This window comes from Castanea sativa, chromosome 1 (assembly GCF_040712315.1).
Source record: "Castanea sativa cultivar Marrone di Chiusa Pesio chromosome 1, ASM4071231v1".
Classification (NCBI taxonomy): Eukaryota; Viridiplantae; Streptophyta; class Magnoliopsida; order Fagales; family Fagaceae; genus Castanea; species Castanea sativa.
This window is the reverse complement of record NC_134013.1, coordinates 51,651,382-51,723,470: the sequence shown is the minus strand read 5'-3', so window position 1 is coordinate 51,723,470 and position 72,089 is coordinate 51,651,382. Positions and strand designations below refer to the sequence as shown.

The following is a 72,089-nucleotide window of genomic DNA, read 5'->3' as shown; positions in this document are numbered from 1 at the left end:
AATCTGCACCAGGAACTTCTGTCAAGAGAATTTCAGTCAGGAGGAATGCTGGTAGCGATGCCGCAATGGCAGGTTCAAGGGGTGCTGCATCTCCTCGGTCTCAGTCCCCAGCAAGAGCAAATGGTAAGACTTCCAATGACAATCAGCAGCCATCTCTTAGCCGAAGCTCCTCCAGGAAAGCAGAACACTCTCCTTACAGAAGAAACCCATTGAGTGAGATTGATCCCAACTCCCTTGCATATCCACAACCGCCCAACAACAACAGCAAGGTGCAAAATAGAAACAAAAGAGAGACTGAAGAAGGGATTGTTCTGAATCAGGTAATTACTTATCTTTCCTACTCCTATCAGATGTCTAATGCATTCATGCCTGTTTCGTCAATTTATGGCCTAAAAACTTTTTTCAGTGTGAATCAATTCAGTCTTATGATGTATCTGTTAGAATTGTGGATAAATGATTAAATTCAATATTTCCTAATAGCTTAAACTTTTGGAATAATAGGCAATTTATCAGTATGAACCAATTCAGCATCGAACTATTGCCTAGATGTGAGGGGAGTACTAAACTTATGGTTATATGATTAACCATAAGCGTTTGGGATAAGTGATAATTTATCAATATGAACCAGATCAGTATCGATCTCCTGATTTTGCATTTGTTAGCTACACAATATTGATCTCTTGCTCTGAGGTGTCAAATGTATCAATAAAAACATCTTCATTCTCCACTGCAGAAACCAAATGCTGAGATAATAAACAGTAGCAACAACAGAGCTGTTGTTCAAGGGACTAATAACAAAACCAGCAACAGAGGTGCACTGGACAACCAGGTTGTGACTGTGAATTGCATACAGAAGGAACAGCTGGTGGAAGAGGCTAGAGATCAACAACCATCAGCCACCGGTCATGTCACCATTAAAACTGTGGTGGCCTCAGGTGCTGAAAACCCGAAACCCCAGGCAATAACAAGAAGCAGGTCTGGCAGGAGATCCCGAGACCTAGACTTCAATCCTGAAACTTTGTTGAATCCTTCATCATCCTATGCTGCACTGTTGCTTGAAGACATCCAAAATTTCCACCAGAAAAGCAACACTCCTTCAGTTTCTCTCCCAGCTTGTGTCACCAAAGCCTGCTCCATCTTGGAAGCAGTTGCTGACCTTAACTCCACTACAAGTTCTAATTTATCCTGTGCTTTCTCTGAGGACAGGAAAAGTCCAACATATCAATCTAACAGGGAAGCCTACAATTTTGCCTTGGGTGCCACTCTTGTTGGGAAGAGAGTAGCAGATACCAAAGACCCTTTTGTTGTAGAATCTGAGGTAGCAGTCACAGATGATGTAACGGAGCCAAGCTTTCACAAGTATGTAACAGTGAGGAGAGGTGGTGCACTAGTTGGCGGGGCAGATATGGAAGACCAAGAATCCTCAGGTAGCAACAGTTTTGTTGCCGGTGGTCAACAACAGCATTGGGGCTTATCTTCTTCGTCCTGGGAACCCAATTCAGCTGATTCCACTGATTGCTGGACTTCAAGATTAAACACCAGGGAGGAAGATCAAAAGAGTCCACTGGGTTTTGAGGGAAGTGGGTTATCTGAACCAGGCCGCAATATGAATGAAACCAGAAAGAGATTGAGTGGGAAGAAGAGTGATTGTGATCAGCAGCGGAGTGGTGGGATTGGGCGTGGCCGACTTGGCACCAGTAGAGGCCTGCACTCAACTCCTGTTGTTGCAGCTGCTGCATCCACATAAATATAAATAATGAATGACTTTTCAATTTGGTTGTACGTTTGATTTGAGATGAGGATTCTCCAGTTTCTGTTTGGGGTTGCAAACTTGCAACCAATTCCTGCACACTCGCTGAACCAAAGTTGTATTTCATTTTTTTTTTCCTTCTTTTTTCTTCATTTGTAACTTTTTAAAGTCATTCTTCCATCCATAACAGATTTATCTGTGTTCATATTGTTTTAGTGCAAATATCATGCTCAATCAAATTATTTCCATAACTTGGTTTTGCAGTTATAGCTGACATCAAACAACTTGGTTCTTCTTGTTATAAAATACGACAGATTAACCATGTCCCTGACCAGCTACTATAAATATGTAAAATTTCTTTTCACAACAAAAGGAACGCTATAAATAATGAATGACTTTTCAATTTGGTTGTACGTTTAATTTGAGATGAGGATTCTCCAGTTTCTGTTTGGGGTTGCAAACTTGCAACCAATTCCTGCACACTCGCTGAACCAAAGTTTTTTTTTTTTCTTCTTTTTCTTCATTTGTAACTTTTTAAAGTCATTCTTCCATCCATAACAGATTTATCTGTGTTCATATTGTTTTAGTGCAAATATCATGCTCAATCAAATTATTATCATAACCTGGTTTTGCAGTTATAGGTGACATCAAACAACTCGGTTCTTGTTATAAAATACGACAGATATAAAAATTTCTTTTCACGACAAAAGGAATGCTATAAATAAAGCTGCAAGAGTCAAATGGTTTTGAGCCACATTGTGTGCAATCATGGCATGCCTCTGAAATTGAAAAATAGTAAATTCACATTAAAATTTCAACACTGTTGAACAATCTCAAAATGTATTTTACTTCCAATGGACATCATAATTACACCAAATCAATACAAAAGTCTTGAGCCAGTTTCAACACTTATTTTCAATACTGGTTTCTGTCACAAATAACATCAAGTGCATATTTTACCCTGATCCTTCTCCAGAAAAACAAAATTGGAAATAACTAATCCCTAATTAGGGCTTGGGGCTGACATGGGCTTTCCACAAGCAATCTACCATGATACCATAGCTCTGAGATAATAGCTCCAACCTTTTTACAGGTTTGCATTACTACTTGAACGGTTTATTGATTCATTCTAATATGTATCCAAGTGTATATTCATACATACTACAAACATCTCCAAACCAAGTCATGAGGATTAAGAGGTAGCCTTCAAACGAGCATTTCTTTCCTTTCGTTCAAATGTCAACTCAGCCCATATTGATCATATGCTTCATTCCACAGCATTCAGATGAGCATTGCATTCCTTTCATTCAAATCTTAAATCAACCCATATTGATCATAGGCATGCTTCATTCCACAACATTCCTATAGTTAACCATGTATATTGCAACCAAAGTAACAAAAGCCCCAACTAGTTGCAAGGGTGAGAAGGTCTCACCAAGATATAAAAACCTGGAATTACAAAAAAATAGAGCACATATTTTTTTTAGAAAGCTAATTATGAAATACCAATAAGAAAATGAAAATAAAAAATCACTGGTAATCAATTGTTGGTGTGGTTCACTTTGCATTAGATAAAAATTTGATAGCATTACAGGTTCATCTTCCATACAGTTGGATGACCTTACCCAAAAATTGAAGCAAACATTGGGGTTAGAAAGGTAAGGGAGCTCAGCTTTGTCAGGCTACCTGAAATACATTAGCAAATTCATATCAATTCCCAACTAGGAGCTCAAAATCAAATTTAGATAAGTGTAATGTGAAAACAAGAGACTGTATCGCATCTAATTAAACATCAACTGATAATTATTAAATGGATAAAAACAAAAAAGGGGGCAAATGATAAAATTGCTGGCAGTTTTTATTAATATTTTGCACAGATAACTTTTATCCCACTATGATATTTGAAAAAAGTTGAGACAAAGGTGGACAAAGTACACTCATCAGAAGTGCTAGAAGTTATGTACAACTCAAAATAAACTTTGTTACCATGTAAAATTTCCAAAACAAGGGATGTTATTGATACAAGTTTTGGTTGATTACCATTGAAGCCTTTCTTTTGGATAACTAGGGTCCTTTCTAAAGAAGAGCCTTTGGGCTCACCTCGCTAGTAAAACCTATGACAATTGACCCTACCCACTAGAACCAGTTGTCGGGTATTCAGGGGTATTCACCCCTAATGGGCTAAGCAATCTATGCTCATAGCCATAAGCATTGAAACTATGTAGGCTTGATGTTATTCAGGTAGCTAAAGTTAGGGAAGTAATTCATATTTACAAAATAATCTTAGGAAAGACGATAATTTTATGCATTTGAGTGATAATACAATGCACCTCATTCTACATACTCTTTTCGTAAACAATGACAGTTTTAACTTTCACAGATGTAAAGAACCAGTGTAAATCTTAACCTCTGATTGTCTGATTCTTAAATGTGAAACATTGTACAAACCTTAACACTCATTCTGCCATGAACCTATTATAAATAGGTAGATTTATTTGCTAAATCATTAAAGTTGTAAAATAAATTGTATGTACCCAAAAGAGTAATGTTATAATCAAGTATTCATTAGCTATTATCTTCCGTACTCCCACTAGATAAATAGTTTGGTTCCACCAATAAATAAAAAAAATTTAATACAAACAAACTACTTCAATTTTCTATTCAACTTGGAACTAACAGTCAAAAATAAACCATAAGAGAAAAAAATAAATAAATAACTTTTTTTTGGGGGGGGGGGGGGGGGGGGGTTGTGGGGGACATGTAAATTGTAAGGGAAGAAAATAAATTTGTTCTCAAAATTAGGGAAAGATAGTAATGAAAGTAGAATTCTAAGTTTCAATATGAAATTAGGTTGAGAAGATTAAACTAAAACAGAAATTTAGAGATGACCTTTTGTTGCATTGTAGAAAAATACACCATAGCTTACAGCACTTCCAAAAATGGAAGTATACAGGAGTGCCAAAGCATCATTAGCAGTGAACTCCTTAAGACTCCCAGTGACAGCAGGATCATGATTAAGAATGGAGAATATCACAAGAGGGAGGCCACCAATAACCATGTGCTGCAACAAAATAATTTGTGTTAGTCTCTCGAAGCTCTATTTTTTTCCCCAGAGCATTTAAACCAAAACTTGGAACATCCTACAGGCTACAACTTCCCAAACACAAATTTATTATGAGATTTATGATTATAATTGATGATTAGAATCATGAGTCACATGCAATATAGAAATTAAAGAGGCAAGAAACAAAGCCCATCAAAATCTAAATTTAAAAAAAGAAAAAAAGGATGCTAACTATGTATAAATCAAAACTCTTAATGATATAAAAACTTATAGGGGGAAAAAAGAAAGGAAAAACATTAGTTCTCCAGAACATCTTGAGTCAGGAGTAGAATAAGTCAATTTATAATCTTTAACACCAGCTTGTATTTACTGAAAGACATGCTAACTTCAGAGTTAAAATTTTAAATTTGTTTACTATTAAAGGTAAGAATGCTCAAATAGGATCCATCAAAGTTTCAAAGGCGCTATAAAAAATGCTGAGGTTAACTATCAGAGATTAAGATATGAGTGAGTTACTATGTGGGATGGTAGAACCTACCCATCCAGTTGCCATAATAGGATCAGAGTACTTGGAAACCCAGCGGACCATGACTGTGCCAATTGCCATGCTCTGAGCTGCAAGAAGCATCCACCACTCCCCACTTCCCCACAATGTAAAGTTACTGCTATCAAAAGAAATTGCAGATACCTGCACAACAAAGCTTAGCATCATCCAAAAGCAATAAATTGCAAGTCAATAGATTTCTAGAAAATAAAGGTTTCAAAAATAGTAGCTCCAAGTTATGAAACTCTTCTATACTATGTCAAGAGAAAAGTGTGACAAAATTTTGTATGATACATTGCAAGTACAACAAGTGAAAAGTGAAGAGAAGTGATGGGTGCTTTCATTGAGCTTTTTGCTTGGACAAAGGAATAAGAGGAGGGAATTTGACCCGATCTAATTTACAGAACAAAAGGAAGAGTGGATCTGCTGTAAAGAAGACATCAAAATGATGGCTGCTTAGTACACCCTCATGAAAGCCATATCTGATTCTCTCTTCACCTCCTTGAGAGAATATCATAGAGAAAACCAACCCCACTATCTAGTTAGCAAATAATTATTCATACCAACAATAACCCAGTTTGCTCACCACCAAGACACAAATTATTACCATACAATCATTTCCCAACAGTCTATGACACATTATAACACTCTTTTCAGGAAGATAAGAGACTGAGGGCCATTAAAATTTATTTGGTCATGCGTGAGGCTTCACAATTCACAGAAAGCCTCAACATCTAGATATTGTTTCAATTGCTTGGCTTATTCATTGGCATTTTAAACCATGATACATTATGTTGTGATAAGTGAGGTTTCACGTCAATCCTAAAGATCTTGATTAGCTTTCATGCTTTGCTTCCCCCTATCCAGCTCATAAGCTTGCACACAACAACCTCACCCAACCCCTGCCATAGGAAGTCTGATGCTTTCTGAGCCTCTCCATCCCCCACCATTGATTGTTGTACTTAATGCTTGGTTCAGTTTGCCCACCAAACACTACACATCTGTTCTCTATAAACTTACCCTACAATACCTATGTCACTTAAGCTCACAGATTTCATAGTAGACTAATAAATCACTGCCAACAGACACTGATGTAGGAGTCAAATGTAATACTTGGAAGATGTTGACATGGCGTGGTGACGTGGCATGAAGGAGTGACATGGCACATGCACTTGCTAGATTTTAAAAAGTTGTTAGAATTAGAAGCCATGCGCTATATTAAATATAGCATGTCATTAATACATTACAATTGTATTCTAGCATGTGATAAATGTGAGTTAGTTATGGATGAACTCTTATTGTTATGGATGAACTCTTATTCCATCTAGTTCCAATTCATATTACAGCCCATTATATTTCCCTGCATCACACTCCCATTTCCAACCTTTATAGCAATTTGTTTAACAAGTAGTAAACTGAACATCATTCATAAGCATAGTTATTCCCACTGTTAAATACCTTTAATTTGAAAGGTCATCTCCTCTAGCTTAAACACAAAATCATAAATCCCAATTGTAGGCTCCCCTTCTTTGGTGCAACTAATCAAGCATCCTTGAGCAAGCCAGTAGGAACAGAGAAATACTGATAAAGAACTAGGTACTTTAGACACTGCCCAACATTACCCCTGGTTAGACCTTTGAAAAGTATATTGAACTTCCAAAAGTAGTTCAAACACATCATGTTAGTGTTTGAAATTTCTATTTTGATCACAATGTGACTTAACTAATAAAATTCAGTAAATCGATATCTAGCTTAAGCATAAGTAACAATCCAATCTCAATTAACAAATTCAGTCATAGTAATAGTAAAGCAATAAAGCAAAGTACACTGCAATTCAGTAAAAGTAGACTGCAATTCAGTAAAAGTAGAAAACCAAAGAAATGATTCTTCAATGGAAAAACCACTCCAATGATTATGTACCCCACAAGGAAATTCACTATAAACAAAGGAGTTTACAGAATAATTCATAAAATCTTTGTGATTAAATTCTACTGACCCAGCTGACAACTTGTTGACATTACCACAGCAATTCCAAAACCTTTAGACTTCTTCTATTTGGGTCCCTTCACATACAACACGTTTCTTTCACACCGGGACTCTGGGATTACAGATGCAGTGCTGAGAACTCTGTGGTTTCAGCAGAGCATGAATTCTCAAGGTTCTTGGTTAAAGGTATTTCATAAGGATGCCAGATCAAGAACTAGAATCAATGGGTTTATGGTTTTGAAACAAGGGAATGGCTTTCAATAATACACAGTGATATGGCTGTCTCCCTCCATTAAAAGGACATGGTTTTAAGTAATTATAAGTAGGGTACTGGAGAAAATTTTTCAAACTGAACTTGGAAAATAATGTCAGACTTTCTCTCTTGAGCAAGGGATATACAAACTTTTGGGTTGAGTTGTTGTTTCGCTTGAGCGAGCATTACAATTTTGCTCAAGCAAGAAAGTGAGCTCTCGCAGATTGTACTTCTTCAAGCAGTTACAACCTTTACTTGTTCTTCAACAAATGGCCAAGTATTACAACTCTTTTTTTCATATTACATTGTCAACAATATTACTGATATAAATCTTAACAATCTCTGCCTTTGGAAATTCCATGACAAAACCCCCATTACATACTCAAATAGTACAGTAAGTCTTGATAAATGACAGACCAAAACAAGGACTCACTACCAACAACTAGAGACTTTTATAACCTTAAAAATAAAAAATAAACAAATTATGTGTCTTTGTCCTGAAATCACGAACAAACCAATAAATATGCACTAAGAATAAAGCAGGAATAAACTGCAATTCATAGTCACAAGATATTCGGTTAATAGATGAATTTGACTTGCAAACCATACAGAGTATCAATCAAATTCACAAATACCAACAACAAACGGAAAACATCATTCCCAAAAAAGAAAAAAAAAATACAAAAGTATCTTCCTGAGTACAAAAAGATCAATGAAGCACAAACAGCAACACACCAAAGTTACCTAAATCAGAGTTTTCTAATGCTTAACACTACTACTCTTATGAGTAGTCTGCAATTAAAGGAGATATTTGAAGCCAAAATAGACAAATTGAAAAAAGAAACCTAAACTCAAAAGCATTTTGCATTTACATGAAGGAACATCAATGTCTACCTCAAGGAGTAAAAGTCCTATGACACCAAGTACAAGCCCTGCGCCTCCAACAAACCCAATGGACTCACCAAATAACAAAGATGCAAGTATAGCCACTGTTAAAGGTTGAGAGTCAATTATCACCTGCATTTTGGAAGATGTAGTTAGTCAAAGCAAACAAAAAACCTATATATTCATTTTTCACCAAAACTGGTAAATGTAAGGAAATTTATGTCCCTTAAATATTCTTAACTTTTAATTTATACCACCTGAGGAATTGCTTTCTTCCAAAAAAAAAAAAAAGAATCATCTATGTAATTGGTCCTCGGGAAGAAGTGTTTGAATCCATATCTATATAAATGCTTACCAAGACGTGTTGTGAAACAATTAGATATGAAAACACAAGATTGTTGAAAATAAATAGCAAAGTAGCAGTAATAACAATAAAGACAAAACCAAAAGTTGATTATTTTTTTCCGAAAGTTACAATGGAGGAGGGAAGGATACATAGGAAATGTAAATTGAGGTACAAGGCTCTTGACAACCCATAATTTACAGGACAAAAGACGAAACTTGGAAATATTAACAGTTACAATCTTTGGTGTGCGTGCGTGAGTAATAAAAGTGACAACCTCAAAATGAATAGAAATGTAGTAAAAATTCAACGAAACAACAATTAAGGGTGCATTGTGGAAAAACATACGCTACCCAAACCAGCTGATGTCTTCTGTAACCCTTCAGCAAGAAAGCCCTGTGTCCACAAATACCATCACTACCATTTGTCATTAATTACTAAGAGCAAGCAAATTTTATTAACAAATTAATAAGTAAAGGTGATCACCTGGAAACAAGTGGCATCAACAAGAGCGAAGAGAGTGATGGAAAGCCAAGCGGTGAGTCCAGAAGGAAAGGGGCGAGCACGCGAAGCCGCGAATGCGATCAAGAGAGAGCCAGCTGGGATGGTACGAAAGGCGGAAACGAAGAAAGGGCCACACTTTGGAATCACTTCTTTCATGGCCACCATAGCTGTGCCCCAGAAGAAGAATGGCGAAACTAGCACTGCCCATTCCCATGCTAATTCTAATATTCCTTCTTCTTCTTTAGAATTTTCGTCTAAGACAGCAACGGCTTTATTATTATTAGTATTGTCCTGTCCTGTACTCACGGAGTCAAAACCAACAGCTTCTTGTTCTTGCTGTACTTTTTCTTCCAAGTCGGTGTTAGTTGTGTCGCTGGTGCATCTGACGATTATATCTTTGAAACCAGTGAAGTTTTTCCTGTTCTTGGCGTTGTTGTTGGTGGTGATTTTTTTGTTGTGGTGTTGAAGCTGAAGCCTGGCCTTAATTTCAGTAGAAATCTTGAAAGAAGAAGAAGAAGAAGGTGTTGAAAATGAAAAATTATGGAGGGGGAGAGGAGCATAACAACGGCAGTAGCTGGGGTAAAACGCAGAGCTGGAGGACCACCGCCATGACCCCATTTTCCTATATCTTGTATCAAATGCGCTGAACCACACACACAGAAAGAGAGACAGAAACGTTCAGGAACAGTTTACAGTTATACAGCTTAATAAATTCAGAGGTAAAAAAATGTCAAATTTACATATTTTTCATTTTTGACCAAAAATTACCCACATTTTAGATCAGGTAAAATTATGAAAGTACGAGGGTACAGTTGTGGACGTTCCAAAAATATTGAAAATTATCGGTTTCGTGTGGCACATTGGATTCTTGGCAATGGGACTCCTCCTATGTGTTTGTGTATCTAGAATAGGGTGTTTATGTGATTTACTTTCTCTCATTTTTATTTAGGTAAAATTTAGTTACAAAATTAATTATAGTTTTAAGTTATAATTTTACTCAATATCTTTCTATTGCAGATAAATTTTGACAAATCCATTATTAGATAACATTTTCTTTTATATTCTTCATACTCATAAAAATTTTAGAAAATTAAATATCAATAGTTATGTCATTAATAAATTTTTCAAATTGCAAGTTTTTGTAGTTTAAAATTATGTATAAAATATAAACTTATAGATCATATAGTAAGTAAGATCTGATTGGTACAAAATTTGACATGTATATTAAGAGCATAAAAATATGCAATTCAACGGTTAGATTTTCAAAATATGTAGTAATGTTTATTTTATTGAGTAAGATTGTACCTTTAGGATACAACCAATTTTGTAGCTAAACCTTTATCCTTTTTTATTTTAGAAACCGCCACCAATCATTAGTTTTGTATTAGGTGTGATTGGTCACCTAAATGTCTAATTTTATTTTAAGTTACCTAATTAACTAAACTAAATTTTAAAGGTTCATTAACTAAGATAAACCAAAAGTCTTTTAATCAAAAATCTTGGACTCGAAAGCTTGGTTACGTGTGGGGAAGGTATTAGGTATCCCACAACGCCTATCTGAAAATAGTTCATTATTTTAGTTTATTTCAAACATAATTTTTTTTATGAAAAAAATAGAATACTTGGTCTTTTGATTTTTTTTTTAAGTTTTTTTTTTTTTTTTTTTTTTTTTTTGCAAACAATGTACATATATACACATATGATTAAATATTGCCTCATCACCAAACGCAACCATGGAGGGGGCCTCAACCAATGATATGACCGGACAATTCTGGTAAACAATTTGGAGCCTCGGTATACCTACCAAGCTAAAAACTTTTGCATGGAGAGCAAGCCGTAACATCATCCTTACGAAGGTAAACCTTTGCCGTTGCAGAGTGATCGACAATGCAACCTGTGAAGCTTGCGGATTGGCTGAGGAAACAAGTGGGCATTTGTTTTATGATTGCACCAAAGCACATGAAGTATGGATGGCCACAGGAATAAATTTTGATTCTACGGGTGTGAGCTTCAGAGAGTTTATTGACATTCTCTGGTATCTGCTCTTTGTGCAGCACATGGGTAACGATTTGATTGAACTCATTATCACAATAGCGTGGTGCATGTGGTACACCGTAACAAGGCAAGGCTTGGATCCACTAGACAGACTTGCCATGAGCTTATCCACAATGCACGGTCCATCCTCGATGAATTCCAGCTAGCTCACCTTGCCCGGCCTCTCTTCAAAGAGCAAGCGGATGCTCGTTGGATTCCACCATCCCATCCATGGTACAAAGCTATTGTCGACGCCGCACTCTTCCTAGACCTTCACACCATCGGCATTGGGGTTATAATACGTGACCATGAGGGATCAATGATAGCTACTTTGAGTAAGCATTTGCCTTTACCGCAGGGTCCGTTAGAGGCAGAAGCAAAAGTTGCGGACGAAGCAGTCTCCTTTGCATGGGACGTTGGGGTTAGGGAGGTGAATTTTGAGACCGACTCAAAGGTAGTCTCTGATGCTCTATGTGGTACCATTACACCTCAAGTTACAATTGTGGACATCATTGAAGGAACTCTTCACCGACTGCTAGCCTTTCGACGAACTCAGTTTCAACATATAAGACGGACAACCAACTAAGCACCACATACCTTAGCACGTCATGCTAAAGAAATTAGTGAATTTGTAATGTGGATAGAGGAAAGCCCACCTTTTCTTGATTCCCTTGTGTTTCAGGAAGCTATGTAGCTTATTCTCTTCTTTTCAATAAAGTTTCAGTATTTCCCATATATAAAAAAAACCCACTTATTCATTTTATTATTATTATTCAATGTAAGACTTCACTCACATGTGTATGGTGTACAACCAACAAAGAGAGAAAAATCCAAATTATGTGAATAAGCTACAAGCGCACTATAAAATGGACACCGGCTTTATTAAAAGTAATTAATGACGACATTGTAGATTTTTAAAAAAATCTCGTCACCTTTTTTTTATTTTTTTTTATGAATAAAATCTCGTCACCTTAGACAAAACGTAAGGTTAAATGTATATCACACTATTACTTGTTTTGACAAATCTATCATTTCACTCTATAGTGCCGTCACCAATTTATTTATATTAGGATATCAACAATGCTTCCAACAAAAAAGAAATCTCAACCCAAAGAAGTTCTATATAATTTAAAACTTTACTATTTCCAATTAAGTCTCTATTTGATATAAACACATATTGAAGTAAGCACGAGTAACCCATACGAAAATGCAAGAAAACCAACCCCCCCCCCCCCCCAATGAAATACCATCAAATGCCCAAATACACAACTAAAGGTATCCAAACTGCACAAAATACTATCTAATGCCCCAATCTATTTTGATCTAGTTTCTTTGCCAAACAGGGACAGAACCAGGATTCATACCTGGGGGGGGGGGGGGGGGGCCAAAGCTTAAAACCAAAAAAAAAATTATGAAAATTAAAACTAATATCTATTTCATATTCAACAAAATATTACATACAAAATAAGTATTTCTTAAACATTTCATTTTATAAAACACATAAACAAAGTATAACATACAAAATAAGTGTTTCTTATTTTGTGCGCGATTTTTGTTTAGTCCATATTAATTTTTTTATTTTGTTTTTGTAGTTAAAGGGGGCATGAACTTTATTTATTTATTTCTTTTCTTGTAGGTCAATATCTAAATATTTTAGAGGAGGAGAGACATATATATATATATATATATATATATATATATATATATATATATATATATATATATTTAAGGACAAATCTTAATTTTTTTTATACCTATTTTTGTTTTTTTATAGCTTATATGCATATATTAGCTTCTTTTTTTTTTGGGTTGGGTTGGGTGGGGTGGGAGGGGGGGGGGGGCATTGCCCCCCTCTACCCTAGTGTGGGTCCGCCCCTATTGCCAAATGCACCATTATGTGTCGAAGACGAAAGTGTGTTCGATTCTTCAGAAGATATTAATTTTATTTAGAGAGAGAAAGAGTGTGTGTGTGCACGTGCGTACGTGCACATATTGAACGTAAGAAACACATATTGAACTAAGCACGAGTAACCCATACAAAAATGTAAGAAAACCAAAACCCCCCATGAAATACCACCAAATGCCCAAATACTGAATTAAAGGTATCCAAACTGCACAAAATACTATCTAATGCCCCAATCTATTTTGATCTAGTTTCTTTGCCAAATGCACCATTATGTGTCGTAGATGTAAGTGTGTTATGATTCTTAAGAAGATATTAATTTTACTTAGACAGAGAAAGAGAGAGTGTGTGTGCACGTGCGCACGTGTGTGTTTTGGGAATACACAATTTTGAGGAATGAGTCATTACCATTACATGTAAAGTTTGAGGTAGCTTAATTAATTAGAGGGTAAATAGTAATTTTCTACTGTTAGATCTAATAGAATCAACAATTTAAAAAAAGTGTAGCTTTAGTAGAATTACACTAGGTGTAATTTAAACCTACCTCATTTTGGAATTGGAAACAGTATGATACATATTGTTCACTCTTAATTCTTGATCTCAAAAACAAATTCTTAGATTTTTCTTTTTCATTTGAAACTTGAAAAATAAAATACATATATATTAGAAAATAAAATAAAATATTCTTAAAATTAATATGATTTAAATGAAATTTCAACATGCCTATTAAGAATTCTCAATGCATCCCTATGACATCAAATTAATACAAAGTGCTTCTTAAGTGTAATGACTCTGCCCCAACTGTGTAAATATTGTCCGCTTTGAGGCTTATATCCCTTACGGTTTTGTTCTCCCTCAAAGCACACAGCAATAGGGGAAAAGACCTCTAAACATTAAAGGAAGGTCACTCTTTATAAGCACATCTTCTTATACTTCCCTAAACAATGTGAGATTTCATGAATTGCAAGACCCCTTTTGAATTAAATATAGTGTTAAAAAAGAAGGAAGAAACGACAGCATTTCTTCAAATTCCAAAGACTTGATCAAAGGATTCGACGTCGTTTCATTAAATGAAGTGTAAGAAAATGCTGTCGTTTCCTATTAGCTGTTGCAACAGTAATAAGGTTGTGGTCGTCGAAAACCGCGGGAAAAGATGTTACAAGTTTCTTAGAAATTCTAGAATTTTTTGTAGATATTTTCCGTATAGTTTGGGATTTCTTTAGGCTCTAGAAGCCTCTGATCATGTATAGATACTACGCTCATGTGTATTATTGGTAATTAAGCAAGACAAAGAAGACTTCTCTCTTTGTTCTCTCTCTCTCTCATACTCTGCTTCTCTATTATTGTGTTCTGTGTTCAATCTTCGTTCCCTTTGTCATTGTTCTCCTGCTGATATCTTTACTCTAGAAAATACTTGCACTTTTTCATATAGGAGATATAAAATGTTTCTAAAAAAAAAAGTGTAGGAGTTATAATATGATTTACATCCTTTTTACACGTTTTTACGCGCGAGTTCAAAAACTTTTTATTTTTATTTTAATGTCAATACTTTCTATTCCTCCCAATACTTTTATTTTTTTCCAAGGGTGTTCATTTGAACTCCCTGAATTGGAAAAAATATAATATTATATATATATAATAATTTTTTATTAGTTCAAAATATCTTTAAAATGTTATTACACACCCTGATCACAGATCAGTCCTCATCCCAAAATTTTTAGCTATAAAATTAGTGATTTTAAAAAAAAAAATAGTAAAGTTAGGGATGTTCTAGCTTTTTATTGGTTAAGTAAATACTTAGTGTGTTATTTATGCATGAATGAGCATGTTAATATAGTACCAATGAATTGAGTTTTGTCAATTAGTTCAAAATATTTTTATAAAAATAATGACAAATGCATAACAATATAAATGTTATACAAATTTAACAAAATAAAGTAGTCACGCCAACCCATATTGAAAATAAAAAATAACAATTGATAATGAACTATCACATAACAATTTTAAAATGTGAAAACATGTAGAAGGAAATTGTAAAACTTCTTGTATTTGTATTTTTTTTATTTCTTATCAATAACTTGATATATTTAAGTTCTTTTTTTACTAAATTTTATTTACTTTAAGTATTTTAATGAGCTCTCCAAAATATATTCTTGGAGCCGCCATTGAAGTTGATGCATTTTCCAATAACAAAAAAACTTGTGAGTGCGAAGAAGTGTTTGAATTTGTTAATGTGTTTTATTTTATTATGCTACATCTCATCACACTCTTAAATTTTTCTATAATTGAAAAATGTATCAACCTGAATTGGAAAATAAAATAGAACACTAGTAGTTTTTTAAATACTTTAAAACCATAATATGCTAACTCTTCCGAGCTATACTAAATTACTATTGTCAAAAAAAATCTATTAACTTCATTCATCACCCACTTTGTTTTGATCCCCTTTTGTTTTAACAAAATTAATGAAGTCTATTAACACACATACAATAGACGATGTATACCAAAAATCAAATTAGGGGTCAGTTTTTTTGTTCTAAATTTTGAAGTACCCGTAAAATCTATGTAATTATTTGAAAGATTTAGTAAATTAAAAGGGATTTATATATATGGTCCTTTTTATTTTATTCATTGGTGGTGATTATGTCAATTTTTTTAAAACAATATCTTTATTCTTTCATACTTAATTTTCAAATTGATGTTTGTTCAAAAAATATTGTCTTTTGGATAGCAACTAATGACACATTCATTCGAATGCCAATGGAACACTTTTGGTGTAAATTACTTGTTAAATACATTAAAACTCTTTTGGAAATTCGTAATCACGACAAAGGGACGTTGTTGCTAATGACACATTCATTCGGATGCCAATGGAACACTTTTGGTGTAAATTACTTGTTAAATACATTAAAACTCTTTTGGAAATTCGTAATCACGACGAAGGGACGTTACTTAAAAATCACTTAACTTACCCTTTATTTTTTTTATAACCAATATCACCAATTTAAACAGCTCTTTTTTTTCTTTTTTTCTTTTTAGCAACTCTTTAGTCAAATGGAACTTTTATTAGACATGTTTTTTAGTATAAATTTACTTCGATTGATATATAGTTGGAAGATGAAAAAGTAGAGAGATGAAAAATTATAGAAGAATCAAAAAATGGACGATAGAAAATATTTAATTTTTCTCAATGTGTGTTTGGTTGAGATAATGGAAAAGTGGAGGCTCAGAAAACTTTTTTTTTATAAGGAGAAAAGTGAGAGGATGATAAACGTACGTTATATAAAATGGCTCATATACCATTCTTAAAAAATTTATGCCTAGTTTTTTTATAAAAAAAAAAATAAAAAAGAAAAAGAAAAAAAAAGAATAAGCAAACAATCAACCAAAAAAAGCAATCACAACAAGTTTATTAAAAAAAATCACGCCTAATTATAAAAAAAATAATTAAAAAATCCAAAACATGAGAAGATGGGCAGTTAAGTCATTTGCCTACAACCACCTTTCCCCTCTCCCTTTTCGACCCTCCCCAAATCACCCCAACCAACAAGAACAATGAAATTTATTTGTGAAAAAAGTTTGGTTGAGTTTTTTTTTTTTTTTTTCCCAACCCATTACATAGTGATTTATTAAATTATCTATATGTATTAAGTTACATGACTCATTAACAAATTAATTCATGTGACTAAAAATACACATGAATCAGCTCTTCAATTACCACATTATGAGCTGGAAAAAGTAGTTCCAAATATGTTTGAAGTCAAACTTTTTCCTTTTATTTTGTTGTGCTAATAATTGTTAATTTCACCTTTGAACTTTGATATGACTCTCCAATATAAAGGCAATAATCATCCTCCAAATTTGAACCATCGAAAATAAATCACAGTTAGTTGTAAAAGAAAATTTCGATTAAAAATCTTCAATTGGATGAATATCATTGTTAGGGTTTATAGCATACTTGAGCTCAATTTTATTCAATTTCTTCATTATTTACAAAGCTAAATTGTTGGGATATGATAAAATACCATTAAATAACAATAAATCCAACCAAAACTTCAGATTAAACGTTTAATCCGAAGTTTTGGTTGGAATATGTAGGTTATTAACTTCAGTCTCGGGTGGAATATGTAGGTTATTAACTTGATTGGAAACACCAGGTGAGGGGTTAAAGAAGCATACATTCTCTTGTTGTTTTGCCTTGATTATTGTGGTGTTTCACCTCATTCAACAAGTCATTCAAGTCTTAGAGCATCTCCAATAAGCTCTCTAAAGCCTAATTTGGAGAGCAAACACCCAAAAAAACACCTCCAACAGCCTCTCCAACTCCAAAAAAAATTTTAGATTTGCTACAGTAGCTCTCCAGACATGGAGAGCATTGTAGCAATTACTGTAGCATATCCAAAGAATATTTCCCCTTAAAATAATACCAGTTGAATTAAAGAAAGACTTTTTTCTCTTTCCTCCCTTTCTCTTTCTTCTTCACTCCCTCTCTCTCTCTTGCAAAGGTGAAGCACAAATCGACGGAGCTCTCAATCAAAATACAAACTCAAATCAAAATTTTAAAACTAATCAAATTAGAACAAAAAAAAAAAGGAGCAAAGCTGACCCATCTAAGCCTCGATGGGGAGGAGGACCTGCGGTGGTGGGAGGGGGAAAAAAGGTTGTCTTCTAGCCTTTGTCATCCGCCGACGATGTGAGAGAGAGAAAGAAAGAGAGAGAGCTTCTTCAATGCTCTGGAGTAGACAAAAAGAGCTACAGACGAAGTGGAAGAGAAGAAAAGAAAAAAGAAAAGTGAAGAGAGCTCCGGTGGAGTAGACGAAGAGAAGAAAAGAAAAAAGGGAAAGTGAAAAGAGTTCCAGAGAGTGCTAGAGAACAAAAGAAAAAAGAAAAGTGAAGAATAGAGATAATGGAAAGGTGTGGTGGAGAAAAAAAGAGGGAACAAAAAAAAACAAATGTGTGGATGAAAAAATATATATAAGGGAAAAATAAAATAAAGAATAAGAAATTAAAATTGAGAAATGCCACTACAATATTTTCACAATAAATCTTAAGTGGTGAATTGTTACTAACTGATACTGATGAAAAACAAATATTTAAGTAATGTGTTCAAATTAAAATTAGTAATAATTTACCACATCTGATTTATTGTGAAAATATTGTAAACTGTTAAGAACGTATCACTTCTCATTAAAATTAGATGAATGAAAGAAGATTGAAAAAGAAATATTAAAAAAAGAATGAATAAATAATATTTAAATGAGATAGAGAAAAGGATAGAGAGTCTGTTGGAAAGTGTATTTGAAAAGGTAGGTAAGCAAAAGGTAAAATGAACTATTCACTCTCCAAACAGTACAAAAATTTGGAGAGGCTGCTGGAGATGCTCTTAGAAAGCACGTCTTTAAGCTGATCTATCCAATGCTTCAAGTTAGGGTTCTGTAGTTGTCTCTTCTCACTTGTTTTCAAACAAAATGCAAGAAGATTTTAAGGAAATTAAATGTCAAGTGTGTTTGGTTAAGAGGAAAGAAATCAAAGAATGAGTTTCTCTCTCTCTCTCTCTCTTTCGATCCCCTTTCTTTAAAATTGAGAAATTAAGACTTTTATGGGTTTTTTAAATATAAATTTTTATTTATTTATTTATTAGATACTGATGTGGCATTTTTTAATGCCAATTAATTTTTTTATATTAGTTTTATTTTTTTTGAGAGACACAAACACACACACACACACACACACACACATATATAAGGGAAGGGGAATGAGATAAGGGAATACACTCACACGCTAACACCAAAACTACATGCCTACAGTTAGTATCGTGGAACAAGTGATAAACCTCTTCTCAATATCACACCTTACCGATGTAGAACGACTCAACAATAATGAGAATTTTTTTTATATTAGTTAAGTAATATTTAAGTTTGTTACATGTGCAATCTATCAATCGCGTAGGGATTTTCCGTCACTAAGATAATGACATAGACCAAATAATCCCTTTTCCTAGGTCGAAGTCACTTTAAACTCATTTGAAATATGGGCATATGATTAAGTCATTAGACTTATGTATTAACGCTCTATTTGTTTTAGCATAAACGTTTTCTGGAAAATAGTTTATTTTTCAAAGAGTATTTTCTAAAAAACTGTATCATTTTCCACTGTTTGGTAACGACCTTGAAAATGAGCTTGAGAATATTTTCTGGTGTTTGGTATGCAAATTTTTATTTTTATTTTTTATATTTCTTGTGTAATTTAAAACATGTGTATTATGTAAACTAACTAATGTAATCACTATATATAAAATAAATAAAAAACCAAGAATGAATTTGGTTTTCATACTAAAATTTTAACAATAGATACAATCAAAATTAGTTGTCAAATTTTCATGATCTCTACCACTCATCTTGCTCATATATATTCACAGGTCCATACATACATACATATATATATATATATATATATATATCAACCATTTGTCTATATACATAAAATTAACATGGGAATACATCTTTAATAAGTTTAAATAATAATAACTTTTAATTGTCTATTCTTTTTGCTGGTACACTAATTGTCTACTATGGTCAACCACAAATGTTTAATATTACTCGAAATTATGTATTTATATAATGTATCTACATAATATATTATCATTGCATAGTATCTGCATAATGTATCTACCAACAAATACATTTCCCCTAAACAATTATCATTCATTATATAAAAATATTATTAATTTACCGTAAAGATTATCCTATGTAAAAGCAATTTAGAGCCGACATTATATTTAAAATTTTCGTCTTTTACTTCATTCATTCATTCTTCTTCTTTTTCATTTTTTATATTTTTTTTAGCACTTTTATGTGCAAAAAAGAACTACCTGGAATCCATCAAACCAAAAATTTCTTAGAGAAAAAAATAAAATCAAGTTTGAAATTCAAAGTTAAGAATTGGGATTTTGGTAGAGAGGAACGAAATAATTACCGCTGCTAATATGTTCTCCTTTGCAAGTTCATAGAGAGGAATGAAATAATTACTGAGCAATGAGGGGAAAAAAATCTAATCAGAGAACTATGTTATAAAAGGGAAGAGAAATATGGAGAGAGAGAGAGAGAGATCTATAAAAGAGAGGAGACTAGAGTTAGTGACAGTGAGGGTGTGAGAAAAGAAAAATAAAAGGGAAGAGAGAAAGAGTAAGAGAGCGTATTGTGAGAGAAATTGTTTTCCAAAATTTTTTTTTGGAAAACAATCTATAGAAAACAAGCCTTATTTTTATTATGATTTTTCATTGACTAAAGATAGTTTTCCGTTAACCAGTTTTTTTTTTTTTTGTGCTACCAAACACTAGAAAATGTGGAAAACTATCTTTACAGAAAGTTTTCTAGCGAAACAAATAGAGCGTAAGAAATGATAAAGGATTTTCCACTTATTTTATGGAATAGGAACTAAATTTGCCCCATAATAAAAAATTTAACCTATAGTCATCTAAGCTATGCTCAAATTTAGCCTACAACAAAGAAGAAGAAGAAGAAGAAGAAGCTACCAAAATGCCATATACAACTTTTTTGCTAGTATCTATATAGTTTCTAGGACCAGGTATGCAGGAAATGTATTAGGCACTTATCCTTTCCCCATTTGGCCTTTGATAGTAGATACAATTAATATTTTTGTTGTATACATATTATCATATGGGAGGAAGGTAGTGGGTTTGTGTAATGCCCCGTAATTTTCAACATAATGAGCAGTATTCCATCAATTATACTACACAACATAAAAATGGGATCAAAATTTTTGTAAAAGAGAATCCTATTTTTAATAAACCTAGTATATTTTGGGATAAAATATGAGAGAATTCTTTTTAGGAGTCCAGTGCCTTTAATTCGAGTAGGACTGGTTCATAAAGTTTGTAATGAGATAAGTAACAAGCCTTTTGGGCCAAGTAGAACAAAGGGAAAGAAAAATAAATTAAGTGGGCTTTTGTTGTGTTGAAACCCTAGCCCAGTATTTTTAAAACAAATCTATTTTTGCTCTTGAGGAGAGCTAGGACCATAATTTTTCCACAATTTATCTATGTGGTGGACAATGAAAGTTTTTTTTTTTTTTTTTAACGTAGTTAATTAATGTGATGGTTTTTATAAATAGTTAGGATCCGAAAAAGAAACAAGTGAAAGAAAACAAGAGGAAAATGTCTAGAAAAAAAAAAAAAAGATTATAAAATAGAAGGGAAACAAAAAAAAGAATGGTGATGGCAGGCATGAGGTCAATGAGGCATTAAATATCACCTGCCTCGACAAAGTCAAACTTAGTAGGTATTACAATATTTAGAATATATGTGGTGTATATATGGCCAAAAGGTTGAAAACAAAAAAAACACGTTTCACTTTCTTGAATCCTGACGTGCAATGGCATAATTGGCTCGACTGTGTCTTGCTTTAATTTCTTTAAACACCGCGTATGCATTCGCTTTTGAGCGTCTCCATTGTAATTTGAAATGATATATTCCTTGCTCACGCTGCTAGAGCTGAATGCTATATAAACGGTCATTTTTCAAAGAGGACAAAAGGAATTTGCTTGTAGTAGATGAACAACTTGAGTCTTTGACCTTAACCCCACCTCTTTCATTATTGGAAGTAATAATTAAAAAGTCCACTGTTGTTATCAGCTTAGATATTATATATATTGTTAACTTGCAATTGAGAAACTAGTTTGATTTTTTTTTTTTTTAACTTCGAAGGTTCCTCTTTGCGTTTGTAGACTTGGTTCCTTGAGTTTTCAAAATGTTGTTTGGAAAAAGGGTCTAGCTTCTGAAATTTGTTCTCATGTGACAAAATCCACTTTTCTGTATCTAAATTAGTTTTGTTATGTCTAAATCCCTCTATATATTAGTAATAGTTTGAAAATATCCTTTCTACTAACCTTTCATATAGAGTTCGATGGGTAAGGACAAAGGCGAAGGTCATGAGGGGAGATTTGCTAATAAAGAAAGTTCAAACCACCTTTACATGTTAGATATCAACTGAGGAAGCTAGAACTCCCCTGCAACAAGACGTACTAAACCATAATTTTAAGGAAATGATATCCGAGTTGTCATATATTATAAATAATATATTGATATCAGGGAAGTTACAAGAAAATAAATATGTTGCCTTTTAAATAGAAAAGAAACTAAACATGTTAACCTTTGCATGAAAACTTTGAATCTACTAGGGGTCCTTTGAATCCACAAGGTAATAGGGTTCTAGAATCCATCAGAGAGAAATAATAGACAAAATTTGAATTTTTATTGATCTCAAAACTGAATTGTCTTAGAAGTTACAATATATTTAAATAGTAAAAAGGAAAACTTATGGCGGCTACGAAAATGTCTAGAAAACCCTAACTAGCGCTAATCACATAATTAGGTGGCAAAATAGTAAAATTTGACCAAAAATAGCAAAATTGAGATAAATGCAGAAATTGAAACAAACATGACCTTATTTTGACTTTTAAAGTAGAAGTATTAAAGAAAACAAATATTACTAAAAATATCAAAATCACTATTTTCAGGGCCTAAACAAAGAAATTTACCTAAATTAGGGCAACCGTTGAGGCAAAATCTCAAGTCTTCATCAGAAGGCTATTTCCCTTCAACTCTCCAAATTTCATGCAATTTCAACATAGTCAGCTTGATAGCTTCTATTGACACTCCCCATTAATCTTGCGCCATGATTTTCGATGCCCTTACTATTCTAAGAAGTCCTGTATTGTATGTTCTACATCATATATCCTTTTAAAAAAAATACATGACACCTCTTATATAAAAGAAATGTTAAGTTAAAAAAATTCCACCATTTAATTTGGTTTATAAATTATAATTACAAAGTGTATAAAATCAAAACTTCAAGAAAATCATTAAGATCTAAAAGGTACATAATGCTTTAAAACAAAATCAATCATACGTATATGCATTTTACATGACAGTTTTACTATAAGCCTCTCATACTCCAATCTCTCCAAATGCTGTGTTGTGTGAAATTTAACATTTTACACTTGAATTTAAAATATAAAAATCCCTATAATACCCTCAAAGGAGTCGCTATACCAGTACCAGATTCAAACCAAAGTAATAATTTTCTTCATACACCTACAAGGCTACAATGTCAACATCTGCTTTCGAAAATTCATTTCGTCAACCCCATTGGTTCGGTTGGTCTCGGGTATGGTGGGTAAAATACCATATCCTGTTCCATTGTGTTCCCACTTCCCACCCGTGAAGAGATTATTCTTCAGCAAGAACCATGACCGTAATTTCCACCTCAATTTTTTATTCACCCATAGAGACGTAAAATTATAGTATTCTTTTTTAAAATATTCTTTACTTATTCTATTAGAAGTGAAATATTTTTATAAGAATCTAATCTGAATTTAAAAAATATTAGAATAGTATGAAAAGCAAATTAAAGAGTATAAAGTTCTATTTTCCAATATTAATAAAGCTACAAATACAACATGTTCCGAGATTTTTTTTTTTTTTTTGCGAAATTATTGTGAACTTAGCACGATATTAGTATTTATTGTGAGACAAAATGACTGTTACTTACATAGCCTCTTTTTTTGTGAAACTTATATAGCCTTCAATGCATTAGAGTTCTCAGGGAAAAATAAAAAAAAACCCGCAGCATTAATGTGACTATATCGAATGGAAACGCCACACACATTCTAGAATACTTTGCTACGTCCTCGAGCAGGCATGTGAGAAAAGAAAAACTCACAATTGAAATCTTCGCAGAAAGCGGCACACGAAAAGTTTTCGAGGTCTGAAAGTCAATAAATGGAAACAACTTTAATCAAATAAACATTATATATGTATATATAGCAGAAAGAGACACTGCTATATATAAAATCCTATTATTAGTACAAGAGGCAGAGAAAGCATTTTCATTTCTTCATTCTTCTATATATCACTGGTGATCACAAATTGTTCGTTCCTCTCGATCACAAGTTTTTTCCTTATCGATCTATCAACAATTAATATACATTAAACTTGTCATCAACCCCTTAACCAATGGCTGATCATCAGAAAATCCATCCGGTAGGCCATGATGTTGAAGCACCACCAGCAACACCGACCGCCCCATTGGTGCCGCGTGGCGTGTCGAAATCCGACCAAGGTGATCCGGCTGTGGCGGGGCACTACCCTCCATTTAAACGCACCATCCCTGTGATGCATTCAAAACCACCAAAGAGGAGAAGCTGTTGCTGCAAGTGCCTGTGTTGGACAATAAGTCTCCTATTGCTGCTAGTGATTCTCATTGCAGCTGCTGTTGGAATCATGTTCCTTGTGTTCCGGCCAAAGCTTCCCAAGTTCTCTGTGGACAAGTTGGAGATAACCCAATTCAATCTCAACAACAACGATGACACCTTAAATGCCACTTTTGATGTCACAATTACTGCAACAAATCCAAATAAGAGGATTGGGATATACTATGAGGGTGGGAGTCAGATAAGTGGGTGGTACCAAAGCACACAACTATGCGAAGGTGCTTTGCCAAAATTCTACCAGGGCCACAAGAACACCACAGTGCTTGATCTGGCCTTGACGGGACAAACTCAGAACGCGACCGGCTTGATCAACGCGCTGTCACAGCAGCGGCAAGAGACAGGCAATATTCCGCTCGGTCTTAAGGTTAAGCAGCCGGTGAAGATTAAGCTTGGGAGCTTGAAGCTCTTTACGGTCAAGTTCAGGGTTAGGTGCACACTAATAGTTGATAATCTAGCTGCTAATAATCAAATTACTATAAGTAGTAGTAGCTGTAAGTTCAGGCTTAGGCTGTAAATCTTATACTATATATGTTTGTATATCTCTTCATTTGATGCTTGATTGTATTTTTTTAATTTTTTTTACCTACTGGGTTTTCCCAGTTAGAAGTGGGGGATTAGATTTAGGTTCATAAAAGTCCTCCATGCTATTTCTATACACTGCTATATGTCCTTTGTAGTCTATTCAGGCATTATACCTTCATTTTATTTGTTGAGCATATATAGTACTATTCATATGTAGTTTATGGTGCAATCTCTCTCTCTCTCTCTCTCTCTCTCTCTCTATGCATTTGACAACTAATGTCTCTTTTAATTAAAGATAATAGCATTTTATCAACACCAAAAGAAAAAAAAAAAGTATAGCAGGTGTTAGAAGTTAGAACAGATTTTTTCCTCTGATCAAAAAGTTCTCTTTAAATCTGTCATGTGTCCATTTATGAGTAGCTTAAATTACCTAACTTATTTTTTGCCAACTTATTTTACTATTTAACTTATTTTTGTACTATTCATGGATCTCACTGTACTTTTTGGTATTATTCATAAGTCCCACTGTACTATTATAGCTAACTTTTACCTTTATCTACAATATTTTCAGCAAAAAATTTCAGTTTTAGCAAAATAAATAGATCTCAAATAGACTTGTAGTATTCCTATGACTTAATAGTTAAAGCACTTAATGAATTATGTGATTAAAAAACAAGTAATTAGAGGAGATTCTTGTGTAGAAGGTCTGTCATGGTATTGCATTACTAGACTCATTAATGAGCTAACACACTTCGAACTCTTTACGAGAGAAACACAATTGGTTGGCAAAGTTTGAAAAGAACTTTAAGGCTCCCAAAAACTGCATTAAGGTGAAGTTCAAATTTGGAGCTTTTTCTTTAAAGCTCATGTTAGCATTAAGTCAAAATTTGTCAGGAGTTCTCCGAGTGTTTCTAAAGTATAGTTGTATCATTAATTAGATCAACCCTTAGTGAGGATTATTTACAAATAATAGGAGAAATTATATGGTAAGTTGTGATTAAAACAAAATGGGGATTTTTTTTTTATCAAATTAAAACTTAACCCAAATCCCCCTTTTACATTGTACTATCGAATTAAGATAAAATAAAAACCTTCATCCAAATCTCAATGACATAACGCCAAGAGTTTTTGTAAGTTAGTTGACACTCCCTTGTATTTCCATGACTTTTAGTGTTTATATCCTCCCTCATAGTAAATGTTAGTAACTATCGAATATAATATATATATATATATATATATCCCATTGACATAAAAGCAACCTCCAAAGAAAAAGAAAAAGAAAAATATAAGCCATTGAGAAATTTACAACTAGCCTACAATACAACCCACTAGTCTTTGATTGGAAATAGAATTCCCAGATTACTACAAACATTGGTCACATTGTTCACACTGACAGAATTAGAAAATTCTATCTGATATCAAAACAAGAAATTCGGATCCTCTACCATAATATATGGAGATGACTACCATGACTTCCACTCCACGAAAGATAAGGACACTGCGTTCCTAAAGAAGGCACAAAGGATTCAGCTATGTACTCAGCATTATATAATATTGCCATCTGTCTAACATGTACAACAAACAAACCCCTGAATGGTAGTATTTTCGTTCAAAGGCTATACCGTGGCGTGTGTATCTTAATGTAAGGTTTTTATAACAGGGGTGTGTATATATTTAATAACTAATAAACATTGCCCATACCAAGATATATGCTTCCGCTATATGCTGTAGGAAAGCATCTAGCAAGCCACGTCATTTTTTTTTTAATTTAATTTTTCGCTGAGTAGAGCATCAACAAATTGAATTGCAAATCTACAGTAGGAGTTGATTGGTACAGGTAAAATGAAACTTGTACGGCCCATTTACTTTAAAGAAACGCCACCAATGTTAGTTTCTTATAAAGATACCTATACGGAGACCTATGTAGTATGGCTGCACAAGGCACAGACTTTCAATGCAATCAGAACACAATCCATTATCAACGATGTATAACACAGAGGAACCAGGCTTAGGCCTAAACAAGTATCAATTCATTTAATGTTTCTTCATAAGCTATTCGGCTATTGGCCCACAATTTCTTTAGTACATAGGTTGGGCCTTTAACCCATATTATTTTTACTTCATGGGTTGGACTTTTACGACCCACAATTACAAGTGAGCTCATCAAGGGACTGAAGTGCTGCTCTTGGAAGCACACAACCATGTCTCACAAAATACTTGACTACTCATAAGCATTATCTATCACAAACAGATCACATCTCATACATATCAACATTATAGTATCATCTGCTTCACTGAAGCTGATAGTGCATATCACAAAGGACATGTTAGTATCATCTCCTTCATTAAAATTGCCGGAGCAAAGCAAAAAAAAAAAAAAAAAAACAACAACAACAACAACAGACAACACAAAGAAGCCGTATGAGAGTTGCTGGACTCGCAACCAACCTAGAAAACACTAAGATTTTCAAGGGACTGAGTCATATTTCATGTCAAAGGAAGGATTTTGACCCTTTAGCTTCTTAAAACTCACTCATGACCAACTTCCAATAGCTCAGACAACAATTTTTCCTCTCCTGGTCCAAGCCTATAGATATCACAAGAGGTAGAAGATTGGGGGATAAACTTGGGAAATGGCTGACACACCCATACGCAAATAAAACCATAATTAGCTCACACACCCATACGCAAGCTAGCTCCACCAGCAACAACTTTTCATGATTCCTCGTTTGCATAGAGGGAGAGAGGAGGATATCACTAAGAGAGAATAAATTCAGGTGGGTTGATTTGTGATGCAGTCATTGGAGATCTTAGCCCGCTTCAGAAGATAAACCACCTTGTTTAACGTATCATTACCATAATATTAATAATTTAAGAGCTAACAAGCCGATTAGAATTAAATTTAAAACAGAAACAACATTTTTTTAATTAAAAAAAGAAGTAATAGAAACAACATATTTGAACATCTTTCTTATATTTATAACAAATGGAAACTGTAGGCCATGCTAACTGTAGCACTTTGTTAAACATAATCTAAGTTCATGACTGATGCATTGGTCAGTCTTCCATAGGAGCGAAGATGAAATTAAACCCACCATCATAAAGTTTCCATTAGATCCTATTTTATGTTTTCCAAATTTTCATGACTGATGCAAAAGCCACAAGATCAATTACCAACATCATTGCCAGATTTGCACAAGCAACAACAAATGCCAAGAGTTAGAAAGGATCAGGGAAAGTAATATGTTAGCCAATTGTTTGAAAATTTTAGTTAATAATTAAATCTACAGAATTTGTTTTCCTTGCATAGACCATCATCACCAAAAAGACACCATAGTTAGAATTAATATATCTACGTTTATGTTGCTTGTTTTACTTACTAGCACAGCCGTTGATTTATCTGACTCCCCTCCTTAAAAATTCTATAACTTTGAGTATTCAAAAGGATCGTCAATTCAACAGTAAGGAAGAAATGACATTTATGATTTACAGCATGATAATCCTTGAGAAGAGATATGTGATAACTTACAAATTTGTAAGTGGCAAACTTTGTTCAGACAATTATATCAATACCAAGTACAGAGCATATTAGAGGTTTTTTTTTTTTTTTTTTGCCAGAGCATATTAGTAACAGGCCAAGATAACCGCAAGAGCATCAGTTTACTGAAAAGAGAGAGAAATATAAATGTTAAAAAAGAAAAAGGAAAAATTAAGAATGGAGGATAAAGGAAAACAAGGGAAAATGGATCACCAACAGGCACATGCTTAGCTGATTGATAAGCCACAGATTGCACACTGATGACAAAAGAGACAATGGTGGTAATCAGCTGAGCCATAAGCCAGAGAACTTGCCTTCTCATGGCTAAAGCAGATCATGATAAAAGCAGCAATTGAAGATTGACCTACCCAGCGATGCAACTGCAAGATGCATACAAAGTAATCCAATGAATCAGTTTCAACCGAAAGGTCTGTAAATTGCTCTTAGCCACAGAAGAATTCTTGGCTCACCCAAAGTTCAGTTATAGTATCAGTTGTAATGCGCATATTTAATGCATATGCTGATAAATAAGCACATTGCGACTTGTGAGCTGCAGACATACTGATAAGCACATTGTGAGCCACTGTTATATCACATATACCTGTCCACCCTAGATTTCCTAGGATGGATAGTACAATGTAGAGTGAAGGTTCCTGACTGATAGCTACTTTATGTTCAGAAGCTTGACACGTAATGGTGCTACATGAAGAAGTTGCAAATTTCAGGGTGAAATCCATAGTTGATCAGACCGAAGACAGAATTTCAGTCAACAAAAATTAGTGAAGCTAGTCAAGCTACCCTTTCTCTGGATCCAAGTTTCCAACATCATTTCCCTGATCATCTTTTAGAACACAAACTACCTAAAACAGCTTAACAATTTATAAACTACACGATTTATTCAATCTAACCAGATTTTGTTGCCTAATGATTCCTCTCACTCTTACAAAGCGAGGTCCAAGGTTCAAATTGTCAAAGGGAAGGGTTTTCCAGTGGCAAAAGGAAGCCTACCAGATGTGTTTATTTGGCTATTGTGTACATGTTGGGTGTAGTGTACTTATATATACACCTGGTGCAACTTTTGGTTAATATAACACCCCCAAAATCTTTTAATTGCCTAAATATTTTCTCAAACACAGAGTTGGATTATATGTATCGTACTCGTCAAATATTACAATGATTGGAGATTAAAAGCTATCTCTTCTGTGAATTGTTCAAAATTTTAGCATTCAATTGATATGAAGTTCAGTGTGCATGGAGAGAACATGTGATCTAACAGTAAATTAGTGTTGAGAACACAATAATGGGTTGAGTGTTCTTAAGGGAACTCTTGTAGAATCTTGAATAGAAATGAAAGAAGCGAGTATTCTTGTCCCCCTCCTTCACATACAAAGCACGAGATTTTTGTCTCCAGGAAATTTCCTCAAGAGAAGCCAACTGTTCTATGTCAGCTTTGAGTTGAATACGATAAAGATGATCCTCATTCGAGAGATCTTGCAGCTCCTCTCTAACATCAAGACCCCTCAATTCAGTCAACAATTTTTTTTTTTTGAGTGCAAAGTCACCAAACTCCTCCTTGTTCCACTTTTTTAAATCTGCTTTCAAAGCCTTCAATTTTTGAGCCAAGATAAAACTTGGTAAACCCACAAAACTATACCCGTTCCACCATTGCTGCACTCTATCAACAAAACCCTCAACTTTCAACCACATGTTTTCAAATTTAAAAGCACTACAACCCCTACGAACAGCACCAGCTTCCAACAAAAAAGGGCAATGGTCAGAAATAACCCGAGGAAGCACCCTTTGAGAAACATTCTCGAAATGATCCACCCAGTCTAGGGAAACCAAAACCCTATCAATTCTAGACATAGAGGGAAGGCCAGAATCTCTGAACCAAGTGAAGGAAGCACCCTCTAGAGGTAAGTCAACTAAGGAATTCCTCTCTATAAAGTCCGAAAATGCAAACATAGCAGGGCAAAACGACTCACAGCCAAGTCTTTCACTTGGGAACCTAATGATATTGAAATCACCTACTAAGCACCATGCCATGGGCCATCTGACACGCAACTGTGACAACTCCTCCCACAAGGTAACACGCTGCCCATCCTCATAAGGACCATACACACCTGTACAAGCCCAAACAAAGTCATCCACCACACCTCTCAATAAGACACTGATAGAAAACTGACCAGCAATTACATCCAATTTCTCAAAAACCCTCTTATCCCAAATCAACAAAATCCCACCAGAAGTCTGCACAGCATCCAAAACAGCCCAATCAATGAAAGGACTTCCCCACAAACTTCGAACAAAGGCAGCATTAGTAGAAGATACTTTAGTTTCTTGAAGACATACAATATCACACTTCCATTCCTTTAGGAGATTCTTACAAACCTCTCTCTTCTGGGGATTGTTAAGCCCCCTTACGTTCCAAGAGAGTAGACGTAAATTCATTTACAACTACCAACAACCCCTGCAGCAGTCAAAGAGACTCTGCTCTTGCTCCTAGAAGATACCCCATCGTAGTTAACATTAGAGATAAGCCCCTTAAGTTCCCTGAGTCCTCGTGACCCTGAGTTTGCTGGTTGCTTGGGCTCCCCCTCAACAACCACCTTAAGACACTCCTGCTCCAAAAGGCGAAACAAAGCCAGACATTGATCCTCATGTTTCACAATAGGGAACTCCACCATGTTACAGAAATTTTTCATCAGCTGGGACACCCAATTAGAAGGTGTCCCTGACTCTGTAACTTGAGGTCCTTCTGCAGAATTCTGAACCAGCGCCAAATCTCTGATTTCATTGGGTTCCCATGAAGACAGAGGGTCACACTTCAACACCCCATAATCTTTCTCTCCACTACTCGTTGTTGAGGTTTTACGGATTCTTCGTCTCTTTCAGAGTTTATGTTTTCCCTTAGAGTTTCCTTCTCTTAGTTTTTCTTTCTTTGTATCTTTCTGTTCATCATCATGAACATCCTGTACTACTTTTTCTATTAATATTACTTCTATGATTACCTATAAAAAAAAAAAAGAGTTTCTTGGATCTTTAGGCGGAATAATGGTTGAATGCAAAGTGTAAATGTAAGAAGATTTCAAGACAGAATGAGCTGTTTAGGCAAGTGTATGGTCAGGCAAGGTTAGGGCAGCAAGTGTATAGAATGTTTGATTTGGTTTCTTGAAGGGAAAATGTTTTAGGATGTATAGTGATGCAACTAGGGTTTTGGTGCAGGCAATAGAAATGGAATAGAGAATGAGATGATATGAGAAATGATAGGATGTAAGGTGTGACTTCTTCAAGAGAGTCACCTCCAGTTGAGACTTCTTCTCGAGAGTCTCTTCCTGCAAGACAATCAAGTCTAAGCAAGACAATTTGGTAGTTTCATTCAACGAGCAGAAAAGAGATTACAATTGACTATTTATAGAACCATAACCACCATCTCTTTGGCTCACATGGCTCCATCGGGTTGGTCCTCTATTTCCCATGTGCTTAAAAAACTTTAGCATGTGTATAATAGGAATTCAACATGTGTTTAATGTGTCTAACACGCTGAAATTATAACTGTACGTTATGGTCCTTATCCTACTAACAACCAACATGTAAATGCTTTGACTCTTTCACTTTATTACAAGAATTAACTCTACTCTAAGATCCAATTTAAATCCCAAGCTGCAAATACTTGTTTGTGACTCTCCGAGGTTTCTGTGCACATGTGGAGGCAAGGAGAAGGATTGATCGGCATTCTTGGACAAAACCCAAAGTGCAGTTATGCACAATCAGTCTGTACCAAAGTGCCGTTTCGCACTCTTGGTCAGAAACTTACCTTACAATTAGCAACTGTAAAGTTATTTAGTGGTATAACTTCAAGCCAATTTAGATCACTTGGAGGCCGTAGTTTAACAAAATTTGCAACTACGATGTTTTACAATTTAACCCAACATAATATATGGCCATCAAGAGAAGTTTACCTTCGCTAACCACGAGTAAGAAGCCCACGAAGAGAACCAGCTACACCACGCTTCCTTCCCTACATAATTTAAAGAGAGAGTTCTAAGGCATGTCCCCAATTCAGTTCAGCTAGAATATTAAGCATTTCTCACCTTCTCGTTGTTAAATAGGTCCTCTGCAATAGCTTCCATTTGCTTTCGCTTTTTCTCTTCTTTTACAGACTCAACCATTTCCTCATTCCCATCATCGGAATCTCTATCATCAAGGAACAAAAAGTTAAATGGATACGTTATGCTCATACATTAATTTAAATACCGCACAGAAATCAGAATAAGCTTAGAGACATAAATCTTACTTATATGGGTGCTTCGAAAATGGAATTAGATTGTTGAAGCTATTCCCAGATTGAGTATTTGTCTGCCATTGCATTCCAAAAAAAAAAAAAATTAGTCATTTTATAAGCTCAGTTTTGACTGTTCGAGCCTGGGTAAGGTCCTCTCAACTACTGTAGCAAAAAACAATTACTTATATATACACTTGTAGAAATACAACAAGAAATTTGATGCATTTCAGGGTATGGCCAATTACATTTTTCAACATGAATTCCTAGCCTAAAATTTCAAGTTTAATCAACTGAGTTATTAATCAGATTGATTAAGCACTAGACAATTTCAGAGTTAACAAATTATTTTCCAAATGCCACATGCCTAAATCAAGAGAACAGGACAAATGGATATTTCCTCCAAAAAGCCAAAAGTGATTATTCTAATGTGTAACTCCGTTGCATGGTAGCGGCAGGAATAAGAATACTGAGGTCATCACCTTTCTGAAGTGTTTGAAATTTAGAACTCCATTGTTGGTGGTTGTACTGAAGCGAGAAGGTATGTTTGTCTCTCGCACAACTAAATCTTGGCTGAAAAGTATATCTGAATTTCCGCATTCAGACTCATCAACCTTATCTATTTTGACTGTAATACCACAACTAACGTCTCTGTAGCTTGTACCACAGATATCCTTTGATTTGATGGCAGCATGATCCATGACTGTTTCAGTTTCGCTCACAAATTTAACGGCTTCTTCAGAAGCCATGGATGTTTCAGCTTTGCTCACAACTTTAATGACTTCATCTTTGCTCACAAATTTAATGGCTTCTTCAGAAGCCATGGATGTTTCAGCTTTGCTCACAACTTTAATGGCTTCATCAGTGCAGACTGTGACATTTTCCTGTTTTGATGTGGCCGTTTCCACCTCTAAATCAGAATCTGCTACCACCGTTTCGTCTGTGGAGCATGAAGATGAAACAAGTACTGCAAAATGATAAATATTGAACTACATTACTTTGGTGTAAGAAAGAAATACACAATTTGATTGTAATCTAAAAGATTAGGTACAAATTTCTTTCCAGGAGAGGTAAAAACAGCCATAAATAAAAGAAAAAGGGAAAGATACGGCAAAATGCTAATTTCTAGGAAGGATTCTTGGACCTATCAAGTAAGGGCATGTGTCCTATCTTTAAACAAATTTGGTTCCTACAAGAATTCAACTAAGATATGAGATAAGATCATCAGAATTCTGGAAGAAATCTCTTCGAAGAAAGGGGAAGTTGATTCCTATTTGCCAATGAAGCTCATCAGCTTGCTTTTTATAAATAGAGACTTCTACTTCCAGCAAAAGAGTGGAAAATGCAAGATAAAAGCTAGGGCAAGCGTCTGCTACAGAAATTAAGAAAAGGGGGGGGGGGGGGCGGCGGGGGAATCTGGTTTTCCAAAGAAAATGTAAGAGACGAAAGTAGAAAGTTTTACTCACTTCAGGAAAACAAAACAAAAAACACTGAAAAAGAAGTTTTTCTACTGTCAGGAGAGAATCAGTGCACAAAGAAGAGAAATCCTGCTGTTGTACAGAAATGTGCAGAGTAGAAGCTCAGGTAGAAGGTAAGATAATGCAGAATTTGGACAGCTTCCCTAGGGAAGATTATTACTATCAAAAAACTTTCGATGAAGAAGAAGAATTATCATAGTGGATTGGTGTTGCATGTGTAAGCAAGATAGGGAGTCTGTTGATTAAGCAAGAAGAATTATCATAGTGGATTGGTGTTGCAGAATATAGTAGCATTTTGCTTATTTGGGGTGCAGTGTGTCAAGCATAAAGGGTCATTGATGTTGGAAGGGACAGTATGCTAGGAAACATGGAGTTATTTGGAATGCAATCCCTCTATGCATCATGTGGATTATATGGAAAGAACGGAATAACCGAACCACTCAGGAATGCAATCTCTCTGTGCATCATGTGGATTATATGGAAGGAACGAAATAACCGAACCTTCAAAGGCCTTGAACGACCCATGTAGATGTGAAGCTGATTTTTCTATGTACTCTGTATGATTGGATGGCTACCTGAAGTGGTCATTCTTTCTCAATTTTGCTGGATTTTCTTGATTTTTGTACTTTTATTTGATTTTGGATGCACTTGGTGGTTACTAATCTTTTTTTTAAGTCAGTAAATTTTATTTATAAAAAAAAAATTTAAAATTAAAAATTTAAAAAAAAAAAAAAAAAACATATGTTTCCTTTCTGCTCATGCTCAGGCATAGGTTTCAGAAAACTTTCTTTATCAGTGCTTTACTGGCAAATGGCAGTATTTGGAATAATAAGAAGGATCTTGTTATTAGGTGCCCTTAGGCATTTATTAATAAACCATTTTAGGAAAGTTTTAATACCACTTTTATGGGAAATATAAAAAGCTGTCAAAAAAGTCAACTGCTTTTTTCTTTTCTCATAAAAAATTTCCAAAGATACTTCCTAAACCAATGCCTTTGTGGCATCTGTTAACTTTTCCCTAATAAGAAACCAGATGGTACAAATTCTAATTTATAATTCAAAATTGAATGTCAATCATTTGTTAACCCAACATGAAGGAGATAAAATAAATTACTATAATCTAACAGACTAACAAAACACCTCATCTAGTTTTCTTACAAGTTTAATGAGTTTAGTGAGAAAGATGGCATAAGGTGAATTCACTAAAGCAAAGCTTAAACTTGCTTGCATTAACACTGGTGTAATAGAAACACAGAGAAAAGGAAAAAAGAACAAGGGAAAAAAAAGGAGAAAGAAAAAGAAGAAGAAATTGGAGAATGAATCAAGTATTATTGGATTTTCCTTAATTATAACCAGAATTGCAAAACTTGATATGTTCGTTAGTGGAAAAATAAAATGCAACTTAACTAGCTGCTGGACATGGTAAGTACATAGAAAGATTGTTTACCTGTAAAAGTACAAATAATTATGTGCACATCATTATTTAAAGTGATTAAAAAGCAAGGAACACCTATTCTGCATATATACAAGTACTTACTGCATGCTGATATCAAAAAGGATTGATCCAGCCATCCAGTTAAAACAGCACGTATTAAATCCATCTCATTTACTCGCGAGAACGAACTGAGTTTTTTGAGTCGATCAGACTGCTCTGTTGATCCTCCAGGGATAACACAAACCATACGATTATTATCTCCATATTCCAAGTCCTACAATAAATTATTCACTTAAAATTTTAGAACATATGCTGCGAGAACATACACACTATAATAATCAGGAAAAAATAACAAATGTCAATCAGGTCATCCAAGTATACAGGATGAGAACCTCAAGGCCTAAAAGTACAGAAAATCAAACATGGATAAAAAAACAGTTGGAAAATTTCATCCACTCAATAGAGCAATCTCTTAATACTTAAAAATTCAATTATAAAAATAACCCTAAAAATAATATTCCATGCAAAAATTTAATGAAATTTTTTATACCTGCCCCTGGACAAAACACACCTGACTCTTAAACTAAGGACCCACATTAAAAATTGTTTTGACCATAGACTCCTGATGATTTACCCTTCAAAAAAATAAAAGACTTTTTTCAATCCAACTTGCACGTCAACCCCACATAAGGAAAACTTTATACTACCAAAAACAAAATTACTCCAATTACAGCAACATAACCTTTCCTTCATGACTCCATCACCTCTACCAAAGCTTAATATAGTTTCAAACCCAACCAACCCCCCACCCCCAACCCAAAAAAAATTCCTTTCTTCTTTTCTTCTCCCCTCCATACCCTCCACCAAAAATAAACAATAAAAGAAGTAACCAAGACGATGACTGCACAATAGAAAATGCCAAAAGTTAGGAATGATATCCCACATTACAATTTTTAAGCTCTTTACAAGCCAATCATTTAAAAATACCAAAAAAGAGAAAGGAAGTTACCAGAAAAAGGAATGAAGAAAGGAAAGATAAGGGAAAATATACATATACTATAGTGTTCCTTCAAAATAAAAAGGGAAATCTTGTGCCATTTGTTTTTTCTTTCTTACTTTCAAAGTAACCAGTTGAAAAGAAGGGTTCAATATAGAAACATCATGTATTAGGTAAATACAATAATTACAAGTAGATTGCATTTTCCCACCATAAACCATAAGGTCAGTTGTAATATCCTTAACAACCTAAAAATTTGAACAATCAATCCCCTAAACTATGATATCAGTTACAATGTCCTCATGCCGTTATACTTTCTCCAACTTCCATCATAATTAATCTTAAAATTCACATGCTTATTTTCTTTCAACTTTCTTGTGATCATGTGATAAGAATGTGGAAATTAAGAATGAAAATTAGGAAAACAGTGGAGGGATGTCACAACTAATCATATAAAATACATAGAAAAGCAAAAATTTCTAAAAAATAATAAGAAAGACAGAACCTATAATTTGTAGTAAATTTTACTGCAACTACTTACAAATTTCTAAACATTAAAGGGGGGAAAAAAAAAAGACACACACACACATGTATATAAAGAGCATGAATTGCATACTTGGCTACTTGAACAAAAGCCTGATACAGAAACAATCTTTGCACCACCCACTTCCAATAAGGACTGCAACCGATCCCTGAACTTGTACTGTACATGAACAAAAACAGGTATCAAACACCAGAGAAATTTCCAAATATTCTCAGCAATGAGCATGCCCTTAAATATGAATAAAATATACTATAGGAAAATAAACAGAACTATCCATTACATATTGCAAAAAAAAAAAAAAAGGCTTTTAGTATCATGATATAATCCTCTGATTCCATAACAAACACACATCACACACCCATATTCTGTGTTCACATGCATGTGTAAATGCAAATGTCTAATAAATTTCTCAGGAGACATATAATGAAAGTATCACAAAATTTTTTTTTTGCAACAGAATCATTAATGATATCATTGCTTGTGTGTGTGTGTGTATGTGTTGTGAGCGAGAGAGAGATTAGCATTTCAAAGAGATTAAAGGACTCAAAATATAACCATGTTTGTCTCTTCCAATAAAAAAGTATATCCTTCCAAACAGTTTTCACGAGATTTAGGGTCTGCAACTTTGATTGATTCTCCTTCTACTGTCAACATTGGAGCATAGCTGATATTATTGAGGAAAAAAAACAAAAAAAATCAGTTAAACCAAGCTAGTTCCCCAGAAACATCATCGAATAAAAAACTAATCCAACAAGAAGTAAGATCTTAAGAAATACTTACGAACTGCAGCTAGGAATTTCAGTGCGAATGTTCTTTTCTGCAACAAACTAAATAAGATACACAATCAGTTATGTTTCAGAAGTTGAGTATATGTGTAGAAAAGCATTTTAGTGCCAACAAATATTTAAAAATTTTAAAAACGGGGAGAAAAGACAGCATGCTAGTGGGTTCTAGACATGAGTTCCAAAATATGCTATTGGAATAGGATGGCTCCTACTAGCTTCTCCCACCTCCACATCTGGCCACCCTCCAAGAACCACACATGCGAGTTCCCCCACATATGGCTCAAGCAGCAATGGCCCTCAAGAAAATTACTCGGTTCCAGATTTAAATATTAAATACATTCTATATGTATGTAATGATTAAAAAGCCTGAATGCATTGTCATATAAATCAGCAAGTAATAACAATTTTATTGAAGGAAAAAGGGTGAAGCCTTACAAGAGCCACAAAAAAAAGACTACTCCGTGCAAAAAGGGCACAAAAATGTCATCAAAGTACAAAGAAAACACAAAACTATGTACAAGCTAAAAGGGAATCTATAAACATCACGAGGGAATCACTAGACATGAGTTCCCAAGCCTAAGACCAATCAAATAAGATGCCTACAAAAAAGGCAAAAATCTGAAGCCCCAAGTTTTCGACATCCTCAAACCTACAATTTTTCTGTTCCCTCCAAATACACCACATCAAACACAAAGGTGCCAAATTCCAAATGTTAGACGACTGTTTCCCCAACCAATTCCACCATCCCATCAAATGATTGAGTACTCTCTCAGGAAGAACCCAAGCAACCCTAAATGATCAAAAACAAAGCTCCACCAATGATAGGCCCCCTCACAGTGGATCAAAAGATGGTCCACCAATTCCCAATAACACCACCACATGCAAGGCCGATCCACAAGGGAATAACCTCTCCTCCTCAAGTTATCTCCAACAAGTATTTTCCCCCACGCCGCTGTCCAAACAATAAAAGGAAACTCGCCAAAAGACTTTGACCCCCCAAATCCCTTTCCAAGGGAAGGTGACAATTGAATGCCCTCTCCACACACTATAAAAAGACCAAAATGTCAAACTCCCTAGTCTTCTTCAACTTCCACCTCACCCGGTCCCCACCCTCAATAGGAGGAATGTGAGACTGTATGAAGGAAGGCTGCCACTAATTCCATTTCCCAATCATTCAAATCACGTTGGAACCTCACATCCCAACTCCTTTCCCCTCCCTACTGCCTCACCAGGTTAAACTCCACTAAGGCCTCCCGATCAGTAGCAATCTCAAACAAGATTGGGAAATCCTCTCTAAGAGTTTGGTCCCCACACCAACAATCATGCCAAAATTGCACTTGATTTCCCAAACCAGCCTCAAACTGAATGTATCTACTAAAACCTTCCCAACACATCCGGATGGTCCTCCAAAGATCAAAAGTATGAGGACACCTATTCAACTTAGAAAACCATGGAATAAATGAGGAGGTTGGTTGATGTCTATGAACAATGGCGAAGAAATGCTGCAATTAGGTTGGACTAACAAAACAACCCCTTTCTGAATAGGTTCTGTACTTTGTTGTTAAAGGAATTCCTGTGGAGAAGTATATGGGGGCCTAAGATGCCTCGCAATGTTTCTTTTTGATATTGGTTCTGGATGAAATTATCAACCATGTACGGTTGCTACAACATCAAGTTGAGTGAAATTTTCCACTTTTTGAGAAGCGAAAAGGGTGCCATTTTCAAGGGAGAAGGGCACTGAGAATCGCCATCCAATCCTATAGGAAACTCAAACTGGACATACCCAATAGCAACAAATCTCTCACCGCAAGAAGAAAATCAACCAGAGAAGGGCAATGAGTCCCACTCACCTCCAATCTTGTAGGAGCATGCTTCCTGGCTGTGATTTGAAGAGGTGGATTTGAATTTAAATATTAGGCTAAAATGTAAATTGCTCCCTCTAAGTTTGATTGAAATTCATTTCAAACCTCTAAGTTTACTTTAGTTCAATTGAGTCCCCTATATTTCAAATTTATTCAATTCAAGCCTTTCATCCAATTCCGTTAAAAATTTGTTGTTAAGTACGCAATTAGCTAAGGAAAAATGATTTTTTGAAAAAAATAATTCTCACATAAAAAATCTATAGAGTATTTTTATTAATTTTATAGATTTTTTGAATGTGAGAAAATTATTTTTCTTAATGGCAATTTTTTAACAAAATTGGATGGAATACCTTAATTGAATAAATTTGAAACTTAGAAGACTCAATTGAACTAAAGTAAAGTTAAAGGCTTGAAATGAATTTTAATCAAACTTAGAGGGTGCAATTTGCATCTTAGCCTAAATATTAAGTTGGTATATGGGTCAAATGGTCAGTGGGCTAGTATCAACAAAAAGAAGGAAACTAGGCCCACAAGCAACCAGGCCACCCCTGCTGTGGGTATGGTGAGTGTTGACCAAAATAATAAAGCGGGTGGGCCACATCCAAATCCCAAATGGGTATGGAGGCCCCCAATGGTGAATAGGTTAAAGATAAAGGGTAAGGAGTAGTTAATGGCCCATTAGGCCCCTTACAAAATGGGATGGCAATTCGGATCCATAACCCAACAAACCCAACCTATTAATAGAATATACCCAAAAACTTCAAAGGAAAGAGATTCCATATTCACGGACTTGGTTTAATGTGAGGATACCATGGTTCGATGCCTACCTTAGGTGTGGGTAGTTGTGAGCAAGTATGGCTCTTTCAAGGGCAGCAGGACTAACTCAATGATTACTGGGACATATGGGGGTGAACCTTTGGAAAAATATAAGGAGGAGTTGGGAAAAGTTTTCAAGGTTTATTTCGCCAATGAGCTATAGATTAACTGGAACTTCCTTCTCCCATAGTAATTAAATGGAGGGTAAGGTCATGGGTTCAAGACCCGTTGGGTGCGTGTGTAACTACCTATCAAAAGAGAAGAATGTTTTCAAGGTTTATATTTTTTGAAGTGGGAGATGGTACCAGATTTAGTTTTTGGAGTGATGCATGGTGTCGTGAAACTCCCTTAAAGCTTAAAGGATTCTTTCCTTGAGCTATTTTGTATAGCAAAGGATAAGGATGCTTCAATGGCAGATTATATGCAAATTCGCAATGACTCAATTCATTGGGCAGTGAATTTTGTGAGGATATAGGACTGGGAGTTGGAGTCCACTTTGACTTTTGTGGAAGTACTCTATTAGGTAACAGTGCGAAGTAATGGGGAAGAGAAGTTATGTTGGAGGTTTTCTGATAAGAGGGGATTCAAGGTGAGTTCTTATTACAAAGCCTTAGTCCCTACTGGAGTTGCAAAATTTCCTCAGAAAGGTATCTGGAAGCTAAAATTTCTGACTAGAGTGGCTTTCTTTATTTGGATTGCATCTTTGGGGAGGATCTTAACTGCTAAGAACTTGCAGAAGAGGAATATAAATGTGGTTAGCTGGTGTTGTATGTGCAAGGAACGCAAGGAGACAATGAAACATTTGCTACCAAATTGTCCTGTTGCTAGAGATCTATGGGATATGATTTTTGCTCTATTTGGGGTTCAATTGGTCATGCCTAAGAGCATCCGTAGCAGATGTTGCAAAAAAAATGTTATTTTGATACACCAAAAGCCTACTTTATTATTTTACCACATCATTTTACAACATCCCATTTATCAGATGTTTTATTCTTCAATTCTATACATTAAAATAATATTTACAACACATTAAAATAATATATTAAATTCCTCCCCCATCATCATCATCAACAACACCAACAACAACAGCAACTACAACAACAACCAGAAAAATTGTTGCGGCCACAATCACCAAAAAAAAAACACCACAACCACCAAAATCAACCCACAACCGCTGCCAAATCCACCATCAAATCACAACCACCAAAACAGAAAAACAAAAACAAAAACAAATCAGAACAGAGATAAGCACCACCACCGATTTGCCCATCACCAACGGACCCACCCACCACCACTGATCCGCCCATCACCATCTCAACCCACCCACCGCCATAACCCACAACCCATGAAACTCAACCCACCCACCACCATAACCCACAACCCGAACCCACCCACCACCGATCTGCCCATCCGAACCCACCCATTGCCCAACCCACCCATCAAACCACAGCCAAAAAATGTGTACGGAAAAAAGAAAAAATGAAAAATAAAAAAAAGAACCCGAAGCGGAATAGAGAAGACAGATAGTCGGCGGCGTCGAGTGGTGGTCTTTGGTGAGATCGGCGGCGTCAAGTGGTGGCCTTTGGTGATCAGAGTGCTGTGGAAGACGAATAGAGAAGACAGAGATGAGAGAGAAGATAGAGATGAGAAGACAGAGAGAGAGATATCTGTGATGAGGAGAGAGAAAATGAGAATAAAATAACAATATATATTTTGCCATTGTTTGTCCATATCATGCTAAATTGTGAGAATACTGTAGCATGTTGCAAAAATTTGACACATTTAGCACATTTGATAAAAGGGTTTTTTGGTGTTTGGTGTGCCAAATGTGTCAAATATTTGGCATTTGGCACATCTGCTGTGGATGCTCTAAGGGGATTTTTTTTTTGATAAGTAAAGATGAGAATATTATTAATAAGCGAAAAGCGAGAACAATACAAAGAGTTCACGGTAGTGAACAGATGAAAAAGGAAACAAAAAGACTTAAGCAGGCCCTAATCTATTCTAATAGAAGAAAGAAAATCCATAAGGGTAGAACAATCCGAGAAACCCCAACATCGAGACCAATCAAAGAGGGTCCGCTGGCAAGACTCTAATAATTGAACCACCGTTTTCCCCTCATCCTCAAAAAACCGCCGATTCCGTTCAATCCAAATAGTCCACATTAAACAACCTGGGACCAAATTCCAAATATCAGAACTATGCTTCCCAAGCCAATGATACCAACTAAATAATAAGTCCACAATTGAACCAAGCATGACCCAAACAATCCCAAACAACCGAAGCATATACATCCCAAAAGAATGAGCTATCGGACAAAAAAGTAACAGGTGGTTCACAAATTCCGCATTACAACAGCACATACAACCACGATTCGCCAAATGACGACCACGAAGCATAAGGTTATCCAAGGTTAGAATCTGATCATGAGCTGCTGTCCACATGAAAAAAGCACCATTTTAGGAACTTTAACTTTCCAAATGCCCTTCCAAGGAAAAGTGGAAGGAGCTACATTTCGAATCTCTAAGGGGATTTATAGAATTACTATCTTGTTGGAAGAACCAATTTGGGAGACATAGAAACAGTGCAATATGGAAGGCCGTTCCACATTGTTTGATATGGTAATGGTGCCTGTGGTGTGAATGAAATGCTAGAACTTTGGGTGTGAACAGACTAGTTCTGACTTGAAGACGCAACTTTTCAGAACGTTGTTTGAATGGATACTGGCTTCAAGGACATATCCTTTCTCTAAGTTCTTAGATTTCATGGATCATTGTACTATAAAAGCTGAACTCTTTTTTCTTTTCTTTTTTTGATAACGAAAATGTATTGATAAAAAAAAAAGAGAATACCCAGGTACACCGGAGGTGCACTTGAGTAGCAGTACATCAACCTCTCAAATTACAAAACTCAATTAAATCTAAAAGAGAAGAACAGGGGAGAGAATAGAAAGCAGTACTCCAATCCAGCAAAGAATGAAGGAGGGATTTAATCTCAAGTATAGACCATTCACTTACCTCAAAGCATCACACATTCCATTCTTGCCAAATGCACCACATAACAAAGTGTGGCACAGCCCTCCAGAAGACGATATTTCTAGTAAACCTAGTGTACTCCCTGTATACTTGATGTTCTTTTAATCAAAGAAACTTTTTTACTAATAAAAAAAATGCATGTGCTAAAAGCTGCACTTAAAATTTCTGGTTTTAAGCGTGTATTAACTATCTAATTCCATGCCCACAAGGTATTCTTAAAACTTAAAATGTGCATGCAACTGCCTTTTTTTGGATAAGTTAAAATGAATGTGCAACTAAATGACCATGTTATCAAAATGCATACAAAACTGTACTCTGGAAAGAAATTATTTGATAAGTTAACAACAAAGTAATATCCCAGAGAAGTGATTCAAGATGTTTAATGTTAGTTTACCTCAACCCAACTACTAAGAACAATAGGTTTTTTTGATACAATGGCATCAAGCACATCTTCTTTCACTGGCCTGAGTTGATCAACAAGCACATGTGTGCACTCTTGAGCCAGGCTGTGAGTAATATGAGCTCCTATAATGAAAGCAGAGTATTTATTATACATCACTTGTAGAATATTATCAAAAGTCACATTGAAAGCAGGAGCAAGAATTTTTTGACAAGAGTCAGATGTTGCCTTGAGCAAAACCATACCATGTTTCCAGATATATTTGGGTGAAAAGATTATAAAAATGATACCATTATAAAGCCTTTAGAGATTTTTGAAGTGTGATACCCCAGCTATCCTACATTTCTAAATGGGAAAATTTCTGAAAATTTGTTACATATTGTTATTAGAAATGTAGGATAACCAGGTTATTACATTGAATTTCTCTTCTTCTTCTTCTTTTCTTAAGTTATTACATCAAATTTTTTTTTTTTGATAAGTAAGAATGATATATATACGAAGGTTACTCTATGCCTGAAAAACACATAGCAACCCAAAAATACAAGAAAAAGAAAACAAAGAGAAACAAGAGAGAAAACCAAACAACAGAGAAATTACAAAAAGAGAAGGGAACAAAGAAAAGAAGGGAGGGAATCACTAGACGTGAGTCCCCACGCCCTAGACCAATCAAAAAGAGTTCCACAAAAAGAAGCAAGCAACTGATCCCTAGAGCTATCCAAATCCTCAAAAGTCCTCCGGTTCCGCTCCTTCCAAATACACCAAAGGATGCACAACGGGACTAAATTCCAGATCTGAGACGAATGCTTCCCCAACCAATTCCACCATCCAAAAAGCAAGTCTGGAACCGAACTAGGCATAACCCAAGCCAAGCCAAAAGTTATAAAAACAAAGCTCCATAACCGATAGGCCACCTCACAATGAAGAAGAAGGTGATCAACCGTCTCTCCACCATGACGGCACATAATGCACCAATCCACAAAAACCAATCTCCTCAATCTCAGATTGTCTCCCGTTAGGATCTTATTCCAAGCTACACACCAAACAAAAAAAGAAACTCGCCTAGGGGCCTTAACTCTCCAAATAGCTTTCCAAGGAAAGATAGTTGAAGGAGAATTTCTTAATTTGTAATAGTACGACCGGATGTCAAAAGCCCCATTATGCTTCAATTTCCAGCTCATCCGGTCACCAACATCCATAGGAGGGATTATGTCAAAAGCCCCATTTTTTTTTTTCCGCCGGGGGGGAGAGGGAGGGAGACAAGTATAACGAAATACTCTTATGCATACTCTTAGGTCTGAATGCTCCCAAATAATAATAAGCTTATTAATAACCCCCAAAATATTAAGATTACGATTCAGATGCAGTCCAAATAAATTGTGTCATGTCAAATTATATTTGAATTTTCATAATGGACCAAAATAATCACAGTAGTGAAGAAATATTCAAGCAGCTGTACAATTTAGAGATGTAAGATAGCCAGATCAATGTACAATTACTTGAAATGTAGTATAACCGGGTATCACATTTAGGGTTCCTTTACCAGCAGCATTTGGACCACATGGAGACAGGCATTTGATCATGCAGTGAGACTCATAGTTATTGTCTGGTCTTCTCTCTACTTTGATGAGTAACAGAATTTCTTGAGCATAGTGGAGGTATATATATTAAACCCCTTCAGAAGTTATAACCTAAATTTTCATAAATTCAAATAATTTATGATCTAGATTTCTCTCTTTTTTACTCTTTTTTAATTGCGTGTCATAAACATGCCATAATCTAAAGAATTTGCAAATGGCAAACTAACACTTTGAAAATATTCAACTCACTACAGTCTTAATTTCTTTTTCTTTTTCTTTTTTTAAAGTAAACATTTCATTAATTAAAAGTGAAGAGGCACAAGTTCAACCCGTGTACAAAGGATGTATACAAAAGATACACCACCGTTACGCACTAAGGGTATGTTTGGTTAGGGTGAAAACAGGGATGATGGAAAATAGGGAGAGGAAAATAAGGTGGACAATGACATTTTTCACCGTTTGGTTCAGAAGAGAAAACAAGAGAGACAGAAAATGGGGAGGAAAATAATCCCTCCGGGCCCTCATTTTTTTATCCTCCCAATTTGGGAGGAAAATAAGGAGAAAAAGATGCTAAATGATGTAATTTACACAAATACCATCACTTTATTGCACTCACCTTCTTATATATTATATAACAATGACATAATAGTCAATTTATATAAACTTCATTTTCAATCATCCCCTTTATCTTTCCAACCAAACAAAAAAGTTTTTCACCCTCCCATTTTTCCATCCGTCCAACCAAACACACATGAGGGAAAACCAAATCTTTTCTATCCTCCCACTTTTCCATCCTCCCACTAATTTTTTATCCTCTCACTTTTCCACTCCTCTAACCAAACGGACCCTAAAAATATAGCTATCAAGCATCTCAAGAATCTTATTTTCATGTTTATTATATCTCTAACCATGATTAGTTACATATGTAGGACCAATTACTTCCCCATAATCCTTACAAAACAAGGTGATAGTTGTACTCAAAAAGGGAAGGTGAGGCCATACGCCATTTGATTCAACTCATTCAATGGATAAAAGTAAATCTAAAAACATGGAAGCATTTGATTCCATGATAGTGCCTTTTACTTTTCTGCACTGTTGATAGAACTCATATTATTATATTAGGAAGACCTTATTTGAACGAAAATTAAGACACATATTATTGATGAAAATCTAATAAGCTATATTTCCAAGATAAAGCAAGTACATATCTCTTGACAGCTAAAAAGGGCACCTCTCACTAACCAATTGCTGAAATTTTGTCTTGAAGGGGTTGATTCACTTGGGAGGACTCCGAGCAGACAAAAAATATGAGAGGAACGAAACAAAACCTGTATAGAGTGAAATCTCAAAGGAATAAGTAGAACATGATAGTGTAAAGTTTTATGTAATAGCACCAATATTAAATGCTGTATTTTTTTCCCCGGGTAGACCTGATCATGCGATTCACAAGGATGTTATATATATATATATATATATATATATATATATATATATATATATATAGATAAAATCTCAAAAACTGAACATCTCATGATGCTGTCAGCAAATGTCACACATGCAGCAGCTAAATGCAGCAAAAACATTTTACTTACCTGTAGGTTGCATTACCAGTTCCAAAAGAAACCAGGTCCCCATCTTCTAAAGTTGTTTCCTTATTTGGGAGTTCATGAACTTTTTCCTTTTGCCCCAGATTCTTATTAATGAATGTTCCATATTTGGAGCAATCTTTAATCCTAACTTTAGACAAAGTGTTGAAAGGTCTTTTATTCAGGGGATTCAAAGAATTCAGTGCATCAACAACTATTTCTGCATGGATCCGAGAAACTCCTTTGTCTTTGTTAATAATTACGTCACAACCTGCAACCAGAAACCATAATTTTGAAAAATAAGAATCAGAAGTTAAACACAATGCAAAAGTTGGTAAAATAACCATAATCTAGGAGAAAATTTTCACATGCACACACACGCACATGCACACAAGTAACAAACAAGGCTAATCTAAAGATTGGCAAAGTCATTGCACGCCCCACGTGGCTTACACCATTAAGCCCCACCCCAACCATGGTTTCTGTCTTTCTGAACATGGTCCAGACCTCCTTAGATAAGAAGAATAATATATATATATATACACACATTACGAGGGCTAAATTTGATGATTTAGTAGATTGGAAATTTGCAAGTACATACTTATGGACAAAAGGTCTAGGTATTAGGAAATTGAGTGCTTTTAAGTTTTAACCATGCTTTGTGGGGAAAGTGGTTATGGAGATTTACAGAGAAGAATGGTAATGAGGAGAGTTGGAATACACACCGGTTCGTACAACATATGGCTTGGGAGTTTATAAAGCGATCGAAGCAAGGTGAGATTCCTTTTCCAGGTTCACATTAAGGATGGAACAAGAGTGAGTTTTTGGTATGATATTTGGTGTGCTGATAGAGCTTTAGTGTCTTTATTTGCCGAGTTTAGAAGGAGATAAAAGCAAGGTGAGATTCCTTTTCCAGATATGTTGGATTTCATGTTTGGGAAATTTCACATGCACCTGGTGGGTCATGAACCTACAACTTCACTCCCCCACCTCACTCTTATAGGGGAAGCAGGTGCCAATTGAGCTAGATCTCATTGGCGTATACAATAGCACAATTTGTGTGAGTTCCACTCACCATTCAGAATTGGATTTGATAAACAATTATTTTGAGTTGTATTTAACCCAAATTCATGTATCAGGACATAAAAGATAAGGTGCCTTGGGCAATAAATAGACACAGTCATTTCACTATTCAATCATACTAAAAGCATTAAAAGGGATTGTAAAGTCAAATTTTCATTGGAAGGAAATTTGGATAGTGAAAGCATCTATGAAAATAGCTTTTGAAAATGAAACAGAGAAACCATAGGACTTTGAAAATTAAGAGAAATCAATCTTGGAAATTAAGTACCTGTTTGGGTACTGATTATATTGGCAGCGTCTGCGTTTGTCTTTTCTAGTGGGTCCCGTGTACTGTTCACAAGACCCACAAACCTCTTTTTTCACCAAAACTTTCATTAAAAATGGATTCCACAGCGCTATTCACACATTTAAAAATTATTTTGCTACAGTATTTTCAGTTTTCAGCAAAATAAGCAGTATCCAAACGGATCCTAAGAATAGTTTTCTGAGATCTCTGTTTGAATATTACATTATGACTGAGGGTTGTCATGTATATCTACAGTTGATTTTTGGACAATATGAATGTCCGTTTGTAATTCTTTTAAGGAAGCTCACCATTTCAAACTTTCCTTTCTCTTGATAAAATGTTAACTTATCTGTTGTTAATAGTAAAAAAAAATACTTATTCAAAAATAAGATGATAATAATTACCTTTACCTATCATAAAATGATTTGCTAAATCCTGATTTTCATTTCATTGATAGTGACATTTTATATATATATATTGACGCACAACAGGAAACCTATAGCGTCCACTCCATGATAACTGCTCTTCATCACTAAGCCAAGACACCAATTGGTTTCTTTTAGGTGTGGGTAGGATTTGAACCCAAGTCATTAGTTCAACAACAAGAGACTTTACAAATTGGCTACTTTGGAAACCACCATTGATAGTGCCATTCATTTACTAGAGGATTCAACCAAAAGTAGAAATATTTGTGGGGACAAATTGATAGTGTCCATTCTTTTGCTTGTTAGCTTTGATGACTTTTTAGAGGTATTCCAAGACATGAGACTAATTATGGAACAAAGAAATCAACCAATCAAAAAAAAAAAAAAGAACATCAAAATATAGTTGCCCAAGCAGCATCCTGCCACTGGCTAATAGTAAGGCACGAAGGATGATAGATAGCCTAGGTGTAAGAATTACCCAATGTGCAGTACCATGCTGAGATAAGAGAAAACCTAGAAGTCTAAATTATAAAAATTTTAATCACATTAGCAGGCCTTCAGGGTGTAAATAAATGTGCAACTATAAAAATTTAGATATTAGGAAATTGAATTATAGGAGCACGTGCTAGAGTACCTTTGCGACCTACTTTGTAAGTTCCCCTTGCAAATATATAGTACTTATCTTCACCTGTCATATACATCAGACCTAGTCAGAAATCAACATAAGCCTGAACCTTAAAATAAGAACAGACGTAAAATATTATGTTTCAAAGCTATAGAACAAATCAGAGAAAATGATAACATTATACAAGTAAAATAATTTTTATTCAAAACTGGAGATAGTCCAAATACACAATATGCAATTATGTATAGTGAACTACTCCCAAAGAAATACCATATCAAGCTCACAATATCTTATAAAAAAATACGAGGGAATGCTTCCCAATACTGTCATAAGCGCAACATCATTTGTATAATTACATTATTAATCCTATCAACACCACCAAAATCTCTACCATTCCTCTCTTGCCAAATAGTCCACAACACACACAAAGGAATAGCCTTCCAAATCTTCAAAATTCCTTAGACAATAAAAATTTTCCTTTCCAACATCTAAAATCAGTCTTCAGCATGACCCCAAAAGAGAGTAAACACAAACATGCTCAATTTTCATATACTAAAATGCAAGACCAAATCTGTGATATGTACAGAAACCAAACAGTGAATTGGTCTCAAGCCAAAAATTCCCACCACAGGGTCTACCTTGTCGTCCACCCAAGAATTTGCTAAAACCCCCCAAAAACCCTTCAGAACTCGTTTCTTGAACTCAACAATACACAAGCCAAATTTTTTACATTGGAAGTAAAATAAAAGCACACAAACTTGGAACTCTTACACTATATATAACAAAAGACAATGTTTAGAAAACATAAATCATATAAAAAAAAATAAAAAAGCCAAAGTTAACAACAACCACATTGGTAGTGTGAAAAGTGCAGTTAAAATTTAATCCTTTGATTCTGAGATGATTACTACATCACAAACAATAGACAATGATTGTTCAATTTCCAATTTTGATGAAATAAGTGATTGCCAAATAAATAATGAAGAAATGGGGTTTGGGTGAAGAAGAAGAAGAAGAAGAAGGTGTAAGTGAAGCTACCTGAAACAGGGTCTACAGGAAAGAGAGCCCACACCATAGTTTGTCAAATTTCTTCTTCTTTCTGATTTCCGTCTCTTGTCGTTTTATTAGTCGAACAGAAGCGCCACGAGCGATACAGACCGGGGGCCAAACCGATGTGCGCGTTACTAGTTACTTCCACTTGCCACTTACTTGGCCAATTTCAACAAGGCCGATCCACGGCGCCGTTTTGCAATTTTCATGCGGCTAAATTCTATAATGTCCAATCCCGTACATTCACTTTTTCTTTTCTTTTCTTTTTCTTTTAAGGATTTCAATTAACCTAATAAGGAAAGTATTAATCTCGTCAATACTAAAAAGATAATAAAAGAAGTTATCATAAAAAATACTAAAAAATATTAATTAAGTATTTAATATACAAGGAATTGGATGCTAGTTTTAAATGGTCTTCCATAGATATGCCATTTAAATAGATAAAAAAAAATTTATATAAAATAGAATTTCTACTTTAGTCTTATCTAAGTGTATATATATGTGAAACTTCCTCTTGGAGACTTGAACTCCGACCCTTGCCCCCCACACTTTATAAGCATTTATATTTATGAAGTGACTACCGCCATTCAAATAGATAAAATAAAAAAGAAGAAGAATAAGAAGTTGTGCATAAGTATGATGTTTGGACATTATAGAAACAAACTTTGTATTTCATATTGGAATATATATTTCTTTTATTTGAATAGCTATTTAGGATATACTTGCTTATATTACAGTAATAACTCAATGTATTATAAATAAATAAATGTAAGAAGCTGGAATGAAATAATTATTCGTGTTTATTTAATTGGCAATAACATAAAATAGGTGCATGTGAACCTACCTCAAGTAACGGTGTTCCCCTTACTTTAGGCTTTTGATGCTTGTGTTGTTAAATTGCAAGAATTTTGGTAATAAATTTAGTATCATGTAAGTTGTGCTCTTTGGTTTTGGACACTTGATATTTGTTTGGGAACAACTTATCTAAGTTTTTGCTATAAGTATTATACTTGAAAAAGTGAGGAAAAGTAGGAAGAAATGAGATATTAAAAAGTTATACATAAAAGCTAAAAACTTGTGTCAAACACACTCTTGATGCAAGTAAATACCTAATACAATTTTAGAAAATAAGAAATAATCATTTTTATCGCATAAGGCATTCACATTTTGGAACATTGTCCATGGAACTTATATTTTCCTAAAAGAGTATTATGTGTGTCTAGATTGATAATATTTCTTCATTTATGAAAAAAGCATTTCCTTAATATGGTATATGGGAAAATGCATAATTTGTTGGTTTGGAAAAGATGAATATTTTTTATTTAATTTTTCGGTTATGGATTTTATAGATTTTTTGGAATATTTGAAAGTTTCAGAATTGTTTATTTTGGACAATATTACTGGAAAATTTTTATGGAGAAATGTAAAAATATAGTTTGGGAACATTGCAAAATTTGTAAAAATCTTAGATATTTAGATCATTTATGAAATTACTGGGAAATATGCTTTGTAAATTAGCCATACTAACATGTGAGCTCTTTATGTAGTCATCCCTTGTGTGATGATATTGGTAATCACCTAGTTTTATGCCTTATATGACATTGGTATCTTGATGCCACTTCTTTGCAGCAATTATTAATTTATTATGCCTTTTGACAATCCCATCTTTTTTGCTACTATTGCACGTGTGTGACACATTATTATGTGATCTTAGAATAATCATATAATTCAATTCAATTGCTTTTGAAATGATAAAATTGATTTTGCCATATTAATGAATACAACCATGTTGAGTAGTTAAATTCTATTGAGAAATTTAAGTTACAACACTTAAAAATAAAACTGTTTTAAATCTAAAGAGCTCAAAAGCATAAAAAGTTGAAAACTTAGCACACTAAATTAGATAAAATTGCTACCCCTACAACTAGTAAAGTAAAGTAGGAAAAGACAATATTCAAATCAGTAAAATTTGAAAAGAAAACAGCAAAAGTAAAGATGCTTTTTTGATTTTTTCAACAATTTTTATTTTCACGAAAGAAATTTCAGAAAGCAATCAAAAGCAAGGTAAAAAAACAAAAACAATGTAGTGAATGCACATAGATGATAGATTCACCCTGCCAAAGACCAAAACACTTCTCTGGTTAAAGTAGACTCTGCATCTCATTACAAAGTACAAAATATTTGCTCTTGTAGCATAAAATATACACAAGGCATCAGCAGCAGAATAATAAAGAGGCTTTTAAGTGCTGAATTTTTTGGAGACATGCTTGAGCCCTCTCAAGAACCTCATCGACCCTTTCCCTCTTCTTGGTCTCCCTATTATCAATGATCCCCTTCATGTTTCCCATAATGTTAGTAGTACCCATTTGCAATTTCTTCTTGGATGATTCATTTCCATCCTCCATTGATACACAAAGACAATCACCTACCTTCCTCTTCTTGTTACTAGTTGATTCTGTTTAGCAAAAAAAAAAAAAACTATATAAAGGAAGTCATTACAAAGAAAATAATGGAAAGTTAAAGATATATAACCTTGAGTGGTAGCAATAGAAGATGTGGAAAAGGAGCTGGAGCTGTGGTTCTCAGGAAGTGGAAGTTGGCTCTGGGATTGAATTTGAAAGATGAAGGACTTGAGCTCAAGCTTCAGGTACTCAAAACGGTTGGGATGTTGGGTTTCTAGTAGTTCCAACTCCTCCTTTGCCTGTTCTTCTATCATCCTTTTACTCCTTTCATTATTCTGTTCCACCTCTGCCATTTTCATGACCTTTCTCTCTCTGCGTGCGCGCGTTTGGAGACAATGAAAAGACCCCGAGGCCTCCTCGAAAAGACGTAAGAGGCTAAAAGCACAAAACAGGGCAGGTTTCCTTAATATCTGTAGCAGAAGAAAAGGTTGGAAGCTGGAAAGTTGTCTTCTTTTGTTTTGTACTATTGATTACTCGTCTAATCTATTAATTGATTATCCGACTAATTAATTATTAATTAATTAGTCGGATACTATTCCTTGCATGTTTGAACTTTGTACCTTCTTTTTGTTTTCTTAATTAGCACACGTATGTTTGATCTTCAACAGTTTTTTTAAAATAATTTTTTTGGATAATAACTTTGTTCCAAGTATATGTTGAAATATAATAAATATGGCTTAAAATAAATTTGAAGTTATCTTTTTAAACTTCTGTGAAGATTTATAATAGTATATTTACTATAAGTATTATTAAACAAGTCTTATAATTCATTGAAAAAATTATATATAAATAAAATTACACAATTTACATATATAAAGATTATTTCTACAATTGTCAATTTGTCACATAGTAGGTTTAAGTAAGATAACTCCAAAAGGATTTGAAGTCAAATATTTTCAAAATCCTAAAAAAAAAAAGGACTTATTGGAATATGCTTTAAAATAATGATAGAAGCATCTCTTTCCCCATGCATGTGTGTATGCTTCTAAAAACAAATACAAAAACAAACTGATAGAATGTCTTTAGAGTCACTTCGGTTGTTTGGGATAATTAGTAGATAATTTTGTGTAGTAAAATTAAATAAGATTTTGGCGTTGAAGAGAATAAATTATGCCGAGAGAATTTAATGAAAAAGATAAATACATAAAATGCTCTATGATATTTTTCATAAAACTCATGATTCTATTAAAGTTTTGAATTTAATAATTACAACATTAGCATTAGACATGCTAGGTCAAATGTCGTTTTATTGTACCAAAACTTATTTTTATCAATTTTAGCACATCATTTTACAATGTGCTTTACATTACATCTTTTATTTTAACATTTGTTAATAGTCATTTTCGTGACAAATTTTAATGTTTGACAGAATGACTAAGCTCAATTGCTTAGCGGATCCGATCAATGTATCTTATCAATTGTATTTCGCTTTGTTGCATAGCCTATGCCCATGTAAACAGTTGAGAAATTGAGTAGGAATGCTTTGGTGGGTTTAGGTTAGTTCCTATCGGACCCTTTACATGGGCCTAGTATGTGCCACAAAGCAGGCTAGGGACGCTGGGGGCACTTAGGGCCCTTGAAAGAGGTCCAGTATCAGAAATTTCTACCCCAAAATTGACTCCATACCCTGGCTGAATGTACCCCTAATTTTCAGCCCAACTCCATATACCACACCAAGGCATAGCTGACTCTAAAAAAGTTGATTAGCCTAGCCCACTCAACCACCCAAATGTAGTTTTCCAAGACTTGCAAAGACCAAAAATAGTAGCCATGCAGAGGAAGCAGCTTTGTTTCCAAAATCATGTAAAAAGCAACCAAACTTGCTCCTAAGCATGAAACATAATACACCAAATCATATAAATAGCATCTGAAAGGTTTAAGGCCTTCCTCCCAACTAAAAATTGGTCACAAGCATCTCCTAAAGCTTGATATAAATATTCATCACCAGCCCACAAGAGGGAGTAAAACGTTTTCCCTACAAAATCCAAAACTTTGATACAAAAGCCCAGTCAACTACCTAGTGTTTAGACGATTTGAAAGCCTGAAGGTGAAAATACTAATACAAGGGAACTCTCCATTTTTTACTCGGGACCTCCCTTAATTTCCCCCTTTCACTGACTGCGGGTTGAAATCTCTGACACTTATATATATATATATATATATATTATGCACTTTCTTGTGTTTCACTTTGTTTTGGTCATTTCTACAATCTTGGCCTTTGTCACAAAACCTACCCCGACAACATTACACCACATTAAATAGAATAAAATAAAATAAAAAATCATCTATATTAAAAAATTAACAAAAATAAAAACCACTAGCACCACCGTCTATCTCCCCCACAGCCCTTTACCACTACCATCAGAACCCACCACCAAAGATGCCAAAACCACCACAAATCCATCCTAAAACCAAAACACAAAAACCATAAGACAAACACAAACATAAAATAATAATAATAATAATAATAACAGATAGAAGAGAGAGAGAGAGACCAAGGATTACTGCTGGTGGCTTTGCCAATGTGCAGGAAAGGGACACCATTGCAAATAGCCATCAATCTTAGCCCCACCACCTCTAGAAACGCCGATCTCAACCCAAAAAAAAAAAAAACTCTACTAGTGTGAGAAAAGAAAGAAGAAAAATATAAGAGAGAAGAGAGAATAGTTGATCTCAACTCATAAGAGAGAAGAGAGAAGAGAGAGGAGAGAGCAGGGAAGAAAAAAAAAAGAGAAGAGAAGAGAGAGGAGGTTTGAATCTGACATGTGATAAGAGAGGAGAGATAAAAGATAATAATATACACACACACACACAATATGCATAGTGCCATTCTATTAGTAAAATGGAACTATAGCATGTTGGAAAAAAAAAAAAAACATTTGGATTTTAGGACATTTAATGAGGTGTGTTCTTTGGTAATTGGATTTGGTGTGCAAAATGCTAAAACGTTTTAACATTTAGCACATTTGATGCTAATGCTCTTATCCATTTTGTGTAAACCATTTATTTTGTAACATTTAAATTCCTAGGGTTTTTACAAACCTCCTTATGGTAATCATTTATGTGAATTTGCAACTCTAAATATAGACATATATCATCATATAAGTTATGAGCTAATATTAATGTGTAGGATTGCATGAAATTCGAATTCAAATTAACTAATTTTTTTAATGTTAAATATTCAAATTCTACTATTTTCTTTCTCCCTCCAAAATGACCGGATTACACTTTTCTAAGGCATAGTCAATAGTGAAGAGAGAGATTTGTTTGGTTGCAAAGAATCTTAGATCACAAGAGCTGTAGATTCTAGACAGTTTAAAGTCACAAGAATTTTTAATCACAAGAGCTGTAGATTCTTGACACTCTAAAGTCATAATAATTAAAATTCTTGAGAGAAGACATTTATATTGTTTTCACACAAAAAAAAATTCAATTCTTTTTCTAGTTGAGACTTCAAAATTTTACCAATTTAAAGAAAGGCCATTACATTCACAAATATAAACTCTTAAAGAACGAGAAAAATGACGAAGAAGGCAATGCTATTAAAACGAATGTCATTATGGTAAGTGGCATACATATTGATATGATCACTGAAGTTCATATGACTGTGATTGCAAATCCTTTTGATTGATGGTTCAACTCCGGTGCAACGATGCATGTGTGTAACAACAAAGAGCAATTTGAGACTTATAATGAGTCTTCCATAGAACAATAAGTGCTGATGGGCAACCATAATAAAGCAAAGATTCTTAGAAATGGCACCGTTAAAGTTAAAATAAGTTTCGGCAAGATGTTCATCTTGACCAATGATTTCATCTACCCGATGTAAAGAAGAATCTTGTATCTACTAACTTGTTATGTAATAGTGGTGTAAAAGTTGTATTTGAATCGGACAAATTAATCTTGTCCAAGAATAAGATATTTGTAGGAAAGGGATATGCTATTGATGGCATATACAAACTAAGTATTATTAACAAAGAAGTTTCTAATTGTGTTTATATTGTTGGTTCTTCATATTTATGGCATGCTAGATTAGGACATTTAAATTTCAAATACTTAAAATTTATGTGAAAGCATGGTATGATTTCATACAAGCATGATGATGAAAAGAAATGTGAAATTTGTATTCAAGAAGAGATGACAAAGAAACCTTTTTCTAAAGCAGATAGAAATTTTATTATGCTTGAACCTATACATTCAAATGTATGTGAATTGAATGGTGTATTAACTAGAGTAGGTAAACGATACTTCTTTACATTCATTGATGATTTCTCTAGATTTATTTATGTGTATTTAATGAGAAATAAAGATGAATCCTTTAACATGTTTAAACGTTGTAAAATTGAAGTAGAAAATCAAAATAATAGGAAAATAAAGATCCTACAAAGCTATAGAGTTGGTGAATATTTTCCTAATGATTTTTTTATGTTTTGTGAGGAACATGGTATAATATACCAAAATTTAGCCCTTTATGCACCACAAAAAATGGTTTGGCTGAAAGAAAAAATATGGCTTTTGTAGACATGGTGAATGCCATGATCTTGAGTCCAGAGCTTCCTTTTGATTTATGGAGAGAGGCATTGCTTACTGCATGTCATGTGCACAACAGAGTACCTTCTAAGAAGATTAAAGTATCTTCATATGAGTTACGGAATGAAAGGAAACCAAATCTTGATTATATCTAAGTGTAGCGGTGTTTAGCTTTTTATAGAGTGGTTGATCAAAAAAGAATAAAGCTAGGACCAAGAGCTATGAAAAGTGTGTTTGTATATTATGCTGAAAATTCAAAGGCTTATAGGTTATTAAACTTAAGCTCTAATACAGTGGTGGAATCAAGAGATGTTGAGTTTATTTAGGATAAATTCAGTAAAGATTCCATAGATACCTTGATACCTACTTAAACACAACAAGGCGACTCTAATCCTAATACTACTTTGGGTGGTATTGAAATGATTGAAAGTGGTTCACTAAGTGAACAAAGAAATAGTCAAAGGATAAGAAAAATAAAGGAATTTGGTACAGATTTTATTTTCTATCAAGCTAAATTGTTCCTTGTTGAAGGTGATAGACAAATGATCTTAAATAAAATACCCATTGTGTTTAACACAGAGGATGATCCTAAAACATTTGAGAAAGTTATGGCTTCTAGAGATTCGGCTTTTTAGAAAGAAGTTGTGAATGATGAGATGGATTTAATATTATCCAATAATACTTGGTCCTAGTGGATCTGCTTACTGGTTCAAAACCAATTGATTGTAAATGGGTCTTTAGAAGAAAATATAATACAAATGGATCAATACAAACCTTTAAATCAAGGTTAGTGGCAAAAGGCTTTAAACAAAGGGAAGGAGTAGATTACTTTGATGCCTATGCACCGATGGCTAGGATCATATCTATTCGTGTGTTGTTAGCTTTTGCATTCATATAGAAGTTGATTGTACATCAAATGGATGTAAAGACAACTTGAGGGTTTTGTACTTCCTAGAAATGAAAAGAAAGTTTGCAAGTTAGTCAAGTCTTTGTATGGCTTGAAACAAACTCCAAAATAATGGCATGAGAAGTTTGACTCAACAATTTTGTCAAATGGCTTTATGCACAATAGTTCCGACAAATATATGTATTCCAAATTCATAAAGGAATATGGAGTCATTGTATGCCTTTATGTGGATGATATGCTCAAATTTGGTATGAATATGAAAGGTATATGTGAAACCAAAAGGTATCTTTTTTCTAAGTTTCAAATAAAAGATTTAAACGAAGTAGATATTATTTTGGGAATCAAAATTAAAAGACATAGTAAGGGATTTGCACTGTGTCAACCTCATTATATTGAGAAAGTGCTCTAAAGATTTAACATTTTAATATAAAAGAAGCAAATAAACCTTTCAATCGGAGCATAAAGTTGGGTAAAAACACTGGAAGAGTAATACCGCAGCTCGAGTATGCTAGTGCTATTGGTAACATGATGTATGCTATGCATTGTACAAGACTAGACATATCATTTTCAATGAGCAAACTTTCTAGATTTACAAGTAATCCAAATGTGGATCACTAGAAAGCAATTAGTAGAGTTGATGATTATTTTTTTTTTAAAAAAATCATAAGTTTGGGACTATTTTATTATGAATTTCCAGCTATGTTGGAAGGTCATTCGAATGCTAGTTGGATATTCACTCTTGGTGAGGGTGCCATTTCTTGGGTATCAAAGAAACAAACGTGTATGTCTCACTCCACTATAGAATTATTATAGCCTTGGCGGCAGCAGGCAAGGAAGCATAATGGCTAAGAAATATGTTGTTAGACATAGAGTTATGGGCACAACCAATGCCAGCCATTCCCATAAAAAAAAAAAAAATGCCAGCCATTTCGATGTACTGCGATAGTGAAGCCACCTTGGGCAAAGCATATAGTAAAACGTATAATAATAAGTCTAGACATATAGGTCTAAGACATGATTACATAAGACAATTAATAGAATTTTGTACCATTTCAATTGTCTATGTAAGGTTAAATAATAATTTGGCAGATCCTTTTACCAAAGCAGTGTCTTGAGATATGGTTGGGGTAACATCCATTGGAATGAGATTAAAACCCTTCTTTCAAGAGAATAACCAATAGTGGGAACCAAACCTCAAATTGATTTATTTTAAAAGGTTTAAAGGGTAACAACAAGCTATTAATACGTCGTTAGTAAAAGCACTAATTTTGTGTCTCATTCAGGATGGATTAGTGCAGACTGTTACAATATAATTGAGGATGAGTTTTACACTCTTAATGAAGTTCATAAAGTATAAATGTCTATGTAATAGGGACATAAGAAAGAACTTCACCTTTGTGAACATAGAAGTGGTGCCACTTCTAGCAAGAGTAAAGGGTTTTCTCTTGTAAATGTTCACAAAACCAGAAAGAGCACAAAACCATAATAGTGCTAACAACAGTGGATTTCTAAATGTGTTATGGATGTTCTCATGTGTGTGTTGTTTTCGATTTCAACACATGAGGGTTTTGGTTTAAGCACCAAGGCACCATTAACTCTGTTGATTTCTTGAGCAATTACACTAAAGTGAAATTTAAGTTAAAAGATACCTTCCATTATGCATGATCGAATATCAATCAAGTGAGACATATATTATTACGACCTAGTGGGGGAGTGTTGTATATATAGGTATATGTATGGATAGGTTGTAATAATGATGTTTGAGTTTGAAGAATATTGTTTTGTAAAGTGAAAATTCAAATTTTGGAATTTTTTAAGTGAAAATTCGAAATTCAGTATTTTTTATTGGTCGAAGTTTTGGCTTGATCGATCGAAATGGTAAGAAAATAATCCTAGACTCTTTGGATGATTCGATCTCTATTCGATTCCTGTTCGATCGATCGAAAAGAGCATTCAATCGATCGAAAGGAACTCTCGACCGATCGAAACTTAAGAAAACTGAATTTTCTGCGAAATTTTTTGGTAACTATTTCGAGAGTTTGAAGAGGTTTCAAGCCTTGAAAACAGTTTTATGAAACATTTTAACTCTCCATTCGTGCCTTTTGATAAAATATAACCTTATGGGTATAAATAGAAACTTATGTTCACTTGAAAATAGTAAGTTAGAGAAAAACACAAAAAAAATCAAGTGGTCATTCTCCAGAATTACCTATTTGTAGAACTCAACATCTTGGTTGTATCTTAGGGATAAATTTGTGATAACCCTTTAGTAACAATAGTTTGGGGGGCAAATATTGTCTAAGGAAAACAATATTGCACTTCCAAGTTATCTATTTTCTATTTGTCTTTTGTGTTAACCTTGTTTTTCCATTATTATTTTGTGTAATATCCCCAACACTATTATTATGGCAAAGAGATTAAAAGTTGTTTTGCATAATGGTAAAGTTTTTGGAAAAAGAAAAAAGAAAAAAATTGGCTTAGTAATTGTTGATTATCCTAATATTTTTATCTATCATAGGTTTATCTCTCTCAACAAGATCATCAAGTTCCTTCATCATTGATCCATGCATTCCCAAAGTAATTGCATTACATACCTGGTACATTATGCATCTTTGTAAAATTCTTTGGTACTTCATATAAATGATTAATGCATATATTCATCAAAATGACTTCAATTCAATTTATAAATGCATTAGTCTTAACAAACTTTTGGACTCATGTGCATCAATAATCTGCTAAAATAAATAGATTCCTTTATTTTATTTTTATTTTTTAAGCTCTATATACAACTAAACACCTTGTTTATATCACACTTTTAAAAATCCTTGACTAATTGAAAAATCATCATTTGATTATGTTATATATTGGCTATACTTTAGTTACTTTTTTGCATTTACTCAAACATACAAGGCTATCTTTAGTCACTCTTGATTATATAATGTTGTACTGACTTCACATGACAATTAAATGCCATGAGGCTTATTTGTGGCACTAATGGAGACCTTCTATATAAAAATATTAATCTTAGAAACCAATGAAATATGAGTAATTCATTTAATACATGTACGTACTTTTTGTCTTTTTTTTTTTTTTTTTCTATTCCCTTCATTGTTGGTTAAACATTGGATAATATAAATTGAACTAACGAATATAGTCAATTCTTGGATGGCTCTTTGCAAAGAAGTCACATGTATATGGTCCTTGAGCATTAAGATATTTGAAATTTTCTCAGCGCCTTAAGCTTTTACTGTTCTCTATTACTTATGAATACATGATTACAACTTTTTCCTCTATATAATACAATGGAAATTAATATCACAATTTGAAATAATTTAATTATTGGAATTTTTGAGACTATTGAAGTATCTTATAAAGGACACATATAAAGTCCAATCAAAACAACAGTACTATTCATGTATAGTTATAATCCTTGCAGTACATATATATATATATATATATATATATCATTGTATATATTTTTACATTTGCAGTATCTTTTAATTTTTATAGGACTACTGAAAAGGAAAAACAGCTAAATATCACTGAAAAGCACCATCTCATAGCTTCATTAAGCTCCCTGGCACGAACAAAAGAAAAATATTACTGAGATTGCTTTAATAGCAACTTTGGTTTAAACGGTGATGTCTTTTTTTTGCCTCTTATTATCGTTTCTTTCATCTAGAGATTAAAAAAAAAACTATCAACTAAACAATGGAAATGTGTAACAAACAATTGATGCAGTGATCCAATTTCTAGATAAATGCAACAATATGCATTACAAAGTTGGACCAAAATTTGTGGTACACGGCTTGCAGTAAGTGTCACAAAGTCACTGGTGTGGACTACAATGAAGAATTTTCATGCTTATATTGCAAGGAAAAAGCTATTGCAAATTTATGTTATGTACACTACTAAAAATTCCTTGTAATACTAATGATATGGATAAATAAAAAATTGATCTTTTTATCTAATTGATTCTTAATTTCATTGTCCAACTTCAGATGTCGAGTTGAAGTTAAGTTGGACCATACAACTGGACATTTGATGGCAACTCTATCTGGAGATGTTGCTGAAATTTTTTTTATCATGCTCAACAATTAAGCTAATAATGGAGACTACAAAAGTATTAAAATCATAACTAATCTTTAAATAAATAGTTTATTCATAGAAAATTTAAAAGCTAAATTTTCTACTTTTTACACCAAAATATAAGAAACTTCGTATTTTTAATGCATGATCTAAGCTTTTGGCACTTTGTGAGAATAATAAGTTTTATGTTCTAAGGGAATGATATTTGATTTGGCCTTTTGGATTTTGTGTCAAATTAGGGATTTTTTTTTTTTTTTTTGGGATTTATATATTGGAGGAGTTTCTTGGAGAGTTGGGATTTTTGTCTCTTTGGAGGTTTTTGTGGTTCTCTAATGTAAATTTAGAATCTTGCAGCTTTTCCATTGGTATTTAGTGGATGATAATGTTTTGAACTCTTAGTTATTATTGATACTGTAGAGTTCAAAATTTTAGTTCCCAGTAAGAGATGTGCATAATGCCCATGTCTATTGAGTGTACTTTTTTGGTTATAGGATGAAATCAAAAATATTAAAAGCTTTGTCAAGCTCTCCTTTGTTAAGAAGTTTCTCATCCAAGTGAGAGCAGTAAAGTTGGACATCCCTGTAGAATCACGTTATAAGTTCAACATCATTGCCAAAATAATTTGCCTCAAGAAAATCCATGAAAATGAAGTTTAAAGCTCTATATAATACAAGCCATGTCCTTTTGGAACTATGTTAAAAAAATAGGCACATACAATAAGACTAATAGATACAATATTTTTATATAGAATATCACTTTGTCTTTTGATATAACTAAATGAAGTGGCCAAAACATAACCTCATTTTTGTTAATCCATGTGCCTATTATTAGAGTCAACATTTTGGAGTTCTTTTTGCACATTGGCGCTTTTCAAAGCACATATATATATTTGAAGTATGCTAATATATTACGTTGTGATGTCTTATGTTCGCTATTATAATCTTTGTGTTTCTTTCAAATTAATACGATCGCTTTAATGTCTCTTTGGATGGTAAAATATATATGTACTTTAGAAATCAATTGATTTATATTTTGGGTTCATGTTAAAAATATAATCTAAATTTAAACTTAAGGTCTGTTTGGATACTGCTTATTTGTTAAAAACTTAAAACTGAAAACACTGTAGTAAAAAACCCACACCTATGGAATTAATATATTATAATACATTGATCAATACGACAAAGTAGTAAGTTAATGCCATGGGAAATAATATTATAGTGCTGAAAATTTATTACTGAAAACACTGTAGCAAAAACCTCATATCTATGGAATTAATTTCAAAAGACCCACACCTACGGAATTAATACCAAATAATATTATAATACATTGATTAATACGGCAAAACAGTAAGTTAATGCCACGGGAAATAATATTATAGTACAATAAATTTAAGTGAATAAACTAGAGTGGCTAAACTCTATTATCAAATAATATTATAATACAATAAAGCTTAAATTGTTATGTTCGCTAGACTGTTTGCCACCAACGGATGGCAATGGTAGAGATTGGTGGTGGCAAAGAGTACTAGAGGTGACCCGTGGCTGATGGTGTCAAAGACTGGTAGTAACTAGTTGCCATCTGTTGTTGCCAACCGGTGACCAATGGTACCATTCAAAAGACAAAAGCAAAGTTCGGTAAAAAATTTAGAGAAATGATATGTTCACAATATTTTTACAACAGTTTTACAACAAATTTTAAATGACAGGTTGTTACTGGTTGTTATTGTTAGGACAAAAAAGTAATATTGGTGTTAGGTTCAAATTTGAACCAATAACAACTAACCACCTATAATTTGCTGTGAAAATATTGTAAAAATGTTGTGAACATAGCATTTCTCAAAAATTTATTACTCAAGCGAGCAAACTTAGATTCGCTACATTTTCCATTAAATACAATACTAAGATAGGGGAGAGGGGGAAAAAGAGAACAAAATCGAAATGAATTCTAAATTGAATTTTCATTTTTTTAAATAGATGATGCAAGTGACAGCATTTTCCATCCATAGAACCCATTTAAGGAAGGTTAATTAATTGGGCAATTTCCCTCACCCCAGAATGCAAACAAACCAAACTGTGACGAACATTCTGAACTAAATTTCTTATTGGAATGCACCAATTACTATAAATAAGTCTTCAAGTGCTATTTGGATTCAAGTCGGATGATAAGTAAATATAAAAAACAAAATAGTAATACTTACTAAATGCTTTTTATTTATATGTCTTAGCATTGCTAAAATAAAAATCATCTTTATAATGTACTAGTTTGTCATTTCACATTTGCCATTTATAAAGACAAACAGTTATTTTAGCTCTAAGCTTTATAACTGCAACTTACCAAACACCTACAAATTTTCAGTAATAGATCTTTTTGGAAAAGCTCTACACAATAGCTCTACTTTCGACCACAATCCAGACTGGCCCTTAAGACGCTAAGAAATCATCCACCTTTACATTTGTTCCCCTCGATAAGAATTTCATGCAAATGGGTGGTTTGACACCTGCCAAAGCGAGTATTGAACTTGGTAGAGTCCAAATCCCATCACCACAAATCAACCCAGATGCTACAGCAGGTCCAAACGCATCAGCCTTAGCCTTATTTATCTTCCCCCACACAAACAGTATAAAGCTCCCTACACACATATCAATGGCAAAGTAAGATCCAAGATAAAAGGGTATTGCCATTGCCATAGGAAGTGGAATATAACCAGCCCATTTCTTTCCCACTGCATCTCTAATACCGTTAATAACTACGGCTGCAATAAAGAACACGTAGCAAAGTGTGAGGCAGTGCTTTGGCAAAGCCGAGAACCCCTGAACACCCAATATCGACATGTTACGGTAAACAAGAGCATAAGGTGCAGGGTATTCTGAACCAGGAAGTCCAAGACCACTAAAAGCCTTGTAGAAGAGCCAGAAGACACAAGGAGAAACAACGCAACCCATTGCTGTTCCAATAATTTGACTCACAAACATGGACCTTGGTGAAGCCAATGTCATGTAACCTGTCTTAAAGTCTTGCATTAAGTCAGATGCTGTGGACACAATGTTCATCATGACCCCACATGCTGCCAGACCTGCCAGAACTCCACCATGAGAAGCACCTGCCCATGCACCAATCGTGAAGATAGCTAGCTTTCCATATGTGGATGCTAGGGACCAGTCTGTTAGCCCACAACCATAAGCATTGCAAAAGGCTAATGGTGGTGCTACGATGTAAATAACAACAATGTAGTACCATTTGAGCTGATGAAATATATGGGGAAGTGTTGCAGCAGATATAATTGCTATAGTCACATAACCAGCTATGGCAAGCCATAATGGAATCTGGTCCTTGAGAAATAGTTGGGTCCGAATTTGGTCATCATAAGACTGTGATGGAGTACTCTGAAGGGAGGAGTTACCTGCTAAAGGGATAACTACACCTGAGTCTTTCTTACGAAGTTGTTTATACAAACCCAATAGAGTTCGACTAAGGACTTTAAGGAAATTGTAGAGGCCATCACCAAGAATCATGGCTATAGCTATGAAGACCTACAACAAAGGAAAGAAGCAGAAGCTCATAAGCCTTCTTAGTGCCAGCAATTAATACTATAGGCTTTTTATAAAAGTCTAACGAAACAACAAATTTCGTAACATTTTCCCAACTGTTGAGGTGGAAGATTGGATTGGTGTAAAATAAAAGTGATGCTAGTGAAAGTGATGTTACGTTTTAGCAATTCAACAAGTTATGTATGTTGTGTCTTAGCATTATTGTACTTATTAACTTGGAAATTAAGATGAATTACCTGGTAACCTTGCAGGCCATGTAGGCTACTTGGGCTGAGATCTGCAGAGTACCAAGAGCCCTTTCTGTTCTCTATGAGAGGCCACATGATACCCCATGAAAGAATTGCTCCAACAAGTAGAGATATGTTAATTAGATATGGACAGATCATTCCAACACCAACATAAGTAGCTGAGAAATCAAAGTAGAACCTGGATTTCCACAAAAACTTAAAATTAAAATAAAGATAAACGACTAGAGTTGCGAGGAACACCAAATGCCCTCATCATTTATTTAACACCATTTTGACCACCAAGCTTAAACAAAGATAAGAACTAAATAAATTACCCAATAAACATAGCTAATTGTTTATTGATAGTTTGATACGTGTTGTTGGGTATCAAATTTCTTCTTCACGGGAGAAGCATGAATAGAATCAACATTAGTATCATTGCACCATCCAATTAAAACAATTGCAACTCAATACTCATTCTCTAGATTTCCTCAGCATATGAATTATAAAAATGTATACTTGAATACAAGTACTAAAGGAGAGTTACATACCTGTGTTCATAGGCTTTGAGACCAAAAGTAGGAAAGCTTACAAATCCACAGTCGTCACCTGCAGTGAAGAACCATTGGAAGAAACCCCAGAGAAAGCTAAAGGAGAAGAACTTCCCCAATGCTTTCACTTGTTTTCTATAATGAAATAATGGTAAAAAATTGTTATCACCAAGTCAATGTTCTATGCAATAAATTAAAAAGGAAAGTATTTTGATGAGGAGTGTCATGGCCTCACTTTGCTAGCTTGGCACCCTGAGGCGTGTGAAAGCTGTTGATAAGATGGGCAGTTGCAGTGCCACTTGGATATATCAATTTGAAGTCTATGATCATAATCTGTGCCATATTGTACATTAGATATATTCAAAAAGTATAGAGGACATAAAAAGTTAGAAGTCGGAAACGAAACCGGATTCAATCATATTGTCATTTTATATTACACAAGTTCATGGACATATGCATGGCAAAAGTCAACCCCAATTACTATATATGTATAAAAAAAAGATGCCTAACTTTCATGGATTTGACTTCAGAGAGATGAGATAAATCATAAATGAAAAGCATGATCAAGCGATGGAGGAGAATTCTTATATATGTATGAACTTTTGTTACTTCTCTTTGCAATAAAAATGTCAACTTTATATTGATTGACAAACCCATGATTTTTTATATTGGTAAGTTAAACATGCATTCAATGAGTTTTGATCCATGGCCTCAACCTTTATCCCATTATAAAAGGAGAAGGAAGTTTCAACTATACTATAACTCATAGGTGATTGACATACTCATGGTTATATAACGTATTTGGAAAATATTCTTCCAAATTTATGGGTTCTTTCTCCCATCTCCGAAAATTTTGAATTACCATATGTCGTAGGCCAAAACACTATGCTATTTTTACTCTTCCATAGACTGACCCCCCAAAAAAAACCAATGCTAATTTTGCTAAGACCATTGAAAAAGGTTTTTAAGCCCCAAAAAAAGAAACCATAATTCCTCTTAAAAACACTCTCACCTTCGAATCAACCCCAATGTATAATTCATGGAGGAATACAGAGAGATAGAAAGGCATGTTGCGGATTTAAATATGTATGAACTTGTAGTAGTAGAAACTAACAGAAAAGGATACCAACAAGTCAAGCAGTAGTTGAAATATGTATTGGTCAATAAATGGCTCTTGACTAGTAGTGCTGGGTTCTTTGTATGTTACCTTTCGAAGAGGCACCACCGAGAAGAGGCCAAGAAAGCTAACAACAAAAATAAACCCAATCATCCAACCTAATGCTGGGTTCTTAATATCTTTTGCACTGTTATCTTCTGAAGATTGTTTAGCAACAACTTCACTCATTCCGAAGAGGTAACTACCGAAGCCGCCTGCTCATTCAAACTCAACAAAAGATAGTTTAGCAAGATATGACCTGGGAAAAAAGATTGTATGGTTCTCATACGAATGCAATTTAAATTTTGAGTATGATTGACACAAACTTAAGGATTCGATCCATTACAAGATATTCAAAATCCTCCATGTAGGCTATTAAAAATCTTGAATTAATGTTGCATAAAATCATATCTTAATTATTTAGAAGATTCATTCCCCCTAACAAATCTCTCTCTGTCTCTCTCTCCAGTAGGAAATCTGACTAAAATAGCATATGTGCTTCAGCTGATGTTATAGTCCTTTGAACTGAACCAAATCCAAATATATATTAGGGAGTAAACTCTCTTTGAAACAAACTAATCAATGAAAATGCATTTCGATATTTGCCAAAGACGGCCAGTTAGTAATCCAAAGTCTAGCACTCGTGTAAGGAAAATAAATACTTTTTTTTTTCCAGAGATAATTACAAGATGTTGCTAACTTCGCAGTTCGAACTCTTTTCCTCTTAAGCCTCCAAGCACTTTATACTTAGAAAGATGTCAATTCAACTATAAGGCATTTGGCATACATACCCTTTTTTGATGGTGTTAAGTAGGACTAAATGAAATTACAATGCTCATCATCATCATTCTTCATAATGTTAAGACTTAAAAATAAAGTTGAACAAAAGTATATTTGTACTTTAAGAAATAATAGAATAAATATAAACTAAAAATAATTTATAACAAACGAGGCATTTAATAGGAAGCAATTGTTAGATGTTAATTTGTGTGGTAAAGTGTAATTTACAAAAACAAACCAAAATATTTAACTTATTCGAAGTTTATAATAGTAATATGATTATAATCATATTCATTCCTTCCTCTCTGCAAACATCCAAATAATTTTTTTAAAATATAATAATCTTTAATAATCACTATGCCCTCTTTATTATAATTTTCATTCTTTTTATCTTTTTTTTTTGTTTGTTTGAGGTAAGAGATAGATATCTATTTTCTTATACAAAATAAAAATTTTACTATAATTTAATCTGAGCTTTACAAATATTCTTTTTTTATCTATTAATAAAGCACAATGCAATTCTCCCCTATATATCTTGGAATAGATGCAGCCATGTCACAAGGTGATAGGATACCATTGAATTGATTATCCCTTCATCCTTTTCATAAGCCATTAAAGTTCACATATTTTTGGTCAGTTTGGTTTCATATTCATAGCTTAATTTCTTTACTTTACGAAACTACTTTTCCCCCGTATCTAAAAAAAGGCACCTCTCTTTCCCCCTTCTATCTATTATTGTCTAACAATATTTCTGATTCTAAAAAGTAGAGGCTGTGGAGGGACCACAGGAAAAGGATACGGGTAGAAATAGTATTATTATTATGCGACGAAATATCCACACGAAACACTAGAGAGAGATTTTAAGAAAAAGGTTGACATTCATAAGAATCAACCACCGCCTAACTGAACTAAAATTAGGTCTTTGATCAAACGTGTGTAATTGGACCAACCAACTAGCAACCCACAATTGTGAAATATTAACTCACGTCATAAGGGTCACGTGGTCCAATTAAATCACAAATTTTCTCATAATTCTTTAACATCCATGCTAAATTATGATTACCATTTTTCAATTGTAGTACTTGTATTTATTTTGTAAATTATATATCAAGTTTCAATTCTGTACCTTTGAACATAATAATAATAATAATATTCTCGCCCCCAAAAAATCGGTAACACACTGTTAAAGCCTTAAAGGGCGGAGTTCCAAGAAATTATGAAATCTCAATTCCAGTAGCTTCAACAAACTTTAAAAACCAACGCCAAAGCATTATATCATTCAAATTACATGCAAAGGTAGGGTGTGGCTTGTGTCCAATGGAAGTTTTCACTGTACACGTTGGATGGTGGACACGTGTTCGAATCCAGACGTGTCTTGTGAAAATTTTCACTGAACATAAGTCTTATCCTAAAAACAATCATGTTTACATATTGAGAGCGTTGTAATTCAATGGTTTTCTATGATCTGCTTTCTATAAGAAGAATTATGGTAAGCAACACTATATTCAAAAGAAAATAATATATATATGTTTGAGCATAAAGAAATCTGACTTTGTGGATTAGGATAGGTTTCAAAAATATTTTTTGACAACATGAAATGAAAAACCACACATATATATCTTTCAGATCAAACATTAATATTTATGAAAAACAGTTATATATTTATATATTGTAAAGAGAGAAGCCCATACCGCTAAAAGCAATGCCAGAAGAGGCGACAACGCAGGTCTGAATGACAGTGTTCTCCTGCCTTGTAAAGGGCTGCTTTAACATCCCAGATTTCTCAACAAACTTGGTCCAAGTCTTGAGGAAGAAGAACCCCAAAAGCCCAGCAGAGACGTTGAGGGATGGTATAATCCCAGTGGTCAGGTTCAGCTTCATAACTATGAAGGTGAACAGAATAGCCAACACGAGGCTCACCACCAAGGCTCTTACAGTCACCTGCTTTTGCCATGGAGGCACCTCTTTGCTAGCGAAGATTTGCTCTATGGACAATGATTCCTTGGCTGCTGCTTCTTCTGGATCATCCTCCTTTCTCGTGGTCATCTCCACCACCTCGTTATTCTCTGTTAGTCCCATTATGCGGAACTAATTGGGTGTTTGAATGGTTCTTTTGAGTCTATATGGTGTGCGTCTCGCTCTCTATATGGTGTGCGTGAGAGATCAATTATTAGTATGGCGCCGAGCAGTGTAGTCTATTATTAAGTACGTGTACTGTACACACTTAATCAAATCTCATGTTAAAAATAAAAATAAAAAGTAATAATAGTAAATTAAAAATATAAAAATGGAAAAGGTTAACATAGGCAAGGTTGAAGAAATATTTTTTTAATTTCTTTTAAAAAAATTATTAAAAAAAAGGATTATTTTCGAAGTATTTTATATTTCTTAGAAATATTCTGATAATAGGTGGACATTTGTTAATGAATCAATTTTAAAAAGTTTTGATACATTTTTTATTAAATATAAAAATTTGTAAAAAAATTCAGTTATTTTTTTTTATAAAAATAAAATAAAAAAATAATTTCTAAACCAATACACTTAAAATATCTATTAACTATTTCTTTCATAAAAATGCTATTAAAAGTTTTTAAAAATGATCCTTTAATAGATATACTAAAAATATTAACCGGACAAAAAAAATTATGAGCATGTTCATCGAGCTCGAGCACTTCAAGTTGTGGGAAAATTGTGATCGATAATAGCCTACAGGTCGGTTGTCTTTAATTTGAATGTATTTTTGGAAATAAGTGCAGTAATTGGCTAATTACTGCTAATGCATTGTTGTCATTCATTGGCATCTTGCAATGTCTTACCATTTATATCTTTGGGTAAGGCTTCTGTCCAAGAAATTCAAAAAACGTGTGTGGCTATTGGCAATGTCTTACCATTTATATCTTTCTTTCCTTTCATTTTTTTCCAAGAAATTCAAAAGACGTGTGTGGCTATTGGCTAC

General features: G+C 34.1%; 6 protein-coding genes across 6 annotated transcripts in view; 2 read left to right on the top strand and 4 right to left on the bottom strand.

The window, feature by feature from the left end:
* The window catches only part of LOC142622437 (uncharacterized protein At1g65710), a 3,152-nt gene extending 1,151 nt beyond the window's left edge, over window positions 1–2,001 (top strand). The window contains exons 1-2 of the mRNA XM_075795934.1: window positions 1–320; window positions 734–2,001. The exon at window positions 1–320 is cut by the window's left edge and continues 1,151 nt beyond it. Of these exons, the coding sequence (XP_075652049.1) occupies window positions 1–320; window positions 734–1,747 (1,334 nt within the window). The 3' untranslated portion in view covers window positions 1,748–2,001. The remainder of the gene's footprint in view (window positions 321–733) is intronic.
* A 523-nt stretch (window positions 2,002–2,524) lies between these two features.
* Window positions 2,525–10,003, bottom strand: LOC142622945 (WAT1-related protein At3g02690, chloroplastic). Its single transcript, XM_075796515.1, has 7 exons — window positions 9,312–10,003; window positions 9,174–9,221; window positions 8,492–8,614; window positions 5,353–5,502; window positions 4,640–4,811; window positions 3,376–3,436; window positions 2,525–3,199 (listed from the first exon to the last, which is right to left on the bottom strand). Exons 1-7 carry the CDS (start codon window positions 9,945–9,947, stop codon window positions 3,097–3,099), a joined length of 1,293 nt encoding a protein of 430 aa, XP_075652630.1. The 5' UTR covers window positions 9,948–10,003; the 3' UTR covers window positions 2,525–3,096.
* Window positions 10,004–24,139: 14,136 nt separating this feature from the next.
* Window positions 24,140–25,296, top strand: LOC142637977 (NDR1/HIN1-like protein 6). The gene has a single exon (XM_075811967.1). It carries the CDS (start codon window positions 24,302–24,304, stop codon window positions 25,070–25,072), a length of 771 nt encoding a protein of 256 aa, XP_075668082.1. The 5' UTR covers window positions 24,140–24,301; the 3' UTR covers window positions 25,073–25,296.
* Window positions 25,297–28,526: 3,230 nt separating this feature from the next.
* Window positions 28,527–51,076, bottom strand: LOC142618337 (nibrin homolog). Its single transcript, XM_075791258.1, has 14 exons — window positions 50,872–51,076; window positions 49,843–49,896; window positions 47,421–47,685; window positions 47,071–47,156; window positions 44,246–44,376; window positions 38,134–38,180; window positions 37,909–38,017; window positions 37,426–37,512; window positions 35,915–36,086; window positions 33,383–33,867; window positions 32,916–32,977; window positions 32,713–32,815; window positions 32,581–32,639; window positions 28,527–28,998 (listed from the first exon to the last, which is right to left on the bottom strand). The coding sequence occupies exons 1-13, from the start codon at window positions 50,906–50,908 to the stop codon at window positions 32,586–32,588; spliced, it is 1,692 nt and encodes a 563-aa protein (XP_075647373.1). The 5' UTR covers window positions 50,909–51,076; the 3' UTR covers window positions 28,527–28,998; window positions 32,581–32,585.
* A 1,895-nt stretch (window positions 51,077–52,971) lies between these two features.
* Window positions 52,972–53,743, bottom strand: LOC142622818 (uncharacterized). Its single transcript, XM_075796366.1, has 2 exons — window positions 53,416–53,743; window positions 52,972–53,338 (listed from the first exon to the last, which is right to left on the bottom strand). Exons 1-2 carry the CDS (start codon window positions 53,642–53,644, stop codon window positions 53,097–53,099), a joined length of 471 nt encoding a protein of 156 aa, XP_075652481.1. The 5' UTR covers window positions 53,645–53,743; the 3' UTR covers window positions 52,972–53,096.
* Window positions 53,744–65,119: 11,376 nt separating this feature from the next.
* LOC142621912 (putative metal-nicotianamine transporter YSL7) lies at window positions 65,120–71,241 on the bottom strand. The gene is made up of 6 exons (XM_075795287.1): window positions 70,825–71,241; window positions 68,405–68,568; window positions 67,433–67,530; window positions 67,198–67,332; window positions 66,656–66,845; window positions 65,120–66,401 (listed from the first exon to the last, which is right to left on the bottom strand). The coding sequence occupies exons 1-6, from the start codon at window positions 71,210–71,212 to the stop codon at window positions 65,292–65,294; spliced, it is 2,085 nt and encodes a 694-aa protein (XP_075651402.1). The 5' UTR covers window positions 71,213–71,241; the 3' UTR covers window positions 65,120–65,291.
* Between the last annotated feature and the right edge of the window lie 848 nt (window positions 71,242–72,089).

Bases quoted from the DNA above. Each gene is read 5' to 3' on its own strand.
- LOC142622945 (XM_075796515.1), bottom strand. From the start codon at position 9,947: ATGGGGTCATGGCGGTGGTCCTCCAGCTCTGCGTTTTACCCCAGCTAC. The intron at 4,812-5,352 runs GTAGGTTCTACC...ATTTTGTTGCAG, and splicing joins CTATTATGGCAACTGGATGG to CACATGGTTATTGGTGGCCT. The intron at 3,437-4,639 runs GTCATCTCTAAA...AATGTATTTCAG, and splicing joins TTTCTACAATGCAACAAAAG to GTAGCCTGACAAAGCTGAGC.
- LOC142637977 (XM_075811967.1), top strand. From the start codon at position 24,302: ATGGCTGATCATCAGAAAATCCATCCGGTAGGCCATGATGTTGAAGCA.
- LOC142618337 (XM_075791258.1), bottom strand. From the start codon at position 50,908: ATGGTGTGGGCTCTCTTTCCTGTAGACCCTGTTTCAG. The intron at 47,686-49,842 runs GTACTCTAGCAC...TTCTGGTTGCAG, and splicing joins TTACAAAGTAGGTCGCAAAG to GTTGTGACGTAATTATTAAC. The intron at 32,978-33,382 runs GTGATGACCTCA...ATGCAATGGCAG, and splicing joins ATTTCAAACACTTCAGAAAG to ACAAATACTCAATCTGGGAA.
- LOC142622818 (XM_075796366.1), bottom strand. From the start codon at position 53,644: ATGAAAATGGCAGAGGTGGAACAGAATAATGAAAGGAGTAAAAGGATG. The intron at 53,339-53,415 runs GTTATATATCTT...TTTGCTAAACAG, and splicing joins TTCTATTGCTACCACTCAAG to AATCAACTAGTAACAAGAAG.
- LOC142621912 (XM_075795287.1), bottom strand. From the start codon at position 71,212: ATGGGACTAACAGAGAATAACGAGGTGGTGGAGATGACCACGAGAAAG. The intron at 68,569-70,824 runs GTATGGGCTTCT...TTGAATGAGCAG, and splicing joins TTCTGGCATTGCTTTTAGCG to GCGGCTTCGGTAGTTACCTC. The intron at 66,402-66,655 runs GTAATTCATCTT...CCTTTGTTGTAG, and splicing joins ATGGCCTGCAAGGTTACCAG to GTCTTCATAGCTATAGCCAT.